General features: G+C 41.9%; 2 protein-coding genes across 5 annotated transcripts in view; one reads left to right on the forward strand and one right to left on the reverse strand.

Annotated features, from left to right (window-relative positions):
• Positions 1-17,605: 17,605 nt before the first annotated feature.
• Positions 17,606-58,457, forward strand: cd99l2 (CD99 molecule-like 2). The gene is made up of 11 exons (XM_060935931.1): positions 17,606-17,798; positions 33,144-33,206; positions 38,021-38,059; positions 38,259-38,363; positions 40,252-40,302; positions 43,503-43,541; positions 45,239-45,310; positions 47,965-48,018; positions 48,181-48,300; positions 48,391-48,456; positions 55,691-58,457. Exons 1-11 carry the CDS (start codon positions 17,741-17,743, stop codon positions 55,750-55,752), a joined length of 729 nt encoding a protein of 242 aa, XP_060791914.1. The 5' UTR covers positions 17,606-17,740; the 3' UTR covers positions 55,753-58,457.
• A 6,558-nt stretch (positions 58,458-65,015) lies between these two features.
• Positions 65,016-72,089, reverse strand: part of mtmr1a (myotubularin related protein 1a) — a 50,150-nt gene continuing 43,076 nt past the window's right edge. For all 4 annotated transcript variants that reach the window (XM_060935969.1, XM_060935961.1, XM_060935952.1 and 1 more), the window contains 3 exons: positions 69,852-69,965; positions 68,331-68,507; positions 65,016-65,722 (listed from right to left, as the gene is read on the reverse strand). In XM_060935969.1, the coding sequence (XP_060791952.1) occupies positions 65,555-65,722; positions 68,331-68,507; positions 69,852-69,965 (459 nt within the window). In that variant the 3' untranslated portion in view covers positions 65,016-65,554. The remainder of the gene's footprint in view (positions 65,723-68,330; positions 68,508-69,851; positions 69,966-72,089) is intronic.

A 72,089-nucleotide genomic window follows, 5' to 3' on the forward strand; every position in this document is an offset into this window, starting at 1 on the left:
GATGGCAGCTGGGGGGCGTTCCCCGGAATGCCGTGACATCAGTGAAAACTATCTATGGAGCACTTGCATGTGACGTCACAGCCGATCCAGATTGTGACAGACGCCATCTTGTCGGTCAAACGCCATATTTCCGCCTTCTACTTTTACTTCTGCTTCTACTTCTACCTTTTCTTTTGGAAAACCCTACTATATACAATTCTACTACAACGGCTGCAGCTACAAGCTCTCCCTACCTGTGCACGGTTTTTATGTTTTTTGTGTGTATTTTTTGCGTGTTGTTCATCTGTACCGGACTTCAATATCCACTACAACCGTATGGACTTACTGGACATTGGTTTCCAGCAGAAAATGACGGTTTGTAGCGATTTCCATCGCATGCACAACATTCCGGACGAGAAAAAAAAAATTCCGGACGAGATAGCGAGACCAGCGGGGTCTCCGTGGATTGTTATCGGAAGCAAAGCGAAGGAGGCGGCGCCGGGAGCGGAAGCAAAAGCGAGGCTGCAGAGCCGGCCTGTTGACTAAGCTCAGAAAACAGCTACTCAAACCTCCACTGCTAAGCCTCTACCTCTCCAACGCCAGATCCATGGTAAACAAAGCGGACGATTTGGAATTACAGCTGGAATTACCTTATTCTATTCTATAATCGGCTGGTCAGTGCAGTACTAGTAATACTTAAGTGACTTACCCATCCAATGAGGATTATTTTCTTCTTTACAAGATGCCACATCTTAGGGGGGCTCACAAATCCTGAATTTCTGTAAAGATAACTGTCCAGAGATTTATAAGCACGCAGTGCTTCACCACTGAACAGCGAGGGAAAGTTAATGAGGTAATTATACACGTCTGGGTATTCCACCTCTGGCAGTTCCATATCCACTGACACGGTCGTGAAAACTCCGTCCGGTAAGCCATAAGGGTCACTAATCTGTAGGTCGTTTATTTTAGACATGTATCTAGTTATCTGTTCATTAGAAAAATGAGCCGTGTAGTCCGTCGGTTGAAATTGATCCATTCTGTACACGAGTGCAGCAGTATTCAGCTGTGTTTTTTACCGACAAGATGGTGTCTGTGTACTTTCTGGTCATGTGACTGCAAGATCTCTATAGCTGTTCTTGTTCTCCAGATGGCCCAGGCTAACGTGAAGTGCAGTCGCTATGGCATCATCAGTGGAGCAATTGGGGCGGTATGCAAACTGGAGTGGATCAAGTGCAGCAGGGGGTCTAGATGTTATGTGTTCTTTAACTAGCCTTTCAAAGCACTTCATCATGATGGGGGTGAGTGCTATAGGTCTGTAGTCACTGAGTCAATAATAATAATAATAATAATAATAATAATATTATTATTATTATTATTATTATTATTATTATTATTATTATATTGCCCGATACTTTGGTGGATTATTCAGATAAACATGCATGTTTGCATCAGGTAGTTTTACATTTACTCAGGTCGTCAATTTGGTAACCCACTTATTGTCTAGACTTTCACACAATACTTCCAATGAAACAAGAAAAAGCCATAAAAAGTTAGTATTACTAGATTCATTACTGACCAAAAGCTGCCAATTATTTGCCATAAGACATTCACACACTTTATTCTTGTTCTGCAATAATGATATCCCTTGTTACTGTGGATAATCAGCTGTGTGCTGATGGTGGTTTCATACAGTGGGCTCTTGGGGATCCTACTTCTTGTCTCTTTAATCTGGAATGTAATGTATCATCCAGGGATGGAAAACCTACTGAGAAATTATACTTAGGTGAAAGTATAGATAATTTCTCAAAATCTGACTCAATTAAAAGTGGAAGTATCCAGCCAAAAATGTGCTCAAGTGAAAGTTAAAAAAGTTGCTGCTTTTCCTCAAGTATTAAAAAGTAAAAATATTTTCAACTGATTAAAATAAGTGATGTCATGAAAACAAATTTTTATTACTCATCTAAAGTGTGATAAGTAACACCACTGTTCTGCCTGAAAAAAAATCTCTGCAAGTTTGCTGGTCATATGGATGTGTCACAAACACGTGTGTTCGCGCTTGGCACGCTTCAAATTGATATTCATGTGCACACTGCTCTCAAACTCACAAGGACTAATTAACATACACCTATTCATGATCAAAGTGCAATCATGGCACATGCATATAAGGACTAGACAACACACAGAACTTTGTGACGTATAATGCATAGTACATTGTGTCTCACATTACTGAGCTGTTGATATTTGTATTGCTCCCTGATTTTGATTCACGTTTGTATTTTTGGACTTTGTTTTTCTTCTGACATCCTGTTCATGCCTTGCCTGACTTATTGTGTCTCTACTCTGATTTTGCATGATGATTTGGATCTGTTTGCCTGCATATTTATCAATAAACACTCTTCCCCGCAGTTACAGCCATACATCTGCCTCCATCTCTACATGACAGAATATTTTGCCTATACTATGGATGTAAAGGAAGAGAGCAGGCACGCTGCACAACGTCACACCAGGGTTTCCGGTCCGCACCCTTGATTGATATGTTTTCTGCAGTAGCAAGGATCGGACATACCAGCACCCTAGAATGGAGTGGATTACTCGCCAGACGGAATTTTGCTCCAGTGCAGGCTATTCTATGAGGACCTGGTGGAGCTCAAGCCTGCTGAGAACTTATGGTAGGGTGCATGGTACACTGGTTCACTGGGTGAACTCGCCATTGGATGAACTCATAGTTGAACATCTATGCCTCAGAAACTCCGTCATTTGGCTCTCTGCTAAAATTCTTGTTCCAGGCTCTTAGGAAGGAGGATCCCCTAGAAATTTTCTTTTATTTTTTTGGGGGGGGGCTGATAACCCAGAGGCCGACACAGTGGAAGAGGGGGAAGCCTATGCTCCAGCGCTCCCTGCAGAGGCCAATGCAGTGGCAGACGGGATGGCATCCGCTCCAGAGGCTGACACAGGAGCAGATGTGGAGGCCTCTGCTCCAGAGCTTCCTCCAGAGGGCAATGCAGGGGCAGATGGGGAAGCCTCCACTCCAGAGGCCGATGCAGGGACAGACTTGGAGGCCTCTGCTCCAGAACTCCCTCCAGAGGCCGATGCAGGGGTAGATGGGGAGGCCTCCACTCCAAAGCACCCTCCAGAGGCCGACACAGGGGAAGACAGGGAGGCCTCCACTCCAGAGCACCCTCCAGAGGCTGACGCATGGGAAGATGGGGAGGCCTCTGCTCCAGAGCGCCCTCCAGAGGCCGACGCATGGGAAGACGGGGAGGCATCCACTCCAGAGCTCCCTCCAGAGGCCGATGCAGGGGCAGATGGGGAGGCTCCACTCCAGAACTCCCTCCAGAGTCTGATACACAGGAAGGCAGGGAGGCCTCCGCTCCAGAGCGCCCTCCAGAGGCCGATGCAGGGGCAGATGTGGAGGCCTCTGCTCCAGAGCTTCCTCCAGAGGCCGAAACAGGGGCAGACGGGGAAGCATCCACTCCAGAGGCCGATACAGGGACAGATTTGGAGGCCTCCACTCCAAAGCGCCCTCCAGAGGCCGACACAGGGGCAGACGGGGAGGCCTCTGCTCCAGACTGCCCTCCAGAGGTTGACATAGGGGCAGATGGGGAAACCTCCACTCCAGAGCGCCCTCCAGAGGCCAATGCAGAGGCAGACGGGGAGGCCTCTGCTCCAGAGCTCCCTCCAGAGGCTAACGCAAAGGCAGACAGGGAGGTCTCCACTCCAGAACTCCTGCCAGAGGCCGATGTAGGGGCAGATGGGGAGGCCTCTGCTCCAAAGCACCCTCCAGAGGCCGATGCATGGGAAGACGGGGAGGCCTCCACTCCAGAGGTCCTCCAGAGGTCGACATGGGGCAGATGAGGAAGGCTCCGCTCCAGAGCGCCTTCCAGAGGCTGACGCAGGGGCAGACAGGGAGGCCTCTGCTCCAGATCTCCCTCCAGAGGCAGACGCAGGGGCAGATGGGGAGGCCTCTGCTCCAGAGCACCCTCCAGAGGCTAATGCATGGGCAGACAGGGAGGCCTCCGCTCCAGAGCTCCCTCCAGAGGCTGATGCAGGGGCAGATGGGGAGGCCTCTGCTCCAGAGCACCCTCCAGAGGCTGATGCATGGGAAGACGGGTAGGCCTCTGCTGCAGAGCTCCCTCCAGAGGCTGATGCAGGGGCAGATGGGGAGGCCTCTGCTCCAGAGCACCCTCCAGAGACTGACGCAGGGGTAGATGGGGAGGCCTCCACTCCAGAGCACCCTCCAGAGGCTGATGCATGGGAAGATGGGGAGGCCTCCACTCCAGAGCTCCCTCCAGAGGCCAACGCATGATAAGACGGGGAGGCCTCTGCTCAAGAGCTCCCTCCAGAGGCAGACACAGGGGCAGATGGAGAGGCCTCTGCTCCAGAGCTCCCTTCAGAGGCCAACGTAGAGGAAGATGGGGAGGCCTCTGCTCCAGAGCTCGCACCAGAGGCCAAGCAGTGGCAGAAGGGGAGGTCTCCACTCCAGAGCTCATGTTAGAGGCCGACGCAGTGGCAGAAGGGGAGGCCTCCACTCCACAGCTCATGCCAGAAGTCAATGCAATGACAGAGGGGGAGGCCTCCACTCAAAAGCTTGTGCCACGCCTCTGCTCCAAAGGCTGACAGAGCGGCTTCTGCTCCATAGCTCACTTCAGAGGCTTATCGGGTGGTCTTCATTCCAGAGCTTCCTCCAGAGGCCTATGCAGTCATAGAGGGAGAGGTCTCTATGCCAGAAGTCCCTCCAGAGGCCGGAAGGGCGGTCCCTGCTCCAGAGCCCGCACCAGAGGCCAACAGGGCAGCCCCCACTCCAGAGCCAGTGCCAGAGGCTGACAGGGACTGTCTCATCACATGGGCTTAACTTCACCATCCACAGGCTACTTGGGCATTAAAGGCACATACCAGCTTCTCAGGGCCAAATACCACATGCTCACTGACATGCACAACTATGTCTCATCCTGTGCCCGTCTCTGAGCCCATGTCTAAGCACCAAGTCCCAACTATGCTGATACCAGTACCCATGCACATGCCAAAGGCCTATGCCTGTCTGAGCCCATGCCTGAGCCCAAACCCATGCTAATGACCGAGCCTATGCCAAGGTCAGAGACTAAGCCTGAGTCAATGCCTGTGCCAACACCTGAGTCCATACCTATGCTCAAGTCCAGGCCCATGCCTGAGTCCATGCCCATGTCCAAGTCCATGCCCATGCTGATGCCAGGCAGCACGTTCATGCTCGAGCCCATGTCTAAGCCTGAACTCATGTCTGAGTCTATGCATGAGCCCCTGACCATGCTCACATCCATGTCCAAGTGCAAGCCAGAGTCTAAATCCTTTTCCAAGTCCATGCCAGAGTCCACATTCTTGACTAAACCCATGCCCTGGCAGGAATCCATGCCTCCACCTACAGTCATGGCCCAGTGCCAAGCCAAGCCTGAACCCAAATCTCCACCTGCATCCACACTCCCTTACCAAGCCCAACCAAAACCCAAACCTCTAGCTAAGCCCATGTTCTGGTGCTACGTCCTACTCGAGCCAGAGCAAAGCTCCGAGGGGACTTTGACCAGCATCAGGTCCTCATCCCAGGGCCAGCCAAAGAGGTTTTCATCTTTTTCAGAAGGAGCTCTTGGGGGGGGGGTTCCTGTCACATCTGCAAGTTTGCTGGTCATATGGATGTGTCACGTATACACACATTCATGATTGGCACACTTCAAACTGTTATTCACAATGCAAAGAACTTTGTGATGTACACGCATAGTGCATTGTGTCTCATGTTACCAAGCCTTTGATATTTGTATTGCTTTCCTGGCTTTGATTTACATTTGTATTTTTGGACATTGCCTTTGCTTTCCCTCTGACATCCTGTTCATGCCTCACTGGACTTCTGCTTATTTCTCTGCTCCGAGTTTGCATGTCAGTTTGGATCTGTTTGCCTGCATGTTTATCAATAAACACTCTTCCTGCATTTACAGCCATTCATCTGCCTCCATCTCTACATGACAGGATGACTAACACTACATAATGTTATAATGAATTAATCAGAAGTAAAACATCTAACTAACTGAATAATATTCAGCATTAGCTCGAATTTAACTTGCTGCTTAGCACATCAGTGTGAGTGTAACCTAACATTACAAAGAAAGCAGGCTAACGTACTGTAGGCTAAATATAGCCAATTAATGTTAACAAATTTGCAAAACCTACTTCAATATGCTTTTTCAAAGAGTTTATGCCTTCCAGGGAAGCAAAGGAGACACTTCATTTTATGAGTCAAGGCTTACTCCAGCATTTTACTGAGGTTGGTATGATGATCCTTTTCTGAAATGCTGTGTTACTTTTACGCCAGATGTAATGGGACATACACCTTCCAAAAAGTTAAACTTTTGTCTCGTCAGTCCACAGAGTATTTTCCCAAAAGTCTTGGGGATCATCAAGATGTTTTCTGGCAAAACTGAGACGAGCCTTTATCTTCTTTTTGCTCAGCCGTGGTTTTCGTCTTGGAACTCTGCCATGCAGGCCATTTTTGCCCAGTCTCTTTCTTATGGTGGAGTCATGAACACTGACCTTAACTGAGGCAAGTGAGGCCTGCAGTTCTTTGGATGTTGTTGTGGGGTCTTTTTTGACCTCTTGGATGAGTCGTCGCTGCGCTCTTGGGGTAATTTTGGTCGGCCGGCCACTCCTGAGAAGGTTCACCACTGTTCCATGCTGTCGCCATTTGTGGATAATGGCTCTTACTGTGGTTTGCTGGAGTCCCAAAGTTTTAGAAATGGCTTTATAACCTTTTCCAGACTGCTAGATCTCAATTACTTTGTTTCTCACTTGTTCCTGAAGTTCTTTGGATCGCAGCATGATGTCTAGCTTTTGAGGATCTTTTGGTCTACTTCACTTTGTCAGGCAGGTCCTATTTAAGTGATTTCTTGATTGAGAATAGGTTTGGCAGTAATCAGGCCTGGGTATGGCTAGAGAAATTGAACTCAGCTTTCCAAAGATGTGATAAACCACAGTTAATTTATGTTTTGGGGGGGCAATCACTTTTTCACACAGGGTCATGTAGGTTTGGATTTTTTTTCCCTTAATAATGAAAACCTTCATTTAATAACTGCATTTTGTGTTTACTTGTGTTATCTTTGTCTAATATTTAAATTTGTTTGATGATCTGAAACATTTAAGTGTGACAAACATGCAAAAAAAAAAAGAAATCAGGAAGGGGGCAAACACTTTTTCACACCACTGTATGTGAGATTTCAGTGTCTGATTAATGTTTTTTTTCTTAGAAAAGGAAAAAATAGTTCACTTTGAGAAATTGGTTCTTTGTATGGTTAACGGTTGTACTTGGAGGTTTGTACTTGAACCCTCTTAATAAAACCCTTCTGTTGCATGGATTAAACTGAAAAGAGGGCCTGAAAAACAAACTGAAAGGTCAAGGTACATGATGTGACCTTTTTTCAACCTTGCTGACCCTGCTTATTCTGACCAGCTACTGGCTGCCAAAATGCAGGATGAGCTGGTTAAACTGGTAGATAGAAAGTTTCTGAATTACTACCACTAGTGCAACATCATATCTTTTTTTTTTAAAGGAACACAGCAATAAATCTGGGTAGCATGATAGTAAAGCGGGTAGTGTTCTATCCTCAAAGCTCCAGGATCTACAGTTCAATCCTGGGCTCAGGTTACTGTCTGTGTGGAGTACTGCATGCTCGTCCTATGTTCATGTGGGTTTCCTTTGGTTTCCTCCCACTGTTCAAAAACATACCAGTATTTGAACTGGCTTCACTTAATCCCATCCAGGGTATATTCCTACATCACGCCCAGTATTACCAGCTTTGAATCCTCCACAACCCTGATAAAGCCATGACTGAAGATGAATGAATGAACAGTAAAGGCAATGAGGATATCTCAAAAACATTCATTGTTCAGTTTAGTTAAAGCATATACTGTATGCAGAGCCATGGCCTCGCTTTCGTTTATAAATGCCTTGAGACCTCAAGAATGGCACAGGAATAGTTTTAAGCGTTAACAATAAATCTAATATAGTAATTTTTACGATTATAGTGATTCATATAGGTAGTGGTCTGAGTGAATGACCTTGACGTCCGTAACGTCACAGCAGGAAGTCTATCGGTCTCATCGCCATTTCCGCTATACTAAAACACAGAGCTGACTGCAACTCAGATCCTCCATTTTGAGCTAATTTATCGCCATGCCATGTAGATGTGTTTTTGGCCGGTGCGGCAACACGACAGAAGGTGGATTTACTTTGCATTCATGGTCCAAGAATGTTCAAACTGCAAAGATTTGGACACCTTTTACGAGAAGTTCACGGGCACATTGGGAGCCTATGAAGTGGTCTCTCCTCTGCTCTGCACATTTTACTGAAGACTCGTACCAGACCTCTGATCTGTTGAGGAGTGTTGGCTATAAGCCCGTATTGAAAGAGAGTGCAGTACCGACAATTAAAGAAAAATAAAACAAGAAAAGGAAAGTATTTATTTTATTTTTTAAAAGTGAGTTCAGTTGCACCAGTCCTCCTGGAGAGTGAGCCGAGGGTTGTTAGTAAAACCCGGGACGGGACATATCGCTCGGGCAGTGACCTCCCCGCGGTTGTTGCTAAAACCGGTGACGTCCTGTTCCATCCTGGGTTTTAGTAATTGCCTGAGCCAAGCAGTAATGGCGGAATACACAGTATGGAGAGAATGAGTGGAGCAGCCATCTTGTTTCTAACCTGGATATTGCTGCCATCTCGCCCTTACGTGGAAGAAGTGAATGAACGGAGAACTGAACGAACAACTGAAAGTCAGATTGTTTCAAAAACAATTGGCCACAAGATCGGCCTTCAAGAAGCAAGAACACAGATGGGTAAGCTCCGACTCTCATTTCGATACAAAATAATAAAAACAACACGTTGTTTACCTGCATTTAAATTAATACATGTAACTTGTATTGTGTTTAAGTTACCGGTATAAGATTATTTAATTTGCTTCAGAATGTGATTGTCTCAGTTCATCTGATTATTTAATTAGCCTTTTACGTTTTATCAGTGAAAATGCATGCATGTACATGTATGTTGCATAAGTTATAACACCTATCCTGTTTTAATGAGAGTCAACCCACAATCAATGAAGTCAAATCAGTCTTAGTTGAGCAAGTCAGTAACGGTATTTCTTACTTTCACCATACATTTTTATTTATATGACTTTGGTCTATAGCTGTCAAAGGCCTCGGCCTTAAAACCGGTTCCCGCTGTGACGTCACGCACTCAGGGCTGGCTGGCTCAGCGGGGCAGTTTGAATGCCAACTTTGCAGTCGATTTTAACTCTCAAAAATATATATTTTTTATTCCCATTTATGCAGCATACAAGAGTCAAGGATGGAGACACTATCCACTCAGAAATTTATTTAAAAATAAAGGCTCTGTGTATCTCCTTTAAGTAATAAGGAAGCTGGCAAATAACTTGCCAATTGGCAAAGATGATCTAAGGATTGAACTGAACAGCTCAGCCTGTGTTTTGGCAGCTGGTGGCTCATCAGACCAGGCTGGATTTTTCAACAGGGAAAGTGTCATATACTCAGGGTTCCTCAATCGGCCTTTTAAGTTTAAAGGTACTGATTGTAAAGTCACCTGAATTTTTTTTATTTTTATTTTTTGTTTATTGTGCATGGCATTTTCCTATGTCTAGCAAGAACAATATCATGCGGATGAGATGTGATCATTTTGATGTGCTGAGGGTCCCTTTTCTCCATTTTGAGACCGTTTTCTCTTGAGGTAAACTGTATGGCCCCACGGAAACAGCTAAACATGAGCTTTTACTAATTAGCATAACTATGGAACTGCGTCACACCAAGATGGCGATACACAGAAAACATTGTGGCAATTACAAATTTACATTATACCAGCAGATCGTGTTACATCCAAAAGCTGAAACATGCAGGCATCACAGATCCATATAATTTACCCATAAATGTTTTTTACACTCACTAGGAAGGTTTTCCTTTTCTTTTCTGCTGGCTTTTAGCTGGCAGAAGAACGGAGTCCACCATGTTTGCCCATGCCAACTTGTTTTGGCTAAAAGTAGGTCAAACATGCCCCATGGTGGTCACATGATATTGTTGCTCACTTGCTTCGGCAATTTTCAGAATTGGAAAATGTGGGACATATTTTATCTCGGACATTTACACATATGGTACGCGCTGTGTGCAGCATCGTAACATCTCAAAACTCCAACAGCTATATAACCATAGAACATCTCATCTCATTATCTCTAGCCGCTTTATCCTGTTCTACAGGGTCACAGGCAAGCTGGAGCCTATCCCAGCTGACTACGGGCGAAAGGCGGGGTACACCCTGGACAAGTTGCCAGGTCATCACAGGGCTGACACATAGACACAGACAACCATTCACACTCACATTCACACCTACGCTCAATTTAGAGCCACCAGTTAACCTAACCTGCATGTCTTTGGACTGTGGAGGAAACCGGAGCACCCGGAGGAAACCCACGCGGACACGGGGAGAACATGCAAACTCCACACAGAAAGGCCCTCACCGGCCACGGGGCTCGAACCTGGACCTTCTTGCTGTGGGGCGACAGCGCGAACCACTACACCACCGTGCCACCCACCATAGAACATTTTGCCCAGAATTCAACTTTGCAGTCAGAACCTTTAAGTTTTATCTGTTACCATGTTAGGACAAAACAAAATCTAATTTATATGCAATACTGGTGTCTAATACTGGTATGAAGGCCGTAATATGTATATAGAGCCAAAAGTTATAGATGAGGATGGGGTCCCTTCTGAGTCTGGTTCCTCTTAAGGTTCTTTGTCTCAATAAATTTTGCTTTGCCATGGTTTGTTCATTAGGGGAAAAAAATTGATAACTTTTTTAAAATTATACCAACACAAAGGCTGTACAATATAAAACAAAACAAAAGACAATAGAAAAAGACAATAGTGCACAGGGGAAGCCATGGCCTAATGGTTAGAGAAGCAGCTTTGGGACCAAAAGGTTGCCCGTTTGATTCCCTGGACAAGCAGGAATGGCTGAAGTGCCCTTGAGCAAGGCACCTAACCCCTAACTGCTCCCCAGGCTGCTGGGTATGTTGTATGTCACTCTGGATAGGAGCATCTGCTAAATGCCTGTAATGTAATGTAATCATTCACTGTCTATGCATTACATTGTAATGCATAGACAGTGAATACAAGACGTGTAATGAACCAAGGGTGTCATGGTGGTGTATTGATTAGCACTGTCACCTCAAAGCAAGAAGGTTCTGGATTTGAACCCAGGGGCTGATGGGGACCTTTCTGTGCGGAGTTTGCATGTTCTCCCTGTGCCCATGTGGGTTTCCTCCGGGTGCTCCGGTTTCCCCCACAGTCCAAAGACATGCAGATTAGGTTAACTGGTGACTCTAAATTGACCGTAGGTGTGAATGTGAGTGTGAATGGTTGTCTGTGTCTATGTTTCAGCCCTGTGATGACCTGGCGATTTGTCCAGGGTGTACCCCGCCTTTCGCCCGTAGTCAGCTGGGATAGGCTCCAGCTTGCCTGCGACCTTGCACAGGATGGTGATGGATGGATGGATGGATGGATGGATGGATGGAAATGAACTAAGTGAAGAGGTAGATTTTTGAAGTGCAAATTAAATCCTTAAGTGATTTATACGGTATCAGTATTTTTTTGTACATACACTGTATCAATGAAAAGTTTGTACGTCCCTACTCATTCATAGGTTTTTCTGTATTTTGACCATTTTCTACACTGCAGAATAATACTGAAGACATTGAAACTCTGAAATGACATGGAACACATGAAATTATGTGATATATAAAAAGTGATTTTGTGGTGATTTTTTTTTATTGATAACATTTTAATGTTAATCTTATGTCCATATTACTGTAAAGCTGCTTTGTGACAATGTCCATCGTTAAAAGCGCTATATAAATAATGAAACTTGAACGGAATTGAATATAAGCTTGTTAAAGAACAGAGGTGGACAAAGTACCCAACTTCATTACTTAAGTCAAAGTACAGATTCCACTGGTCAAATGTTACTCCGATACAAGTGAAAGTTGTCCAGTCAAATTTTTACTTAAGTTAAAGTACTGAAGTACTTCCTTTTAAAAATACTTAAGTATTAAAAGTACATTTTCTGTCAACACACTGTTGTATTATTGACACAACGCTTACAAAACCTAATGCCTCTGAAGCAACCGACTGGAGTTTCTGACTAGTTTGTAGAACCTGTAGAGCTGAAGCTCCACCTGACATGCTAGCAAACTCTTTTCAAACTCGAAATCATATTGGGTAGCTAATGTTACTAGAAAATAAAGACTTCTACATTTTGTTTATTTGGCAAAATTATTCTAAAGTTAACATTATTCATGTTAGCATAACTCTGTTTTTACATGCTAACTAACATTGTCCAAGTCAACTAGCTATGTGTAAACGTTAGCCGTGGACAAGGCAATGGCAACTTAGCGAGCAAATCCATAGAAAGTCATTTGACTAACCAGACTGCATAGCTATTGCAACGTTATCACTAGCTCTAAAAGCACAGACAACTTCATTGCAAGCTTTCTCTTGGAATAAAACATTTATATACCTCAATATGCTTCCGCAGGTTGGACGGCAAGTTTTTAAATGCTGTGATGTGGTTCATTTTAGGCAAACAAAACAAACATTTAAAACGAAATGAATCTTTAATCCTTCCTGAAAACTGAAACATGGGTTCTACTGTAGGTATGGCCGTGGGTGTGTTCGTATTCCCCAGAAGAACCGCCTCCTTCCATTCTGCCATCAACTGATCGTGTTCAAATAACGCTGCTGAGAAATTTAACTTGATTTTATACAGTCTATGGACATGACGTGACCCTAGTGATTACTGATAGTCTGTCTCAGTGTCACCTGTGAAAAAATCAATCATATTTTATAAAAGAAAACAAAAACATTCACTTTCAAAGCTGCTTCACGAGTAACGAGGCCCTTGAGAGAAATGTAGTGGAGTGAAAAGTACGATATTTGTCTTTCAAATGTAGTGAAGTTAAAGTCATAAGTTTCCAAAAAAAACAATACTCAAGTAAAGTACAGATACAAAAAAAGTGTACTTAAAGCAGATACGCAGAACCTTTATTTGTAAATACATTTCTGAGTGGATAGTATCTCCATCCTTGACTCTTGTATGCTGCATAAATGGGAATAAAAAAGATATTTTTGAGAGTTAAAATCGACTGCAAACTTGGCATTCGAGCTGCCCCGCTGAGCCAGCCAGCCGAGTGCGTGACATCACAGCGGTAACCGGTTTTAAGGCCGAGGCCTTTGACAGCTATAGACCAGTCATATAAATAAAAATGTATGGTGAAAGTAAGAAACACTGTTACCAACTTGCTCAACTAAGACTGATTTGACTTCATTGATTGTGGGTTGACTCTCATTAAAACAGGATAGGTGTTATAACTTATGCAACATACATGTACATGCATGCATTTTCACTGATAAAACGTAAAAGGCTAATTAAATAATCAGATGAACTGAGACAATCACATTCTGAAGCAAATTAAATAATCTTATACCAGTAACTTAAACACAATACAAGTTACATGTATTAATCTAAATGCAGGTAAACAAGATGTTGTTTTTGTTGTTTTGTATCGAAATGAGAGTCGGAGCTTACCCGTCTGTGTTCTCGCTTCTTGAAGGCTAATCTTGTGGCCGATTGTTTTGAAACAATCTGACTTTCAGTTGTTCATTTAGTTCTCCGTTCATTCACTTCTTCCACGTAAGGGCGAGATGGCAGCAATATCCAGGTTAGAAACAAGATGGCTGCTCCACTCATTCACTGTTTTCTTCATAATGTGTATTCCACCATTACTGCTTGGCTCAGGCAATTACTAAAACCCGGGATGGAACAGGACGTCACCGATTTTAGCAACAACCGCGGGGAGCTCACTGCCCGAGCGATATGTTCCGTCCCGGGTTTTACTAACAACCCTCGGCTCATGCTCCAGGAGGACTGGTGCAACTGAACTCACTTTTAAAAAATAAAATAAATACTTTCCTTTTCTTGTTTTATTTTTCTTTAATTGTTGATACTGCCCCCTCTTGGTCATTGACTTTGGGAGGTCCAGACCAAGGTCATGACCAGTTCTGATCGAGGGAGTCGAGGTGGAGGCTGTGGATTCCTGCAAGTACCTCGGGCTGTGGCTGGACAGCAAGCTGGACTGGACTTGCAACACCAATCACTTATACAGGAAGGGACAGAGCAGGCTGTACTTCCTGAGGAGGCTGCGGTCCTTTAACATCTGCAGGAAACTCCTGTGGATGTTCTATCAGTCTGTGGTCGCCAGTGTCCTGTTTTACACCTTGGTGTGCTGGGGGGGCAGCACATCCAAGAAAGACACATCCAGGCTGGACAAACTGATCAGGTGGGCCGGCTCTGTGGTCAGCATGAAGCTGGACTCTCTGTTGACGGTGGCAGAGAAGAGGTTTATGGACAAACTATTGAACATCATGGACGATGCCAGTCACCCTCTGCACACCGTCATCAGCAACCAGAGGAGCCTGTTCAGTGACAGAATGCTCCTTCCCAAGTGCAGGACGAACAGACTCAAACTCCTTTGTCCCTCACGCCATCAGACTGTACAACTCCTCTCTGGGGGGGAGGATGGGTAACAGGAGGACAGAGGATGGGAAGGAGCAGTAGCCTAGCCTTACAATAAGCAATACCGGACAATGTTCAGTCTCATCTCATCTCATTATCTCTAGCCGCAATATCTCTCCTGCTGCCCCCCTTTTCCCCCCTCCTTTCTCTCCTCCCCCTTCCTCTCTTCCCCATATCTTCTCATCCCATTCTCATTATCTCTAGCCGCTTTATCCTGTTCTACAGGGTCGCAGGCAAGCTGGAGCCTATCCCAGCTGACTACGGGCGAAAGGCGGGGTACACCCTGGACAAGTCGCCAGGTCATCACAGGGCTGACACATAGACACAGACAACCATTCACACTCACATTCACACCTACGGTCAATTTAGAGTCACCAGTTAACCTAACCTGCATGTCTTTGGACTGTGGGGGAAACCGGAGCACCCGGAGGAAACCCACGCGGACACGGGGAGAACATGCAAACTCCACACAGAAAGGCCCTCGCCGGCCATGGGGCTCGAACCCGGACCTTCTTGCTGTGAGGCGACAGCGCTAACCACTACACCACCGCCCCCCATATCTTATTCTTTTTATATTTGTGTATGTAAATACTTAATTTATTTTATCTAGAAGTTTTCTCTATTTCTTTTTTCTGTTTATCTGTAATGTTGCTGCTGGAATCTTAATTTCCCTGAGGGAACCCTCCCAAGGGGATCAATAAAGTTTTATCTATCTATCTATCTATCTATCTATCTATCTATCTATCTATCTATCTATCTATCTATCTATCTATCTATCTATACGGGCTTATAGCAGGGGCGTCACTAGACCCAAGACCATACTGGGGCACAAAAGGGGCACAGGAAATGTATGCGAGCGTGCGAAGCGCGCGAGCTAAAAATTTTGCACTATATTTATATTTATATTTATATTTTTTATATAATATATATTACATTTTATGTAATATATATTATATTTTATGTAATATATATTTATATATTGATATTTATATTTAGAAACGGCCTGCTTAAAACTAGTCACTAGAGCTGTAAAACTCAAAATGATTACGAGGACACTGAATCCAGGTCAATCATTTAATAATAACAGTATGAATATTTGCAACATTTGTGATAATAGCAATGTAATACTTATACTGTTGGTAATATTGTAAAAGAACATATTAACATACAATACAACACCGCCGAGTTTTTAAACTCAACCAAGAGTACTTAATGGCCAACAGTATTCACACTTGATACCTTTTATGAATGCAAATGAATGCAAACTTTTCAATATCCCTTCGTTTCAAACAAAAAATCAAGACAACACGAAAACAATGTCCCAACACATATTAATTCTACAGCGTTACAAAAATGACAGTGGAATTACTGTCTACTAACCTGTAAACAGTTGAAAAACACGGAGAGATGGTTTCCCCTGCTCTGAATTTCATTGCATCTGAGGGCTGCTGGAGTCTGCGGTCCCCATAGCAACCAAGATGTTACTCATGTCACGCGCACACTTTTTTCACATTGCTTAGTGTGCGCGAGGCCAGCCAAAACTACCAATGTAAAAGCATTGTAGATGGTCTTCTTCGCGCATCGGTTAGCCTACCCCACGTTATGAATTAATTAAATTGCAGCTATTCCCAAGTTTAAAATTCAGAGCGTTTCGTCACTGGATTTTTTTTACTGGGGCACTACAGATCTATACTGGGGCACGTGCCCCAGTAAAATACCCCTGGCGACGCCGATGGCTTATAGCCAACGCTCCTCAACAGATCAGAGGTCTCGTACGAGTCTTCAGTAAAATGTGCAGAGCAGAGGAGAGACCACTTCATAGGCGCCCAATGTGCCCGTGAACTTCTCGCAAAACGCATCCAAATCTTTGCAGTTTGAACATTCTTGGGCCATGAATGCAGCATAAATCCACCTTCTGTCGTGTTGCTGCACTGACCAACAACACATCTACATGGCATGGCGATAAATTAGCTCAAAACAGAGGATCGGAGTTGCAGTCAGCTCTGTGTTTTAGTATAGAGGAAATGGCGATGAGACCAATAGACTTCCTGCTGTGACGTTACGGACGTCAAGGTCATTCACTCAGACCGCTATCTATATGGATCATTATAATCGTAAAAATGACTATCTTAGATTTATTGTTAATGCTTAAAACTATTCCTGGCGGCACGGTGGTGTAGTGGTTAGCGCTGTCGCCTCACAGCAAGAAGGTCCGGGTTCGAGCCCCGTGGCCGGCGAGGGCCTTTCTGTGTGGAGTTTGCATGTTCTCCCCGTGTCCACGTGGGTTTCCTCCGGGTGCTCCGGTTTCCCCCACAGTCCAAAGACATGCAGGTTAGGTTAACTGGTGACTCTAAATTGACCGTAGGTGTGAATGTGAGTGTGAATGGTTGTCTGTGTCTATGTGTCAGCCCTGTGATGACCTGGCGACTTGTCCAGGGTGTACCCCGCCTTTCACCCGTAGTCAGCTGGGATAGGCTCCAGCTTGCCTGCGACCCTGTAGAACAGGATAAAATGGCTAGAGATAATGAGATGAGATGAGACTATTCCTGCGCCATTCTTGAGGTCTCAAGGCATTTATAAACGAAAGTGAGGCCATGGTTCTGCGTATACGCTTTAAGTAAGTGTACAGTACTCAAGTAAGTGTACTGTACGTCGTTCCTGTCCACCTCTGTTAAAGAATCATTATAGTGGTTGTTGATGGTGCCATTATGGTTTTAAAAAGCGCACCATTGTGCCCCAACCGCAACATCCGCTGTCTGGGTTGCGTGTTAGATTAAGAAGTCGGATAAAGACGCACTTAATGGTGCTCTTTATGTATCCCAACTAGACCCACGTGTCCCGTTCCGTTATGTGGTATAAATAATGGATGTAGGAGGTGATGGAAATGCTGTCGGAGTGGATGAAGGAGAGGATCCGCCCTGTGAGCGGCAGTAAAGTGAATCTCACCCCCTCCAGCGCTCTCTCTCTCGCTCTCTCTCTCTCTCTCTCTGCAGCGGTTTGGCGCAGCAGCGGTTTTGACTCTCGGCTGTCGCTCAGTCTTCTGTCTCTAACTCGGGTCTGAAAAAGGAAACCTTCCCGACGCAGACACTGAGAGAAAACACTGCCGGGCTCTGAACCATGCGGAGGTTTTCGGTGTGGCCTCTTTTGGCCCTTTTTTCCCTGTTAGCGCTGGGAGGTGAGTGAAGCCCGTCGGCCCTCTTTTGTTGAAACCGCCGGCGTTTCAACATGCCGACTTCATCTCTCTCTCTCTCTCTCTCTCTCTCTCTCTCTCTCTCTCTCCTAGTTTACATTTTCTAACGGTTTTGGAGCACAATACCCAAGCTTGGCTTTTGCGCACTGTTTGGTTTGCATTGTGTAGACTAGACTGTCTGACTGTCTGCCTTCATGGTCTGGGTATTACGAGCCAAAGCTGTCGGCTAGTCCACAGATTTTCCTCATGCAATGACAAATTTGACTCTCTTATAGGTAAAATATTTCATTTACCGAATGATATGTAACGCTGCATAGCCTATTAATCAACCCAGTGCGACAGTCAGGAGGATATTTGTGCCACATTGCATTAAGTCGCATATATATATATATATATATATATATATATATATATATATATATATATATATATATATAAAATTAGTGTGTATGTTTTTAAAGAGTCACTGTATCAAATTTGAAGAAGAAAACATCTGTATAGGTTCATACAGAAAACACGCCCATATTAACAATAGCGCTCGCGCCGGTCTCGTGCCTGTCAGTCGCGTGCAGGTGGCGCTGAGTGCGCATGCGCATACTAGGCCACTGCGAGCCCAGGTGCAGCTACAGCATGGGTTTTGGGGACTGCGGAATACAGGGCGATACCATCGCGTTTTGACAAGGGGGGGGGGGGGGGGGGGGTAATTCTACATGAGCGTGTTTTTGGAAGGGCAAAAACTTTTTTCCAAGGTTATCTTCTACCACTAAGACTGTGGTGTACAGGTCATTTTCGTGTTAGAGTAGGCAACTGGTATTTATCTTGTTAGTAGGGAGCGCATTACGACATTATACAGCTTTAATACCCCCCTCATACTTTGCAGGAGTCTGCTCAGCCAAAAAGCCTGAGTGAGGAGGTGCAGGCAGTGTAAAGGCTCATGTCTCGGCTCCTCTGCGACACCAGCCACACCCTCTGCTCTGCTCTGCTTGTAATCAGATCCATGCTTGATCCATGTGCTTAACAACATCTCATCGAATTCATTATTTATGCAAGGATATGTGTATGGATGTGTGTCCAGGGTTTATGCACTTTGCAGGCATTATTACCTGACTCCATTACTGCTCTGTTACAATCAAATGAATTAAAAAAAAGAAAAGAAAAAAAGGAAAAGGTCTGACATCAGTCCGTCATTAACAGTTAAAAGAAGGGATTAATGCAATTATAATAATATATGTTTGGAAAAACCGCGTGGGTTTCCTCCGGGTGCTCCGGTTTCCCCCACAGTCCAAAGACATGCAGGTTAGGTTAACTGGTGACTCTAAATTGACCGTAGGTGTGAATGTGAGTGTGAATGGTTGTCTGTGTCTAAGCCCATGTTTACATTAGACCGTATCAGCGGATCATCAGATTAACGTTTTAAAAACGATTAGTGTGCACACAGCAACACCAATACACGATTTGCGTGCACACAGCAACACCAATACACGGATACGCTCGGCTCCGTACGCATCCTGCGCTCCAAATCACTCCGCCCTGAACAGCGAGTGCCCTCTGGAGGGTGCGCACTCCAGCCCTGCGCAGCTCACAGAGCACGCGAGTGAAGTGCACAAGCTGTGATTCGGGACTGAGCCGCTGTGTGTGTGATCCCAGCGCATATCACTTACCACTTGCAAGTGGAAGGATGGCAAGCCTAAAGACAATCATAACTACACAATGGGCAGTATTTGCATCAGTATTTGCATCAGTATTTTCATACTTTTATACTCTTTAATGAAAGGTGATACAAGGCGGAAATCCGCGCCGTTTTTCAGCAGTCGCGTCACATGACCAACGCCAGCGAATCAGGAAGGTGGATGTCACAGTGACGTTGTCCAATGACGATGCCAGTTAGAGCTCAGCACAGCGTATCCGCGTATCTCAATGTTTACACAGCATCGGAGCTGACACGATCTGGATTGTATACGTGGACCCTGGCGGATTCCAGTTTCCCGGCGTTTCCAGGCGGTTTAATGTAAACGGACAGTGCATCCGCGAAGAAAACGAGACAGATATGGTCTAATGTAAACTTGGCCTATGTGTCAGCCCTGTGATGACCTGGCGACTTGTCCAGGGTGTACCCCGCCTTTTGCCCGTAGTCAGCTGGGATAGGCTCCAGCTCACTCTGCTCCTCCTACTCAAGCGAGTAGGACGCTTCTTTGCTTTGCTCCTGCTTTCTTGATCTTTATTTCTATACTTTACTTTCTCATTGAATTTCCACTATTTTTCATCTTTATTTTTCATCTTGATAAGCTTTTAATTTAATTTTAATTTAATTTCCCCTTTTTTCCCATCTTTATAAGATAAGTTAGTTTTTAATACAAAATGCCAGGGAGCAAAAAATCCTGCAGAAAATGCGTGGAACTAGAACAGAGGATTTCTATTCTGGAATCAAAGATTGATGCTCTGCCAAAGACGGATGAATTAAAAGTGATATCTCAGGAAAGGAGTACAGAAACAGTGGCTGAGAATGCAGAGATTGCACTCCAACAGACCGATGGCATTGCAGATCAAGTGGAAGAATTCATCAATCAAGCTGGGCAAAATGTGAGTACAGAAAACTGGCAAATGATGGGTGGTAAGCCCAAAAATAAAAACAGAAGAGTAATTACTTCAACACCAGCTCGTTCTACAAATTACAATAGGATCTACAATCCTATGGAAAATCCACAGCCCATAAGGCTTCAGAACAAATTTGAATGCCTCAGGGATGTGGAAGAGGATTTTTCAAGCGGACAAACACATAGTAAAAAGAGATCGCACCAAGATCGAAGAGCTGTGAGAAGAGGCAAAAAGCAGCTCGTAACACCACCTGATCCCACAACCCTTGTTCTTGGTGATTCCACTGTAAGACAATTAAAAGGTTATGGGATGATTATTTGTTGTCTTCCAAATGCATCCATCTCTGACACCAAAGACAGCATTTTGAAACTCATGTCCGAGCATAAAACTATTAAATGTATTGTTGTGCATGTGGGAGCAAATGATGTTTTCAGAGAACAGCTGTTTGTCCAAGATGATTTCAGAAAACTTTTTTCTGAGCTCTATAAGACTGGAATTCAATCTTTTATCAGTGGCCCACTCCCAGCGAGAGGAAGTTTTTGCTTTTTCTCGACTCTTCAGTCTTAACACCTGGCTTGGAAAAACTTGTTTTTCATTTGGTATGAACTTCATAGACAATTTTAACCTTTTCTGGAATCGCAGAGAATTTTACAAGCCAAATAGCACTGAACTCAGCTGGATTGGAGCCAAAGTCTTAGTAGACCATTACAGACTTGCAATCTTTTCTCAGCCAGCATTGAGGAAAACAGTTGATAAGATGTCGCAGACTGACATAGTTACAAAGCCTAAACAATCATCTTTGCAAGTCGTCATCAAGGACACACAGACATCTGACCTGCAAGACTCCCAACATTCAAAGACAGATGACTCCACTTCCCCTCGGATGGATTTCCCAAATAGCATGAAAAAATTGCTCCCAATGGCTACACTCTCTTTTTCCAGCCCAAATCTGTTGCGACAAGCAGTGTACCCAGTTCATCAAAATTGTGTTCGTCCAGGACTTTCAGCTGGCTACAAATCTTTTTCACCATCCAAAAGATACATGTCTCCAATCCTTTCACCCTCAAACCAAATGGAACATTTAGAAAGTCTTGTTTGATGTACTCTGGGTCGCTGCAAATGGGTGTAGTGTTGAAAACCAGCTGGGACCCAATGTGCCTATGCCACTCTCTATTCCTGTGTTGATAAGAAACAGAAAACATAGAGCACATTTAACCCTGGGGGTGAACCAATCTAATCTCCTTCCTGTTTTAAAACAGCATCAGAGTGCACAAGCAGATATTACTTCTAGACTTTCTGTAAAGCTAGCTCTTCTGAACATTAGATCACTTTTAAACAAGTCATTTTTAATTAATGATCTTATTTGCAAACACAATCTTGATTTTTTGCTTCTAACTGAAACCTGGCTGGATCAAGCAAATAGTGCTACCACCCTTATTGAAGCAGCTCCCCCAAATTTTAATTTTTTGAATGTTACCTGACAAGGGAAAGGTGGAGGGATCGCAAATATATTCAAAGTCTCTTTTCAATGTAAACAATCCTCACTTGGTGATTTTATGTCCTTTGAACACTTATATGCACTTGTTACATGCTCTCCTAACATATTATTATTATTATTATTATTATTATTATTATTATTATTATTATTATTATTAACTATTTATAGGCCTCCGAGACATTCAGCCAAAGTCTTTCTTGAAGAGTTTGGTGAACTGTTATCAGTCATTTGCTTAGAGTTTGATTGTCTTATTATATCTGGGGATTTTAACTTGCATGTAGATAATACTGATAACATTTATGCCAAAGAACTACTTGCAATTATTGACAACTTCAACCTAGTACAACATGTACAGGGGCCGACCCACTCTCGTGGTCATACTCTTGACCTCGTCATCACAAAGGGTCTTACTGTTTCTAATACTGTTGTTGACCTGGCCTTATCTGATCATTTTTGTGTTTTCTCTGATGTTTCTATGTCTCCTCACATTCAGAACAGCTCAACGACTATAGGTAGGAGAGTCATAAAAGACAACACGTGCTCTCTTTGAGCAAGCTCTCTCTCAGAACTCAACCAAAATGTCAGACTCTGTAGATGATTTACTGGAATTTTTTAATTTAAATATGACCCAAATTATGGATGATATTGCTCCATTCAAAATCAAAAGAGTCAATGATAAGCAGAAAGCACCATGGAAGCAGTACCCGGCTGTTAAACTGCTAAAGAGAGAATGTAGAAAGACTGAAAGAAAATGGCGCAAATCTAAACTTCACATCCATTATCAAATCCATAAAGAGATGCTTTGTAATTATAATGATGAAATTCGTAAAGCAAGACAGTCTTTCTTCTCCAACATCATCAGCAGGAATATGAACAATGCCCGTGTGCTATTTTCAACAGTAGAGAAGCTAACTAATCCCCCACCACAATTAGCACCTGAACTTCTCTCAGTTAATAAATGCAATGAGTTTGTATCCTTCTTCAAAGGTAAAATTGATAAAATACGGCAGAATATTCCTCATAATATTCCTCAGTTCATAATAATAATCCTCAGTTGCAAAAAATTGAAAAATTGCAATCACCAATGACACAGATAGATAACTTCAACACAATGTCAGAATTTTGTTTAATTGATTATGAGACTCTTGAAAAAAACTGTACAAAATCTCAGTTCCTCAACATCTGAACTGGACATTCTGCCCACCAACTTTTTTAAGTCTGTTCTTCATCTTATAATTACAGATGTGCTTCAAATTATAAATACATCCCTGGAGACTGGCATTGTTCCTGTGTCCCTAAAAAAAGCCGTTGTAAAGCCCCTTCTTAAAAAAAATAATCTGGATCCTTCAGTATTAAATAACTACAGGCCAATATCAAATTTACCATTCATCGGGAAAATCCTGGAAAAAATTGTCTTCAATCAATTAACTGCCTTCTTGATATAAAACAGCCGTTTTGATAATTTTCAGTCAGGATTTCGTGCCAATCATAGCACTGAAACAGCACTGATTAAAGTTATAAATGACAAAAGTTTTAATACTGATGCAGGCAAAACATCGGTCCTGGTATTACTGGACCTCAGTGCAGCTTTTGATACTGTTGATCACAACATACTGCTATATCGACTTGAACACTGGGTTGGATTGACTGGTAAAGTTATCAATTGGTTAAATTCATACTTAAAAGATAGAAGCTTCTTTGTTACCCTGGGAAATTGTTCCTCAACGTCAATGTCCTTGACCTGTGGTGTCCCCCAGGGGTCGATTCTTGGACCATTACTTTTCAACCTTTATATGCTCCCACTTGGGCAAATTATCAATAAAAATTCAATTTTGTATCACTGCTATGCAGATGACACCCAAATTTATTTTGCTCCATCACCTAATGATTATGCCCCCCTTGAATGTCTCTACCAGTGTATCGATCAAATCAATAGCTGGATGTCACAAAATTTTCTTCAGCTGAACACAGATAAAACAGAAGTAATTCTATTTGGAAAAAAAGATGAAAGACTCAGGATTACCACTATTCTTGACACAAAAGGGATTAAAACTAAAGAAATGGTTAAAAATCTTGGTGTTTTCATTGACAGCGAGCTAAACTTTGACAGTCACATGAAAGCAATCACTAAAACGGCATTTTATCACCTAAAAAACATTTCCAAACTAAGAGGACTTATGTCAAAAAATGATCTGGAAAAACTAATACATGCCTTCATCTCTAGTAGGGTTGATTACTGCAATGGCCTTTTCACAGGCCTGCCAAAAAAGACCATCAAACGACTTCAGTTGGTTCAAAATGCAGCGGCTAGGGTTCTCACACGAACAAAAAGAACAGAGCACATTACTCCAATTCTAAGGTCCCTTCACTGGCTTCCAGTAAGCTACAGAATTGACTTTAAAGCATTGCTGCTGGTGTACAAATCTCTAAATGGTACAGGGCCCAATTACCTCTCTGATATGTTGCAGCGGCCTAACCCAATCAGATCTACCAGATCAAAACAGAAAAATTTACTATTAAAACCTGTTGTTAAAACAAAGTATGGTGAAGCAGCTTTTAGCTACTATGCAGTACAGCTATGGAACCAACTGCCAGAGGACATTAAAAATGCTCCTGCTGTTGGCAGCTTCAAATCTAGGTTAAAGACCAAGCTGTTTTCAGATGCTTTCTGTTAAATAATTAATATTGTCTTCTTTACATTTTTTATAATCTTTACTTTCTCTGCATGTTTTAAATTTACTTTAACTTTATTCTATTTTATTCTTTATTCTATTCTGCTGGTTTCTTTTTTTCTCCTCCTATTTGAACTACTACTTCATTTTATTATTTTATTTTTACTATTGTTTAATTCTCATTATTTTCTTTTAATTAATTGTTTTAGAATAAAAATAAGGGCGGCATGGTGGTGTAGTGGTTAGCGCTGTCGCCTCACAGCAAGAAGGTCCTGGGTTCGAGCCCCGGGGTCGGCGAGGGCCTTTCTGTGTGGAGTTTGCATGTTCTCCCCGTGTCCGCGTGGGTTTCCTCCGGGTGCTCCGGTTTCCCCCACAGTCCAAAGACATGCAGGTTAGGTTAACTGGTGACTCTAAATTGAGCGTAGGTGTGAATGTGAGTGTGAATGGTTGTCTGTGTCTATGTGTCAGCCCTGTGATGACCTGGCGACTTGTCCAGGGTGTACCCCGCCTTTCGCCCGTAGTCAGCTGGGATAGGCTCCAGCTTGCCTGCGACCCTGTAGAAGGATAAAGCGGCTAGAGATAATGAGATGAGATGAGAATAAAAATAAAATTATTTTATGTAATTTTATTTCTCTATTGTTTACTGTTTTTGTTTTTACTTCTGTAAAGCACATTGAACTGCCATTGTGTATGAAATGTGCTATATAAATAAACTTGCCTTGCCTTGCCTTGCCTTGCCTGTAGAACAGGATAAAGCGGCTACAGATAATGAGATGAGATGAGATGTTTGGAAACATGACAATATTAGATCAGCATATATATCATCTCATCTCATTATCTGTAGCCGCTTTATCCTGTTCTACAGGGTCGCAGGCAAGCTGGAGCCTATCCCAGCTGACTAAGGGCGAAAGGCGGGGTACACCCTGGACAAGTCGCCAGGTCATCACAGGGCTGACACATAGACACAGACAACCATTCACACCTACGGTCAATTTAGAGTCACCAGTTAACCTAACCTGCATGTCTTTGGACTGTGGGGGAAACCGGAGCACCCGGAGGAAACCCACGCGGACACGGGGAGAACATGCAAACTCCGCACAGAAAGGCACTCGCCGGCCACGGGGCTCGAACCCGGACCTTCTTGCTGTGCGACAATGCTAACCACTACACCACTGTGCCCCCCCCCCATATATATATATATATATATACTACTGCATCTCAGAAAATTAGAATATTGTGAAAAAGTTCAATATTTTCCATCAGTTATTTAAGAAAGTGAAAGTTATATATTTTAGACTCATTACACATAAACTAAAATGTTTCAAGCATTTTTCTGTTTTAATTTTAACCAGTCTTAATGGCATACAGTACAAAAACATAAACATAAAAAAACCCATCTCAAAATATTAGAATATTTCATTTCGAGTTTGCGTAAAACAGTATGAACACAGTGCATCTCTCGGTCTAGTTCAACAACCACAATCATGGGGAAGACTGCTGACTTGACTGTTGTCCAGAAGATGATCACTGATGCCCTCCACAAGGAGGGTAAGCCACAAAAGGTCATTGCTGAAAAGGGTGGCTGGAAAAGGTGCACAAGCAACAGGGATGGCCGCAGTCTTGAGAGGATTGTCAAGAAAAGTTGATTCAAGAACTTGGGAGACCTTCACAAGGAGTGGACTGAAGCTGGTGTCAGTGTATCAAGACCCATCACGAGCAGACATCTTCAAGAAAGGCGATACAACTTTCACATTCCTAATATCAAGCTACTCCTGAGTCAGAGACAATGTCAGAAGTGTCTTATCTGGGCTAAGGAGAGAAAGAAATGAACTGTTGCTAAGTGGTCCAAAGTCCTCTTTTCAGATGAAAGTACATTTTGCATTTAATTTGGAAATCACAGTTCTAGAGTCAGGAGGAAGAGTGGAGAGGCACAGAATCCAAGGTGTTTGAAGCCCAGTGTGAAGTTTCCACAGTCTGTGATGATTTGGGGTGCCATGTCATCTGCTGGTGTTGGTCCACTGTATTTTATCAAGTCCAAAGTCAACACAGCTATCTACCAGAAGATTTTAGAGCACTTCATGCTTCCATCTGCTGACGAGCTTTTTGGAGATGCTGATTTCCTTTTCCAGCAGGACTTAGCACCTACCCACAGTGCCAAAACTACTACCAAATGGTTTGCTGACCATGATATTACTGTGTTTGATTGGCCAGCCAACTTGCCTGACCTGAACCCCATTGAGAATCTATGGGGTATTGTCAAGAGGAAGATGAGAAACACCTGACCCAAAAATACAGATACGCTGAAGGCCACTATCAAAGCAACCTGGGCTTCAATAACACCTCAGCAGTGCCACAGACTGATCACCTCCATGCCACACTGCATTGATACAGTAATTCATGGTAAAGGAGCCCCAACCATGTATTGAGTGTATAAATCAATATACTTTTCAGAAGTTGGACATTTCTGTATTGTAAATCCTTTTTTGATTGATCTTAGGGAATATTCTAATAATTTGAGATACTGGATTTCTGATTTTCATGAGCTATAAGCCATAATCATCAAAATTAAAACAAAAAAGGCTTTAAATATTTCACTTTACATGTAATGAATATAGAATATATGAAAGTTTACCTTTTTGAATTAAATTATAAAAAAAGGAACTTTTTCATGGTATTCTAATTTTTTGAGATGCACTAGTATATCATTATCTCTAGCCGCTTTATCCTGTCCTACAGGGTCGCAGGCAAGCTGGAGCCTATCCCAGCTGACTACGGGCAAAAGGCGGGGTACACCCTGGACAAGTCGCCAGGTCATCACAGGACTGACACATAGACACAGACAACCATTCACACTCACATTCACACCTACGGTCAATTTAGAGTCACCAGTTAACCTAACCTGCATGTCTTTGGACTGTGGGGGAAACCGGAGCACCCGGAGGAAACCCACGCGGACACGGGGAGAACATGCAAACTCCACACAGAAAGGCCCTCGCCGGCCACGGGGCTCAAACCCAGACCTTCTTGCTGTGAGGCGACAGCGCTAACTACTACACCACCGTGCCGCCATATATAAAATTTTATTAGTGGATATAAAGTGTACATATCCCTTAAAACGATAGGTTTTGCTGATGTAAAAAAAAAAAAATGAGACCACGATAAATAATTTCAAAACTTTCCCCACCTTTAATGTGACCTATAACCTGTACAATTCAATTGAAAAACAAACAAATCTATTTGAGGGGAAAAACATAAAGTACAATACGCTGGTTGCATAAGTGTGTACACCCTTAAACTAATACTTTGTCGAAGAACCTTTTGATTTAATTACAGCATTCAGTCTTTTTGGGTTGGAGTCTATCAGCTTGCCACATCTAGACTTGGCAATATTTGCCCACTCTTCCTTGTAAAAGCGCTCGGAATCTGTCAGATTGCGAGGGCATCTCTTGTGCACAGCCCTCTTCAGGTCACCCCACAGATTTTCAATTGGATTTCGGTCTGGGCTCTGGCTGGGCCATTCTAAAACCTTTTTTGGGGTCATTGTCATGCTGAAAGATGCAATTCCTCTTCATTTTCAGCTTTCTAGCAGACACCTGAAGGTTTTGGGCCAAAATTGACTGATATTTAGAACTGTTCATAATTCCCTCCACCTTGACTAAAGCCCCTGTTCCAGCTGAAGAAAAACAACCCCAAAACATGATGCTGCCACCACCATGCTTCACCGTGGGTATGGTGTTCTTTTGGTGATGCACAGTGTTGTTTCTGCGCCAAACATACCTTTTGGAATTGTGGCCAAAAAGTTCAACCTTGGTTTCATCAGACCAAAACACATTTTCCCACATGCTTTTGGGAGAGTTGATGTGTTTTATTTAAAAAATTTTTTTTTAATTTTAAATTTTTTAAATTTTAAATTTTTTTCAAAATTTAGCCGGGCCTGGATGTTTTTCTTTGACCCTACCTCATAGTCCAGAAATATGGAGAATACGGGAGATTGTAGTCACATGTAGTACACAACCAGTACTTGCCAGAAATTCCTGCAGCTCCTTCAGTGTTGCTGTAGGCCTCTCGGCAGCCTCCCTGACCAGTTTTCATCTCGTCTTTTCATCAATTTTGGAGGGACGTCCAGTTCTCGGTAATGTCACTGCCGTCCCATATTTTCTCCACTTCTTGATGACTGTCTTCACTGTGCTCCATGGTATATCTAATGCTGCGGAAATGTTTTTGTACCCTTCTCCTGACTGATCCCTTTCAACAGTGAGATCCCTCTGACGCTTTGTAAGCTCTCTGTGAACCCTGGCTTTTGCTGGAGGATGGAACGGAGTAAATGGCTGAACTTTATTTGGGGTTAATCAGAGTCCTTTTAATTGATGGCAGGTGTGAACCCAAAAAGACTGAATGCTGTAATTAAATCAAAAGGTGCTTCAACAAAGTATTAGTTTAAGGGTGTGCACACTTATGCAACCAATGTATTGTACGTTTTTTATTTATTTTTTATGTTTTTCCCCCGAACAGATTTGTTTGTTTTTCAATTGAATTGTACAGGTTATAGGTCACATTTAAGGTAGGAAAAGTTTTGAAATTATTTATTGTGGTTTCATTTTTTTTACATCAGAAAAAAATAGCATTTTTAATGGGGTGTGTACACTTTTTATATCCTGTGTGTGTATCAGGGTTCTCCACTTTTCAAAAATAAAAGGTGGTGGCAGGGGTTTGGGGGCTGCCTAGGCCCCCAACCGGGTCCAGGGGTGGAAACCGCAGTGGAGGGCCAGGGGGACAAAAGTCCCCCTGAAGCTGATGGACTTTGGGCTTTTTTGACAGTGAAACTGGCCAATAAATGGATAGGAAATGCTAAATCATTGTTAAAATCATTTTACAAAAAATTAACACATTCTTACTGTACATAGCATCTTTACTGTCAATGTGAGACTCATTTGACATTTCAGTTGAGACTGACACGCCTGTTGTGCATCCCTGAATTAATTATATTTTTTTCTGTGTGAAAAATAAATGAACTTCCATGCATAAACAAAATACCCAATTACAATAAGTGCATACATTTTTTTTTTTTTACAATACACATAGTTAATGTTAATTGGGTGAAACCACTCCAATCCATGCACGAGCTGGTGCGCGTGCCCGAGACTGGCACTATAAAGCCACTCCGGCCTCTGTAGTTCGGGTCCTTCAACCCAGGAACCCGGACGTCCTGCAATAAACAACCGCAGTGAAGCAATGGGAAAAGGCAGCTCTCGCCTACACGATCACAGATACGTAAAATTAAAGACCTGAACTTAACTGTGTGCTGTTATATTTATTGTTTATTATTATTGTTTGTTTATTTGCACATAAAAGAAACAAGTCATTTTGTTAAAACAGAGAAAAAAGAACATGCAGGGGAAGACCAGAAACCTCCAGGGTTTTTCGAGGGTTTTCCCCTATACTATGATTAATTACTGTATAGTCATAACAATTACTGTTGATTATAACATACATAAATAAGATCAAACAAAAGAAAAAAGCAAATCATTATCGAAATACAAGAAAATAAGGAAAAACTAATGAACTAACTTACGAGATAATACAATCAAATAACATATCAAATTAAACAGAAGTTAAAGAAAACCAAATACACAATTTAAACTAATAAATAATAAATCATAAGTACATAATAGAAATAATAAATACTAAATCTTTACGTATATAAGTAAACATAAAAAACAAGAAAAACAAACAAATCAGGAGGTGGTAGTTGGCTTGTCTATGAAGTCATTTTTTATATATTTTTTGAAAGTGGGCAGGGACAAACTATTTCTTAGGGATTGACTTAAACTGTTCCATATGGAGGGGCCTCTAAACATTATTGTGAATTGCTTTAGATTAGATTTTGTCATTATTGGCCTTAAATTGTTTTGCTGTCTGGTACTATGACTATGGATATCTAAATTGAATTTGAATAAATCCTTGTAATGCTTTGGTAAATAAGAACTTTTATGAATTACTTTATAAACGAAAATGGCTGTTTGAAGTTTGTTTATGTCATATACTGTCAAGACTTTCAGATCGTAAAATAGTCGTGGAGTTTGCTAAGAAAGAGGCATTTGATGCAATTCTCACAAAGCGCTTTTGTAACTGGTACAGTAGTTTGATGGAAGTAGTATAAGTATTTGCCCAGATAATATTGCAATACGTTAAATAGGGATATATCAAGCTGTAATCAAGTCAAGTCAAAGAGTCCCATATACGTTTTCGTACGTATGTCGGCGAGTGCCTGTTAGAGAGCACACTTGTCCTGGGCCGTCGGCATGGTGAGGTAGGGTGGCCAGTTCCTTTCCTCGCCGCCTTAACTTCCCCAGTGTTTCCACCAGGTCCCCATTCACTGCTGGGTGGACAGGAGGCGAGCCCCAGATCACCATCCGAGACGAGGCTCGAACTGGGGACCGTTCGCTTAGCGGCCAAGCGCTCTAACCACTTGGCCACCTCGCCTCCAAGCTGTAATACAAAGTCATAAATATTTTACGTGAAAGGCAACTTGCAAGTTTTCTTATGATTCCAATATTCTTGTAAATCTGTTTGCAAATATGATCAATATGAAACTTCCATGTGAGTTTTTCATCTATTATGACTCCAAGAAAACATGTATTACTTGCCTGTTTAATGGGTTTGTCATCTATGAATATCTTAGCCGTTTCTATACTGTATTTCTTATTTCTTCCTGTAAAGATTATGAAATTTGTTTTGTCTATATTGATGGACAACTTATTTGCCTTGAACCAGTGATTTTAGCTTGCCTAGTTCATCATTTATCGTTATTATAAGTGTATCAAAATTTTTATGGGACATGAATAGATTAGTATCGTCTGCAAATAGTAATGTAAAGAGTTTGTCTGATACCAAGGCGAGGTCATTCACATAAATCAAGAACAAAAGAGGACCAAGTATGGATCCTTGAGGAACTCCACATGTTACAGTTTTATAGGATGAGACAAAACTATTACTAAAAACATATTGCTTTCTATCTGACAGATAATCTTTTAACCATTGGAAGGCAAAACCTTTAAAACCATAGCAATTTAGTTTATCGAGTATATGATTACTGAAACAGTGTATGGTCAAAAAAGACGATAGATAAGCGTAACCATTGCACAATAACGCTACAAGCACGTGCACCCGAAAAGTTATTTAGCTGCTGGCTAGCTGCAGCTTGTAGCTTCCAGCGTTATTATGTGTCAGTATAGTGTACTGTGGTGCGGTGTAGTGTAACGCAGGGATAGACCTCAATCTGCAGAGCTCTGTGTCAAAATCTGTATGCAGCCGGCCGGATGTTTTTCTTTTGCAATCGTGTGGCCACTTCAGGTAGCCCCGTATGCATTCGTTTAATGGTCTTCTGTGTGTTAAATAGTTGCAAAATTATAATAAAGCAAATACTGTATACTGATGAAGTTACTTTTTTTTTTTTTTTTGGCCAAGGGAAGGGTGGCGGGCCAGAATTATAACGTGGTGGTGCGCCACTTTAAAAGTGCCCATGGAGAACACTGTGCGTGTGTGTGTGTGTATATATATATATATATATATATATATATATATAAAATGAACTCAATTGCATATAACCAGATGTGCTGATTCATGTATTGAGAATCCACATTCATATACAATACAGTCATGACTCAAGTCATAAAAGTAGGCAGGCAAATTCTACTCTGCTGCTTTTGATACTTCCAACACAGATCATTTGCTCTTCAAAATCCATTTCGCTTCTCTGCTGTCGGAGGAAAATCTAGAGTAAGCGATAGGCACATGGGTTCGGTCACACGTGACAGCTGACATGCTGAGCTGGCCTGGCAGCAGTGTACACACAGTGCACGGTGTTTTTAGTGCTGTTACTAATCCTGGAATGGAGTGCAAAGGCCTCTGTCCAGAAAAAAAGTAGCTGCAGAGAGAGAGTGACAGGGATAAGACTTACGGATAGGTTAGAAGGCTATAGAAGGCTTCTTAAAGGTAGTGTAGGACATCACAAAAGTGAAATAAAATGAACATCAGTGAGGTGAAATATAAACAGGAGGCACCTAGTTAAGGATAAATACCTTCGACTTAAAATGAACTCCATTTGTCATTCGGACTTTCTCTCAGACACTTATCCAGATGTCCCAATCTTAAATTATAACCTCTTTAAACAAAATGACACACAAGGAAAAAATCCTCTTTGAAATATCATCTTTGTGAATTATGTGAATACAAAAGGGCTTTTGTGTATGATGAATATTGCCCTTGTGCACATACCAGCTGTCATTTTCTTGCCTTTTTTTTATCTAAAGAGGCTGGAATATTTGTCATGCTGTGAGATGTCCGTTTAAAGTCCTTGAAAGATATCATGATATGATTCCATAAATTAATACGTGTTTAGTTTTGTTTTGGGAGATTAAATATAGCTAGTTTTTTGTGCTGTGGCTATTTAAAGGTCAGTGTTGACAGTGAATGTTATCAGAATGTCTGTCTTCTGTTTAGATTTTATAAAAAATAAATGAGTAAATTAAAAAAAAAAAAACTGTACCATGATTTGTGTTCCAGGTCTGGCACAGGAGTTAAGTCTATTGGATGCTTTAGGTGGTGATGACAAAGTGACACCGTCTCGTAAGTGAATGTTTGTTTTTTGTTTGAAATGTTTCTTTGCCTTCATAAAGCCACAGAAACCTTCTCTAATGTTTGGCTGAAAGCAAGAAATTGTACGTTTTTGTTGGCACAACACTGAAAATGAGTTTTTCAACATGAAACTTTATGTTCTAGGTTTAATTTCTAGAGAATTAACAGGATTTTTAAAAATGATATTTTATTACAAAAGTTATGCTGACTTAAGAGTAACATACAACCCCGATTCCAAAAAAGTTGGGACAAAGTACAAATTGTAAATAAAAACGGAATGCAATAATTTACAAATCTCAAAAACTGATATTGTATTCACAATAGAACATAGACAACATATCAAATGTCGAAAGTGAGACATTTTGAAATTTCATGCCAAATATTGGCTCATTTGAAATTTCATGACAGCAACACATCTCAAAAAAGTTGGGACAGGGGCAATAAGAGGCTGGAAAAGTTAAAGGTACAAAAAAGGAACAGCTGGAGGACCAAATTGCAACTCATTAGGTCAATTGGCAATAGGTCATTAACATGACTGGGTATAAAAAGAGCATCTTGGAGTGGCAGCGGCTCTCAGAAGTAAAGATGGGAAGAGGATCACCAATCCCCCTAATTCTGCGCTGACAAATAGTGGAGCAATATCAGAAAGGAGTTCGACAGTGTAAAATTTTAAAGGGTTTGAACATATCATCATCTACAGTGCATAATATCATCAAAAGATTCAGAGAATCTGGAAGAATCTCTGTGCGTAAGGGTCAAGGCCGGAAAACCATACTGGGTGCCCGTGATCTTCGGGCCCTTAGACGGCACTGCATCACATACAGGCATGCTTCTGTATTGGAAATCACAAAATGGGCTCAGGAATATTTCCAGAGAACATTATCTGTGAACACAATTCACCGTGCCATCCGCCGTTGCCAGCTAAAACTCTGTAGTTCAAAGAAGAAGCCGTATCTAAACGTGATCCAGAAGCGCAGACGTCTTCTCTGGGCCAAGGCTCATTTAAAATGGACTGTGGCAAAGTGGAAAACTGTTCTGTGGTCAGACGAATCAAAATTTGAAGGTCCTTATGGAAATCAGGGACGCCGTGTCATTTGGACTAAAGAGGAGAAGGACGACCCAAGTTGTTATCAGCGCTCAGTTCAGAAGCCTGCATCTCTGATGGTATGGGGTTGCATTAGTGCGTGTGGCATGGGCAGCTTACACATCTGGAAAGACACCATCAATGCTGAAAGGTATATCCAGGTTCTAGAGCAACATATGCTCCCATCCAGACGACGTCTCTTTCAGGGAAGACCTTGCATTTTCCAACATGACAATGCCAAACCACATACTGCATCAATTACAGCATCATGGCTGCGTAGAAGAAGGGTCCGGGTACTGAACTGGCCAGCCTGCAGTCCAGATCTTTCACCCATAGAAAACATTTGGCGCATCATAAAACGGAAGATACGACAAAGAAGACCTAAGACAGTTGAGCAACTAGAATCCTACATTAGACAAGAATGGGTTAACATTCCTATCCCTAAACTTGAGCAACTTGTCTCCTCAGTCCCCAGACGTTTACAGACTGTTGTAAAGAGAAAAGGGGATGTCTCACAGTGGTAAACATGGCCTTGTCCCAACTTTTTTGAGATGTGTTGTTGTCATGAAATTTAAAATCACCTAATTTTTCTCTTTAAATGATACATTTTCTCAGTTTAAACATTTGATATGTCATCTATGTTCTATTCTGAATAAAATATGGAATTTTGAAACTTCCACATCATTGCATTCCGTTTTTATTTACAATTTGTACTTTGTCCCAACTTTTTTGGAATCAGGGTTGTAATAATAATAATAATAAATTAAATTTCGATAATGCCTTTTACAATCCCAAGGTCACTTTACAGGAGGGAGGGGGAAAAAGACTAAGCAGTCAGTAAGAGATGAAGAGAAATGTTCATGGAAGAAATTTGATAGTCAAGAAAGAAAGTCACGGAGAGTTTGAACAAGAAAATTCCAGAGTTTGGGGGCAATGGCACTGAAGGACCTGCCCCTGTGGTGGAAAGTCTGGTGCATGGGACAGTAAGTAAATTGTTGCGAGAAGACCTTAGTGAGCTAGAGGGGGTGTAGGGGGTCAGTAGTTCCCTAAGGTTGATCGAGCAAGATTATGCAGAGATTTCAAAGTGACGAGCAAGATTTTAAATTTAACCCTGGACAGAACCAGTAACCAGTGTAGTGGAGAGAGGCTGGGGGTAATGTGATGTGAGCAGAGCGTTTAGTAGGAGTCAGAACTCTAGTTGCAGAGTTCTGAATATATTGTAGCTTTTGTAAACACTTTGCAGGAAGGCCTATGAAGAGTGAATTACAATAATCTAAACCTGACATAATGAAATCATAAACCAGAGTTTGTGCATCATTACTAGTCAGAAGCGGACAACGACTAGCAACGTTACAGAGATGAAAGAAAGCAAGTTTGGTGGGTGACTTTGTATGAAAATCAAAATTAATTGATGGCTCAAATAGTACTCCAAGCTTTCTGACAACAGGAGCGGGTTTAGCAAGCACACCATCAATACTAATAGAGAAGCTGGATGATTCAGATAGTAGGGATTTGGGACCAACCAGTAGGACTTTAGTTTTATCAGTGTTTAACTTGAGAAAGTTTTCCTGCACCCAAAGCCAGGCCTCAACGTTAACTTTTGACACATTTTGCCCTGCAGGGCAAATCCTCCCTCCTAAGCCCGTAGACCCCTCGTGGGGTATAGGCCATCAATAACGTCTGAACGCCACAAAGCCCTGTCCTTCGCCTTGTCCTCGAGCTGTTTCCAGGCGGTATGCCCCAGCCTCTCTAGGTCTTTCTGTAGATCTCTTCGCCAGGTGTTTTTTGGTCGTCCTCTTTTTCTTTTCCCTTGTGGGTTCCATAGCAGGGCTTGTCTGGTGGTATTTGATGCTGGTTTGCGCAGTGTATGTCCAAGCCATCGCCATCTTCTCCCGATTTCATATTCCACTGGTACTTGCTTTGTTCTTAACCAAAGTTCGTTGTTACTTATCTTTTTTGGCCAGTGTATCTTTAGGATCTTTCATAGGCAGCTGTTGATGAATGTCTGTACTTTACTAATTGTGTTCTTTGTCGTTCTCAAAGTCTCCGAACCATAAAGCAGTACTGATTTTACATTGGAGTTAAATATCCTTATTTTTGTATGTTGCTGTATTATACTTGAGCTCCAGATGTTTTTTTAGCTGTAGAAATGATGTTCTTGCTTTTCCTATTCCTGCAGGGCAAATGGCCTCAATTTTTTTGCCCCCCACACTTGAATTTCCTTTTGCCCTAAAATTTGGCGGTATTTTGGCAAGTTTTCAAGTACACCGTTCAAGGCAACACTGATATGTTTTCTAGGGGTATAATTGAGTTATTTAGACAAAAGTACGTTTTTTAAAAAAGTATTTATTTTTAAAAACATTTATTTCTGCTTCAGAAGGACAAGACAAGCCCTGAAAACATGAAACAAATCAATATCATGCATGTAAGACTTACGTACGGTACTAGTACATAATACGTCTTTTATATAGGGTTTAGGACACAAAATACACTTTGTTTTGCCTAGAACAGTAACTAGCAATATTGCAAAGATGAATTATAAAACTAAACACATTATAAAACAGGAGTCCATATTGCAGTACTGTCTTATCATTCAGTTTGCCGTTGCCTTTAGGAGGAAATTAAACAACCTGTCCTCCTTATCTACATCAGCTTCCTGTGCAGCTTCCACAAATTGTGGGCGCCATCCCTCCCTCCCTCCCTCCCTCCCTCCCTCCATCAACTCCCCCCAAAAAATAAAAAAATGTTCACTTCATATGCATGATGGGCCAATGCCAAATGGGGTAAGATATATATTTTATCTATGGGATAATTCGCTATGTAAATTATATATAGTTACTCTCGAGGGTGTGGTTTACTGTTTGAGACACAAAAGCATGTCTTTCCATTCATTGAATGTACTTATCACTAGCTTTGATTTTTTTTTTTTACATATATATGTGGACATCCTGAAGTCAACCCGGGAAAACGTAGAGGGCACCAACGACCACTCGTAGTGATGAAAAGCACAAATGTACGCGCACACACGCTTGAAACGAGCCAATCAGAATCGGCATTACAAATCGAGAAGAAAAAAACAAAATGGCGATCACAGGGGAGGCAAGGATGCTGGTTAATACGTCTTGTTTTTTGTAATGTACTCGCTCGAAAATCATTTTTGTGCTTAAAGAAGCCGACCATAGGTGTGCCCGAACGGGCCTAACTCGCTAAAATATTTCTGCCCGAGCGTCTTGGTTGGGCAAATCGGGCATTCGGGCAATGTCTGGCGTTGAGGCTTGAAAGCTTTAAATCTGAGATAGTCAGTTGGTGAACTGAGAGAAGAGTCTGTACTGATATAGAGCTGCATATCATCTGCATCGCAGTGAAATTTAAGGCCATGGCTGTGAATAATATGATCAAGGGGTAGGATGTAGATTAAAAAGAGAAGAGGCCCAAGAACTGATCACTGAGGGACCCCACACTTAACAGGAGAGGTGGCGGACTTGTGTGAACTGAGTCTTATAAACTGTTGTCTGTTTGTAAGATACAACCTGAATCACTGAAGGGCTATGTCAGCAATACCAATAGAGAAATTGACTCAAAACGATTATCCTACACACAAATAAATAAAGAACGTTATTGCTCCACTGTCGAAGAGAAGCATATTGCTAATTAGTAAACAGAAGAGGTTAAGTGTAGAATCTAATCAGGACTAACATCTGTGATGTTTTGCTTCCCACAGCTACTCCAGGTCCCAAGGCAAACGGAAAACCTGGTGGAGGTAACCACAGCCCCCCACTTTTAATAAATAAATAGCTTCAATTAGTATTTGAATTACTTCCTACACTGCAATACTGTAGTAAATCCCTCATGTCCGAAAGAACTGCCTGATAACTGATAATTGATTCTCCTGAGTTGTTATTCTAACACAGGCCTTTATATTGCTTGGTAGAAAATAAACTTAAATTTTTTTTTCCAAGATGTCCCTACCCAAAAGCCTCCTGTCAAGCCCAATGACCCTGTTAAACCCAAAGATCCTGTCAAGCCCAAAGACCCAGTTAAGCCTACTACCAAACCCAAGCAAGGTAAGGGCCATCATCAATACAAGCCAAATTTCTTTTTTGTCTCAAATGGACAAACAGAAGATGTTTTCTAACTGCCTATTTCCAGCTGCTTCTTTTCAAGCTTTGCCTATACTAATCCTTGTACTTTCTCTAAAAATCAGCATGGTGTGCTGCCATAGACACAGCTCTTAGTCCTCAGCATCACAACGCGCGCACTGTCTGCCAGCGTTGTTTGTTTATTTGTTTGTTTATTTATTTATTTTAGTGGTCCCATGTTGAGCAGGGCTCAAGCACTCATCCTGCACATAAACAACCCAGAGACCTTTAAGCACCTGATGGATACCAAAGGATATTAGGAAAAGTGGATTTATGGGTTAACGAACAGGCTGCGGCATTTCAAGTTAGTCTTAAGCTGAAACCAGTGAGCGCAAATCAATAGCCATGAATACAAAAGTTGTGTACTCTCCAAGACCCTATTGTGTAAACGTGGCGATAGTACTATTCTTATAGGAATGGTTAAAAAAACAAGTTAGTGCACAGTCTAGACAGTTTGCTGTTGTATCATAATAGACATGGACATTAATCATGACTGTTGTAAAGGGACTTGGTGTAAAACAGTGCATTATTTAATCACTCAATACTTCAATATACCTTTTCTGTTTAAGCATAGGGGGTCTCTTGCTAACGCTAATGCTGAGTCATTTTTTTAAATCCTCACTTCAGCTATAAAGCAACTCTTGTGTGTGTGCGTGTGTGTGTGTGTCTTTAACCTCACTAACCTGCTAGCCTTTACTGACAGAGGAGACTCTCGCTGATTTCTTTGGGCCAACCGTGCGGCCTGCTTTGTTGCCCCGCACAACCTCCAGACCCCTCCAAACCTCTGCCCCGCCTCACAAGGCCGGTGTGTATTATGTTGTCCGTGTTCCTCATTGGAGCCACTCATAATCCCTGAGTCTGTGTCCATTTGTACAGGCAGATTCCAAGCACATGAAGGAAAACGCTCATCAGTATAATTACTTGCATCATTAGCTTGTAATATACCTGCTACCATTTGAGTTTAAAGCTTTTCAGTGTGAATCAATATTTTGATTCAGAAAAGTGACAGAAAAACATTGTTTTAACGTTTGTGTCCGTTGACCTTTTTCCAGTGTTTCTTTCATACCCATAAATTCACTCCCTGTACAATCACCAGCGTGTTGCCTGCATGCACAGGCATCCATTGTCTCAAATATTGTGCCGTGTTTCATATCTTATATAACTTCTATGTTTATTTATTAAAGAATAAAACATGAAAGGGAGTGTGGTTCTAGGCAAATAATCGGTGCACCACACACCTCAAATTGTTTTATTCCTCTTATACCGCAGCAATTTGCCAATGTCATACTTTTGTGCTTTTATAGTTACGAATAATAAGTTAGTTTTTATCAGTTTCGTTATAACGGCTATCAAGTTATTCCCTTACCTGCCTTCCCTTTTTCTGTCTGTCTCTCTCTCTCAGCAAATAAGACAACAAATACAGCTTGTCAAATAACCGGGAATTTCTCTGTCCTGATGGCTTTCCTGTTAAAGAAACTTCTCCTTTCAGAAAGTTTCACCAGAGCAATGATTATACTCTTTAAAAAAAAAAAGTGTTTAAAAAAAAAATCTATACTTTGTTAGACTTAAATTATGTGAGCGTTGACTACAAAAGTCCCCATGAATGAGCTGTTACTATAGAAACAATAACATTGCTGTGGTATAATCATGCGTATTGGCATATTAACAGGTGTTAGTATCATTGTCATTGTTCAGGCTTAATTGATACTGTTAGAGAAATATATTGTGATACGACCTTGTTTTTGTACATTATTATATTAATATACTTACACAGATGTCCTAAAATGCGCACACAATAAAACTTATGTCTTAGGTCCACGTGGATTTGAACTGATTGATGCGGTCCCTGACCCTGAAAAAGGCGGTGAGTATTTATGTCTATAATTTTCACTATGTTAGATTCATCGTAAAGATGATCATTAATGCAGTGTGTATGGTGCAGGGCAAACTGCCAGTTAGGAAATTAATACTGCTATAAAATGTCTTTAATCCAACATTTGCTTAGTCCCAAGAACAACAGAAAATCCATTTTGTTTAAGATTTTTTATTTCACTGCTCTATAAAGCTAGAACTAGCTAGCCAGGCTTGTTCAAAATACAGATGAGTGACACATTCAAGGAAAAGAGTGTGGAACTAAAACAAATGCAGGAGCTTCTCCGCAAGTATACTGCACGATACAGTTCTACTGGAATCAGACAACACAAATTCAGCCCGATTTTGATAGGATTTTGTTGTGGTCGACAAGTTTTCAGCGTCAGGCCCGAATATGAATGTTAGAAATGACGAACGGGCCTTGTAGTGTGACATAATCAAAGAGCAGCATTATGGTATCTGGGAAGCCCCACAACACCCCAATGATAAGTCGAGCATGTCAGAATTTTTTTTATATTTTCTCACCTAGTTTGGTAGCGGCAGCACGGTGGTGTAGTGGTTAGCGCTGTTGCCTCACAGCAAGAAGGTCCGGGTTCGAGCCCCGTGGCCGGCGAGGGCCTTTCTGTGTGGAGTTTGCATGTTCTCCCCATGTCCACGTGGGTTTCCTCCGGGTGCTCCGGTTTCCCCCACAGTCCAAAGACATGCAGGTTAGGTTAACTGGTGACTCTAAATTGAGCGTAGGTGTGAATGTGAGTGTGAATGGTTGTCTATGTGTCAGCCCTGTGATGACCTGGCGACTTGTCCAGGGTGTACCCCGCCTTTCGCCCGTAGTCAGCTGGGATAGGCTCCAGCTTGCCTGCGACCCTGTAGAACAGGATAAAGCGGCTAGAAATAATGAGATGAGATGAGTTTGGTAGTGGCGGCACGGTGGTGTAGTGGTTAGCGCTGTCGCCTCACAGTAAGAAGGTCCTGGGTTCAAGCCCAGCAGCTGACGGGGGCCTTTCCGTGTAGAGTTTGCATGTTGTCTGCGTGTGTTTCCTCTGGGTGCTCCGGTTTCCCCCACAGTCCAAAGACATGCAGGTTAGGTTAACTGGTCTCTAAATTGAGCGTAGGTGTGAATGTGAATGGTTGTCTGTGTCTATGTGTCAGCCCTGTGATGACCTGGCGACTTGTCCAGGGTGTACCCTGCCTCTCGCCCATAGTCAGCTGGGATAGGCTCCAGCTTGCCTACAGCCCTGTACAGGATAAGCGGTTGGGGATAATGGATAGTTTGGCAGCTCCTAGAACGTGTTCTTTGATGTTCCTTCTGTAGCCATGATTGCCAATTTCTTGACCCTCCTCCCCGACAGTATGCAAGGGCATGATTGGTTGAGATGTGTGTAGTGTTGTCAGTCTTCCAACCAAGACACTGTCAAAATTTTGGTACTCGGATTGCCCAATCTGACATCGTGTAGTCTGATCCCAGCATTAAGCAGTTAATATTTTACCATGCTCTGTTGCATGTATAAACTGCTGAGTAGGCACAGATCTGTTCAACTGGCTGTGTTTCAGTAGAAACAATGAATAAATCAACATGTGCGTTTAGATCTATGGAAAGACATCAGTGTGTAGTGTTGGAATCTGGTCAGAGTACACATTCAGTGACTGCGATGCTCGTGGGTGGATGAGTGGCATTAATGGTGATCAGACTGCCAGCAAGAACAATCTGCCCACAACCACATGTTGGTTTTTCCTTCAGTTTGTCACCAGGATATTTGTAAAACCACCGCTTTAGGTCTTTTTTTTTTTCCTAGTTTACTGAAAGCACATTTTCAGTTCTTCAAAAAGAGGTGGCACAGCAGAATAAATACAGTACCAGTCAAAAGTTTGGACACCCCTACTCATTCACAGGTTCTTCTGTATTTTGACTATTTTCTACATTGTAGAAGAAATACTGAAGACATCAAAACTATGAAATAACATACGCAGAATTATGTGGTAAACAAGAAAGTGTTAAAAAAAAACCCCCAAAATGTTTCCTATTTTAGATTCTTCAAAGTAGCCACTATTTGAAACCATCAAACAGTAAATAATGACAACTTTGTACACTATTGGCCTTATCTTAACCAGCCTCATGAGGTAGTCACCTGGAATGCTTTTCAGTTAACCTCGTCAAAAGTTAATTTGTGCAATTTCTTGCCTTCTTCATTTGTTTGAGATCAAACAGGAAATGGTAAATAAAAAACGCAGGTAATAGCCCTATTCCACAACTGTAGTAATCCATATGGCGTCAAGAACCGCTCAACTAAGTAAAGAGAAACAACATCCATTATTACTTTTAGTCATGAAGTGTCCTTTAATTAATAAAAATAAAGAAAATCCATTTGAATTAGATGTGTCCAAACTTTTGACTGGTACTGTAGGTCAGCAGGGCTTTATTTTGTGCCCTTATTCTACTACACTACCTGTTATCATTTATCAAACTTCAGCCAAACAGTGGGCTGGTTTTCAGACAGAGAATTCCCTCTGAATATGTAATGGGTTCAGTGGTGCATGGAAGTTTGGATCTCTAAAGTGTGCCTGGTGGAAAAAAAAACCTTCAGCCAGCTAAAGCAAATATTAAGTGGTATATAAGGCTCTAAAATGGTGCCGCATTTGCACTCACACTGGTGATCTCTGGGCGATGCCACAGCCATCCATCACTGGGAGTTAAGAGAGCAAAATTGGCCATTCTGTCTGGCTGGGAGGGATGGCATGCTCTCTCTCCCTTGTCAATCACGGTGACACTAGGCAACTGGGGTGTCTGAGCTAATGTATGTAGAACAGGGCAGACAGAGCTTTCCTCAAAGTGTTACACTGCCTTGTGTGTGATGCAGCAATTCAAAAAGATGCATTGGTTGGCTTCACACGTCTCAGAGGGCACACAATAGCCCTTGCCCTCCTCGAGTGGGAAAACTGGCTGGTGGGTAGGAATTGGCAGATGATCAAATTGGGGGAAATGCAAAAAAAAAAGTGGGACATAAAAGGAAAGCTTGCTCATTTTTTGGTTGCCAGCATTTGTTCTGTAGTCATTTAGCACTTGTGACATGTGTAGAAAATAATTGTTTTGGGTAATACGCTAATGCTAGTGAAGCGACTTGTGTGAGAAAGAAGTATGAAAGTGAAATTAGTGGGGACTCTATGACATGTCGTGTTTCTGTTCCTGTTTTGGAGGAGGTGACAACGGGCCCGGTACTGGAGGTGGAAAAGGTGGTAAGGAACACACTGCTTATGGGTGAAGCTTTCTATCATGGGAACAAAGTCTGTATCTCGCTTCCCTTCTGTCCTCTATCTGCCGTGATGCTGAAAAGATTTTCTCTTGCATCAGATTTGAAATCCACCTTTTTGATGAGATTTAATCAGCAGTCTGGCTCTTCTTATGGCCTTGTGCAATGGAGTAGGCACGTCCTACTAATAAACCACCCACCATGATTCTGTCCTGCTGCTGTATAAAACCTATCGCACACCTGCATGGCTCTTGCTTATGGTTATAGCTGCTAAGTTTGCAGCTGTCCTGCTGTGTCGGCTGCTGGATCTTATGTGCTCTGTAGTACACGCGAACAGAAAGAACAGCACATTACTCCAATTCTAAGGTCCCTTCACTGGCTTCCAGTAAGCTACAGAATTGACTTTAAAGCATTGCTGCTGGTGTACAAATCTCTAAATGGTACAGGGCCCAATTACCTCTCTGATATGTTGCAGCGGCCTAACCCAATCAGATCTACCAGATCGCAGCAGCAAAATTTACTGGTAAAACCTGTTGTTAAAACAAAGTGTGGTGAAGCAGCTTTTAGCTACTATGCAGTACAGCTATGGAACCAACTGCCAGAGGACATTAAAAATGCTCCTGCTGTTGGCAGCTTCAAATCTAGACTAAAGACCAAGCTGTTCTCAGATGCTTTCTGCTAACTGATAAATACCATCATCTTTACATGTTTTAAACTTTACTTAACTTTTACAGTCTCTGCATGTTTTAAACTTTACTTAACTTTTATTCTATTTTATTCTGCTGTTTTTTTTTACTGAACTTTTACTTCATTTTATTATTTTATTTCTACTATTGTTTAATTCTTCTTATTTTTTTCTCTCTTCTTCCCCCTTTATTTTATGTAATTTTATTTTCTATTGTTTACTGTTTTGCTTTTACCTCTGTAAAGCACATTGAACTGCCACTGTGTATGAAATGCGCTATATAAACAAACTTGCCTTGCCTTATGCTCCGCTTTCCTTTCCTTTGACTGTCAGGCCATTATTTCCTGCTTTCCAGGGATAACCTCTCTCTAATTCCTGTTGAGGATTTTCTGTAGTGTTGGGGCTTTCTGGATGTGAAAGACTTTTACACTACCGTTCAAAAGTTTGGGGTCACCCAGACAATTTTGTGTTTTCCATGAAAAGTCACACTTTTATTTCCCACCATAAGTTGTAAAATGAATAGAAAATATAGCCAAGACATTTTTCTGGCCATTTTGAGCATTTAATCGACCCCACAAATGTGATGCTCCAGAAACTCAATCTGCTCAAAGGAAGGTCAGTTTTATAGCTTCTCTAAAGAGCTCAACTGTTTTCAGCTGTGCTAACATGATTGTACAAGGGTTTTCTAATCATCCATTAGCCTTCTGAGGCAATGAGCAAACACATTGTACCATTAGAACACTGGAGTGAGAGTTGCTGGAAATGGGCCTCTATACACCTATGGAGATATTGCACCAAAAACCACACATTTGCAGCTAGAATAGTCATTTAGCACATTAGCAATGTATAGAGTGCATTTCTGATTAGTTTAAAGTGATCTTCATTGAAAAGAGCAGTGCTTTTCTTTCAAAAATAAGGACATTTCAAAGTGACCTCAAACTTTTGAATGGTAGTGTACATGGTGCTCACAGACTAACTGTCTTTTTCCAACTTCACAGGAGGCCAGTTTACAAATGATGACCTAATGAATGAGATTAAAGATGGTGGCTACCAGCCGGACAAAGGGACAGGTAGTATATTAAACCAATTTCTTTTGCCGCACCTTTCATTCTTGAGGAAAAACAAAAACAGATTAGAGATTTACTGTATCTGCATTGCCTTTATCACACTAATAATAAATTACATGGTACTAGGGATGAGTCAATATTTACAAATGTTCAAAAAAGAAACAGTTGGGAGCCTTTTACAGTAAGGTTCCCTTATGTAACATTATTTACTGCATTGAATAAAAAGGACTAATAATCCATATAAATTAGCAAAACTTAAATTACAGTATGTTCCCGAATGCTGATAAATGACTGAACTTTGGGTGTAAATATTAAAACTTGGTATTAAGTCTCGGCTCTAAATACCAAATATGAATTAGCAAACATGGTAATTAAGGTGTTGGTTCATATTTAGCATTAAGGGCTTCATTTTGCTCATTTTTATTTTAGTAATGGGGTGTACATTGGGTTATTTGGTTTATTATTTTAAAAAAAATCAATTGTAAGTAAATGCCCAAGTGTATAAATGTTATATACTTGGTTAATATTGTGTGTGTGTGTGTGTGTGTGTGTGTGTGTGTGTGTGTGTGTGGTGTATTAATGCAACGTATTTAACGTAAAGTGTTGCTAAAAATGTTATCGTGAATTACAACCCTGATTCCAAAAAAGTTGGGACAAAGTACAAACTGTAAATAAAAACGGAATGCAATAATTTACAAATCTCAAAAACTGATATTGTATTCACAATAGAACATAAACATCATATCAAATGTAGAAAGTGAGACATTTTGAAATTTCATGCCAAATATTGGCTCATTTGAAATTTCATGACAGCAACACATCTCAAAAAAGTTGGGACAGGGGCAATAAGAGGCTGGAAAAGTTAAAGGTACAAAAAAGGAACAGCTGGAGGACCAAATTGCAACTCATTAGGTCAACTGGCAATAGGTCATTAACATGACTGGGTATAAAAAGAGCATCTTGGAGTGGCAGCGGCTCTCAGAAGTAAAGATGGGAAGAGGATCACCAATCCCCCTAATTCTGCGCCGACAAATAGTGGAGCAATATCAGAAAGGAGTTCGACAGTGTAAAATTGCAGAGTTTGAACATATCATCATCTACAGTGCATAATATCATCAAAAGATTCAGAGAATCTGGAAGAATCTCTGTGCGTAAGGGTCAAGGCCAGAAAACCATACTGGGTGCCCGTGATCTTCGGGCCCTTAGACGGCACTGCATCACATACAGGCATGCTTCTGTATTGGAAATCACAAAATGGGCTCAGGAATATTTCCAGAGAACATTATCTGTGAACACGATTCACCGTGCCATCCGCCGTTGCCAGCTAAAACTCTATAGTTCAAAGAAGAAGCCGTATCTAAACATGTCCAGAAGCGCAGACGTCTTCTCTGGGCCAAGGCTCATTTAAAATGGACTGTGGCAAAGTGGAAAACTGTTCTGTGGTCAGACGAATCAAAATTTGAAGTTCTTTATGGAAATCAGGGACGCCGTGTCATTCGGACTAAAGAGGAGAAGGACGACCCGAGTTGTTATCAGCGCTCAGTTCAGAAGCCTGCATCTCTGATGATATGGGGTTACATTAGTGCGTGTGGCATGGGCAGCTTACACATCTGGAAAGACACCATCAATGCTGAAAGGTATATCCAGGTTCTAGAGCAACATATGCTCCCATCCAGATGACGTCTCTTTCAGGGAAGACCTTGCATTTTCCAACATGACAATGCCAAACCACATACTGCATCAATTACAGCATCATGGCTGCGTAGAAGAAGGGTCCGGGTACTGAACTGGCCAGCCTGCAGTCCAGATCTTTCACCCATAGAAAACATTTGGCGCATCACAAAATGGAAGATACGACAAAAAAGACCTAAGACAGTTGAGCAACTAGAATCCTACATTAGACAAGAATGGGTTAACATTCCTATCCCTAAACTTGAGCAACTTGTCTCCTCAGTCCCCAGACGTTTACAGACTGTTGTAAAGAGAAAAGGGGATGCCTCACAGTGGTAAACATGGCCTTGTCCCAACTTTGAGATGTGTTGTTGTCATGAAATTTAAAATCACCTAATTTTTCTCTTTAAATGATACATTTTCTCAGTTTAAACATTTGATATGTCATCTATGTTCTATTCTGAATAAAATATGGAATTCTGAAACTTCCACATCATCGCATTCCGTTTTTATTTACAATTTGTACTTTGTCCCAACTTTTTTGGAATCGGGGTTGTAGTTGTTTGGAGTATTATTTCAGTATTAGTTCAAAGCCATGCAGATTAGGTAAAGCACCCAGCCACTGGGGTTGCACAAGCCAGTGCAGACTTGGTGCCAGTCCCAAGTCCGGATAGATTGGGGAGGGCTGCATCAGGAAGGGCACCCGCTGTAAAATCTATGCCAAATCAAATATGTGAATCATGATGATCTGCTGTGGTGACCCCTAACGGGAGCAGCTGAAAAAGGAAGAGTTGTTTGGAGTATTATTAATTGGTAATCAAATTAATTGTTGATCATTCTCCATTTTAAAAACCAAGTGTCTGAGTAATGCTGTTACTTAAAGGCTATAAAGGAGGAACGTTTCCTTTACTACGTGGGGAAAAATGTCTTTTTTTATAATGATCACAATCTACATGATTCTTGATAAAGGAAATGTGCGTTTCTAGGAGGACCAGGAGGTTCAGGTGGTGTTGTGGACCCTGCTGATGACGGTGATTATGGTAAGAATTATATCCTTATTTCAGTGCAGTGTTGGTTAAAAATCGCTAAAACATCGAACATACGTTTTTCAAAATAAAACATGTCTTCTAACAAGCCAGATCAGTTCCCAAGGATCCCAGAAATTTGAGTATTTTCCTCCAAAAATTCTTCACCTTTTTTAGACAGCATGGCAGAGACTGGAACCATTGCTGGTATTGTAAGTGCTGTTGCCATGGCGCTGGTTGGTGCAGTCAGCAGTTATATCTCTTACCAGAAGAAGAAGCTATGCTTCAGCATACAGCGTAAGAACTAACAGCTAGCATTTTATTGCCACATGGACCATTTGCCCTGGCACTTCCAGTGTACCTCACTGTCACTGTCACCCTTTACAGAGAGTCTGAATGCAGATATGGTGAAAGCAGAGAATCCAGAAGCCGTCGTGGCTCAGGAGCCTCAAGGTAGAGCTGGAGTTTTTCTCTTTTTTTTTCCCCCTGTTAGAAAGATGGTTTAAACTGCTATACAAAAGAGGGACAGACCTGCTAAGAGTTCATTACAGATACATGGTGGACGTCAACTGACCAGAGATGTCAGTCTGACACAGTGGCGGCTGGTAGTCTTTCAAACAGGGGAGGCTGGTCGGTTACGATATTTCCAGATTTTAAAAGAAAAAAGAAAAAACATTAATTTTGCCCATACTCTTGCCTCTGATCTGGCTGATTGTTGGCAGCGTCACAAACTGTGAAATAACAGGTTCTTTTGGCCCATTAGCCTACTGTCCAATATACATGATGGTGGTGTTGGGGGGGTATATTTTAACATTTTATATTTTAAAATTGTGGCATGTTGTTTAAAAATTGATCATTATTGAAAGCAGCTCTTTGTCAGGAACCTCAGCAGTAACAGCAGAGTGTTCTGGAATAGGCACAAGCACTGACCTTGGGGAGCCAAACACAGAGCTGGGTGCCACACATTTCATTCAACGACACTTTCCCTATATTTTACTTATTTTGACTGAGAAATGTTTCATTGACAATTTTGATAACCCTTCACTTTTAATCCAGGTCTGTAGTGTGAAATGTTCTCGGCTGTGTTTTTGTTTAAAAATGTTTTCCAAATTGTAGCGGTGTTTAATTCATATCCAGAAAAATATATATTCCAATATAATATCTCATCTCATCTCATTATCTCTAGCCGCTTTATCCTTCTACAGGGTCGCAGGCAAGCTGGAGCCTATCCCAGCTGACTACGGGCGAAAGGCGGGGTACACCCTGGACAAGTCGCCAGGTCATCACAGGGCTGACACATAGACACAGACAACCATTCACACTCACATTCACACCTACGGTCAATTTAGAGTCACCAGTTAACCTAACCTGCATGTCTTTGGACTGTGGGGGAAACCGGAGCACCCGGAGGAAACCCACGCGGACACGGGGAGAACATGCAAACTCCACACAGAAAGGCCCTCGCCAGCCCCGGGGCTCGAACCCAGGACCTTCTTGCTGTGAGGCGACAGCGCTAACCACTACACCACCGTGCCGCCCCCCAATATAATATACTCAGCATAAACATTTTAAATAGATTCTATATTTTTGGTCCATCCATGACATATTACTAAAGTAGCCTATTTACTGTTGTTGATGTGGGTCACTTGCTGTTAGCCAATTCACTTTCTCGTACCAGGAGAGCTGAAAGGAACGAGTATTATTCCCTACCTTTTTCACCAAGTCAGTTTGAGGCGTTGGTCTACCCTGCTCTTTAATTTTAATTTTTTCCTCGAAAGGAAGACTGGCAAATGGCTTCGCCAAAATTAAATCAGCAATGCTTGGCATCCGTGCGCAGCTTTCTTGCTAGCTGACTAGCCCCCTCAAGTTCAAGTTCAGTCACTCAAATAAACGAAATTTCTGGAACTAAGATAGCAAACTTGACAACACTATATTTACACTTTATTTACAATGAAAATATATACAAACTAGAAAAGCTGGTAGAAACCGTATGTAATGAATGAAATCGAAATGTAAGCTGATCTCTTACAATACACCACAGCACTTGCGAATCCGCATGGGACTGAACTGAAAGTCACCGCTGCCTGTCTATAGTTGAAACGAGCTGTCAATCAAAGAAAATATCCGGCCGCTTTCACCAATCACCAGTCTCCTCGCGGAAAGCTTTGCCATGTCCCTCCCACTGTGAGGCTGGGAGTCCGTGGGCGGGCGTTTTCGCAGTATTTGTCCAATAACCATCTTGCATTTTGAGATTGAAAGCGCAGAGCTCCCAAATGCCATTGAAGTCCACTGAGGCTGGGCTGCATCGCGCTGTCACGAGGGGGAAAAACTCACGCACACATTAGGCGAACTGGGGAAAGTTATAAGGGAATGATTTCGCACTGTAGTTGGGTTGAGCACATATATTTCTATGATTCTGGATCTGAAATAGCAATGTTATAAGGTCGGCTATAACATAAGCCTAGCACAATTCATCCTACACGATGTTCGTCATTTTTAGAGGAGGCTGAGCCTCCCTCGTTGTCCTAGAGCAATCGCCCGTGGTCTGACGACATACTATTTAGCAGCGTAAAGACACATGAAAAGGGCCAAACTCTGGAGACAAACTACAGAAAATGGGAATTAGGAGTAAATTAAAAAAGTAGACTGCCTTTCAGATTTTTCAAGTGTAGGTCATAAAAAGAATTTTCCCTGACGCCCAATTATTTTTTCTTCAGTGATCAAAAGCCACTAGAATTCGAATCCCAGACTTGCAATTTTATTAGTTTTTAAATAGAACAATTAATGAATTCAGGGCCACGTGACCCCCAAATTCTCCTCTGCTATTTTGTCCTGCTTCACCATGACCCAAGATACTACGGTATGTCATGCATTACATGGTGGGCTTTCCCCGTTCGCGCAAAGCGTTGTGGGATACAAATTTGAAACAGGAGAAAACAAACAATGGAGGATGTGAGTGCACGAATGAAACGTGAAAGACCGACTACAGTAACGGACAGCGAGAAGAAAAGACGTTATGTTGCGAAGGAAAGGAAACGCAGGACCAAACTAATAAATATCAGCGGTTAGTGAGCACCTCGGTGTGATCAGCTGTTCGTTTATGCCCAGGTCAGACGGCAGAAAGACGCATGCTGCGATCAGTCGGGTGGTGACTGATCACAGGTAGACGCAGGCATTTTGTGTCAAATCCTTCGTTGTGGTCAGACGTATTGCAAGACGCAGAGTTTTAAGCTGTTACGACAGGACACAACCAGTCAGAAGTAGACGCAGCGCACAGAAAACCTTTAAAACATGCAAGGCCATAAGACTGCTCGCAGATTGTTGTAAACTATTTGCAGGTGCAGTCTGCGTGTCTACCTGCGACGCATCGCAGCCATCTTTAAAGACTTGTCTTCCCCTGCATCAGCCTGCATCTAGCTGCCACTACCTGCGATTTGGTCGCTCAAGCATTGCACAACCGCCTGCGTCTACATGTGTCAACTTGCTATTTGCACCGATTGGAAGTGAATCGCAGCTGAAATGCAAACAGATCGTGATCCACTTGCGTCAACCTGCCTCTACTAAAGACCCTCTTCAACACTGCCGTTATCTGCGTCGTCGTGCGTCAACGCAAGACCAGTGCTGCATCTACCTGCCATTTTGTTATCGCAGGTAGACGCAAGTAGTCGAAAACTAGTTTTAGGCTGCCGTCTGACCTGGGCATTAGCAATAGAATGATGTAAATGTCGGTGCACAGTCAAGGTAAACCTGCGCATTTGCACACGGACTTCCTCTGTCTGCTTGACTGCGCGAAGTGGGCGATTTCACATTATTGGCTAGAGAACCCCCTCAAATTAAATAACTTCCCAGCCACAGAATGGCCTGATATTTTGAGAGATATTACAGAAATAAACATACATCACAACGCCCAAATTTCAGAGGGAACTAAATTTCACCGATTTTATGGAATCGAAAGTCCGTCTAGCTTTAAAAGGATAGTTTGGGATTTTTGACATGAATCTGCATGGCATCCCCATCAATAGTGTCGTGCAAACACACTGACTTACCCCTGACAGCATCCTGTGAGTCCAGTTCTTGTCCAGTTTTGGTCCAGACGAAAGTAGTCCGGCAAGTTTGTTGGGGTCACGAAAGTAAAACGTTTTTCGTCTCAAAACAGTATGTGTTCAAAAGAGTGATATATTTGCATCACAAAACCGTTGCCAAATAAAAAGTCAGACCTCGAAATCACTTGGCACTATTTTCTCTCCCTCGGTATCACTGCGCGCTGCCGCCAGGTGACAGCCACGGCTGTTTCATTCATTGTTTACTAGTGATGGGAATTTCGGCTCTTTTGGCTCTTCTTACTATAAGGAGCCGGCTCTTTCGGAAGATTTTTTATAATTATTTCTCATGACTTGTACATTCACATCGAGTACACATATCAATGCAAATTAACACGAAGGGATTTACTAGACCAATTTATATCTGGAACTATTTTCAGCCACAGCACAGGCAAAGCACCGCTGCAGGCGCAAAGACACCACGCAGCGCCTGAAAACCCGTTTTCAGGCGCTGCGCACCCGTTTTCAGGCGCTGCGTGGTGTCTTTGCGCCTGCAGCGGTGCTTTGCCTGTGCTGTGGCTGAAAATAGTTCCAGATACAGGGAGTGCAGAATTATTAGGCAAATGAGTATGTTTACCACATTACCCTCTCTATGCATGTTGGCCTACTCCAAGCTGCATAGGCTTGAAAGCCTCCTACCAATTAAGCATACCAGGTGATGTGCATCTCTGTAATGAAAATGGGTGTGGTCTAATGACAACACCCTATATCAGGTGTGCAAAATTATTAGGCAACTTCCTTTCCTTTGGCAAAATGGGTCAGAAGAGGGATTTGACGGACTCAGAAAAGTCAAAAATAGTGACATATATTGCAAAGGGATGGAGCACTCTTAAAATTGCCCAGCTTTTGAAGCGTGACCATCGAACAATCAAGCGCTTCATTCAAAATAGTCAACAGGGTCGCAAGAAGCGCGTTGAAAAAAAAAGGCACAAACTAACTGCCTGTGAACTGAGGAAAGTCAAGCGTGAAGCTGCCAAGATGCCACTTGCCACCAGTTTTGCCATATTTCAGAGCTGCAACATCACTGGAGTGTCAAAAAGCACAAGGTGTGCAATACTCAGGGACACGGCCAAGGTAACAAAGGCTGAAAAACGACCACCACTGAACAAGACACACAAGATGAAACGTCAAGACTGGGCCAAGAAGTATCACAAGACTGATTTTTCTAAGGTCTTATGGACAGATGAAATGAGAGTGAGTCTTGATGGGCCAGATGGATGGGCTCGTGGCTGGATCAGCAAAGGGCAGAGAGCTCCAGTCCGACTCAGACGCCAGCAAGGTGGAGGTGGGGTACTGGTATGGGCTGGTATCATCAAAGATGAGCTTGTGGGACCTTTTCGGGTTGAGGATGGCGTCAAGCTCAACTCCCAGTCCTATTGTCAGTTTTTGGAAGACACCTTCTTCAAGCAGTGGTACAGGAAGAAGTCAGCATCCTTCAAGAAAAACATGATTTTCATGCAGGACAATGCTCCATCACACGCATCCAAGTACTCCACAGCATGGCTGGCCAGAAAGGGTCTAAAGGAAGAAAGATTAATGACGTGGCCTCCTTGTTCACCTGATCTGAACCCCATAGAAAACCTGTGGTCCCTCATCAAATGTGAGATCTACAAGGAGGGGAAACAGTACACATCTCTGAACAGTGTCTGGGAGGCTGTGGTTGCTGCTGCACGCAATGTTGATCGCAAACAGATCAAAACACTGACCGAATCCATGGATGGCAGGCTTTTGAGTGTCCTTGTAAAGAAAGGCGGCTATATTAGTCACTGATTTGTTTTTTGTTTTTGAATGCCAGCAATGTATATTAGTGAATGTTGAGTTGTTATATTGGTTTCCCTGGTGAAAATAAATGAGTGAAATGGGTACATGTTTGGTTTTTGTTAAGTTGCCTAATAATTATGCACAGTTATAGTCACCTGCACACACAGATATCCTCCTAAGATAGCTAAAACTAAGAAAGCCCTACTCCAACTTCCAAAAATACTCAGCTTTGATATTTATGAGTCTTTTGGGTTCATCAAGAACATTAGTTGTTTTTCAATAATGAAACTAATCCTCAAAAATACAACTTGCCTAATAATTCTGCACTCCCTGTATAAATTGGTCTAGTAAATCCCTTCGTGTTAATTTGCATTGATATGTGTACTCGATGTGAATGTACAAGTCATGAGAAATAATTATAAAAAATCTTCCGAAAGAGCCGGCTCCTTATAGTAAGAAGAGCCAAAAGAGCCGAAATTCCCATCACTAGTAAACAATGAATGAAACAGCCGTGGCTGTCACCTGGCGGCAGCGCGCAGTGATACCGAGGGAGAGAAAATAGTGCCAAGTGATTTCGAGGTCTGACTTTTTATTTGGCAACGGTTTTGTGATGCAAATATATCACTCTTTTGAACACATACTGTTTTGAGACGAAAAACGTTTTACTTTCGTGACCCCAACAAACTTGCCGGACTACTTTCGTCTGGACCAAAACTGGACAAGAACTGGACTCACAGGATGCTGTCAGGGGTAAGTCAGTGTGTTTGCACGACACTATTGATGGGGATGCCAAACAGATTCATGTCAAAAATCCCGAACTATCCCTTTAAGCGAGGTGAAAATGGAAAAAGAAAATGTTTTTTTTTTTACATGACATGAAAATGGACAGAGAGATCTACACTAAGTCAGAGTAGTCGGATATGATGTGCTACGCTCCTCCCTTCAACGCTCGGTCTCGTGGACTCGTCCTCCAGCAGTGATCAGGCAATGCAGGCGCGTTCATGTGTTTTGGAGGGAGGACTAAAGGGATTTTTTTTTTTGGTTGGATACTTTCAAAATCTAGCTTACTCTTGCTGGTTTTTACAAAGTGATCCACCCTAGCTTTAAGTTTAAAGGGTTGTACTTCACCACAATAAATCTTTTCTTCAGAAACCTCTATTAAATCATATTACCTGTCATATGTCCAAGTCAGGGTGGCACGGTGGTGTAGTGGTTAGCGCTGTCGCCTCACAGCCAGAAGGTCTGGGTTCGAGCCCCGTGGCCGCCGAGGGCCTTTCTGTGTGGAGTTTGCATGTTCTCCCCGTGTCCGCGTGGGTTTCTTCCGGGTGCTCCGGTTTCCCCCACAGTCCAAAGACATGCAGGTTAGGTTAACTGGTGACTCTAAATTGACCGTAGGTGTGAATGTGAGTGTGAATGGTTGTCTGTGTCTATGTGTCAGCCCTGTGATGACCTGGCGACTTGTCCAGGGTGTACCCCGCCTTTCGCCCGTAGTCAGCTGGGATAGGCTCCAGCTTGCCTGCGACCCTGTAGAACAGGATAAAGCGGCTACAGATAATGAGATGAGATGAGATGTCCAAGTCAAGTATTCTTTCCATATAGAAGTGTCACGGGAAAAAAAAAACAATATACAGGACTAAATAATGTACTAATGGTTTGTTATAATGCAGGACAATAAATTAAATACACAGGAAATGATGAGTAGTCACAAAGTATACATACAGGATACGTGCATGGATCCGGATTTGTCTTCTACAAATAATTTTGTTGAAACTGTTGTTGATGCGATAAACCAAGTGAAGTGGAATAAAACTATTTTCATTTTACAGTTCAACAAACTCTCCTGCAGCCCCCCAACGCTGAGCCGCCCACAGAAGACAATGCGGTGTAACCTGTGATGCATCTCCCAGCCTGAAGAGGGAGCAGTACTCAACGCACACTCTCCGTGGGGAAAAACATCTCCTGTCACAAAGTCAGACTTTCTGTGAATATTTAACTGTTTGCCTTCATCGTCACTAATACGACTGTTTACAATATTGTTCCTCTGAAGTTGGAAATTTGTGCAGAAGTTTAACGTGTTGCTAATTGAAAGTACAAACTCTGAGACAAGCTATTAGTGCTGCTCCAGCTTTTTGTTTCCATCACACGTTTGTGTGAAAGCATCACTGTGTAACTCGTGCATCGTTTAATTCACGTTTTGTGATCGGATTCTCCATATAAATGTTAAAACAAGTACTTCTATAGAAATCGCTTTCGAGCAGGGGAGCCTGACTGCGGTCCTGTATGATTACAGTCCAGAAGCGTTTGTAAATTTTCCTGAATCGCACCTGATTTAACCCCTCGCGTCATTAGGCAGGAGTGTTAGAAGAGAGAAATAATCCCATTGTGCATGACTGACTCCAGGAATTCAGGCCCACAGCCAGGCTCCCCGGATTTATAAATCATTGATGACGGTGACCGTAAAGTAATTCCCAGTTGCGAAAGATTTATCTTTTACCAGCACCCTTCTTATTTAAAAAAATAATAATAATGATTTGTGCCCTGGCTCCCCCCCTCCCCAAGAGCCATGTGAATCAATTGTGTGTGTGTGTGTGTGTGTGTGTATATAGGCAGCTTTTTTGTGCACTGGAATTGAACAGGACTTTTGAGAAGCTTAGAGAAAACTGAAGGTAGCTGCTCACAGTTTAATTTGCTTTTAAAAAGTGACTGGCAATTGGAAGTGAGCTTACATGTATCAAAAGGTGATTGTGTTGAAGAAACCTTGATCAATCTTTGCTAACTTGCTCCGTTTTGTGAGAGAGAGAGAGAGAGAGAGAGAGAGAGAGAGAGAGAGAGAGCACGTGTTTACTGGTATAACAGTGGTAGCATTTTCAGAGGCGAGCTTACTGTAATAAAGACGCCCAAGTATACTTGTTTGGAGTATGTAGAAACTAAAGTCTTACATGTTAGCACAAACATGTTATGTTTTTTTTTCCTTATTAGGGAATTTGCCGTGTTGGAAATTTTTTAAAAGATATTGTGCTTGTAAAATGTGCTTTGCGTGTTATTCATGTTTGTACTCGAATGGTTGTATCCGTGTATCTTTATATTACACTTGTAGCAGTGTAGCTACAGTACAATAGATTTTGTTAGCCGTTACATTTATAGTCATTAAGTGTTTGGGCTTAGATTTTTGTCTTTTGATCCCTTTTTACAGTTTTGCTGTGTCGGCTGTGTTCCAGTCGTTCTCCGTTTAGTAACTTTCCTCCCTTCATTCAGACATTGCGTTTTGAAAAGGTCTTATTAGCCGTGCTGTGTGAACAATTACTTTCCTCAGCTTTGGAGTTCGCTGTAGGGCCTGGAGGCTTTTGGAGATTGAAGAGGAGGAAATAAGTTTCGGAACACAGCCCTGCTTTCCTTTCCGAGGTTCCCCAGCGGTTTCCTTCACCTGTCACCTCCTTGCCGAGCTCAATCCTGCTGCACCTTCTCTATCGTTTAAACCACAAGCTGCTGGTGCTTCATTTCTTAGGCCTTATATCCTGTTAAGTGGCCATACTATCGCAAAGGAGAGTTCAGTATGCTGACTGTTCTGAGCAGTTCAGTTCAGCTGAACGTGTATGTGGTTAAACTCTTGGTAGGACAGTCCAGTCCGTTACAGAAGAACACAAACCGAACATCCACAACGCTTCTACGAAATAACGGCTGAATGTCCGCTTGTACACAACACTTCAACAACGTCACGTCCTATCGAGAGCGCCAGTCGATGTTTATAATCTAACCGAATGTAATGTTTTTTACTCTGCTGCAATTTTCGTGACCACTTTAACATGGCACCTCTGCTGTTACTTTTGGCAAAAATGTAAAACACCAAAGACAAGGCAACGATGACAGGATCTTGTTTTTTGTGTTTTTGCCTCAGATTCTGGCGACTGTTCAGACTTGGTTTGTAGCGAAACTTCAAATTCACAAATGCCTTGGAAAAATGTACATTTTCAACAGTGTGTTCTTGGTAACTGATTTAAATTTCCCCTGCATAGTGGATTTTAAGGATTCACTGTGATCAGTGTGGCTATGTCTGTGAATCAGGTTACTGAAAAGGCCATGAGTTGGTGGTTGCATTTGGTTTCTAAGGAATTCTGGGCTCTCGGTGTCTTTTTGGATAGGAACCGCAAAACTTTCTATAAGGGTGAAAACAGATGCATGCTTAGATTCTTTAGCTGTAGACAGTTTTCTTGCGTACTGCATTGACGTATGAAGTTTGGACGGGTTCTGTAGGAAGAGAATTTTCTGAAGTGTTTTGGATTTGCACTGCCAGTGAAGTGACGTTTACCACCAACACCACAGATCAAACTGAAAGGTTCTACAGTAGGACTTTGCTTCGTCTCACCACGTGCCTGTACCCTTCAGTCCAAACTCATTGCTGAGACGCAGACTCCATCATGTGAAGGCAAGAGGTTATTTAAGAGCTACTAGGGTTAAGATCTTCACTGCTTCATCGGTTTTCTACTTGTATTTGGCACTAAAGATCTGTTTTAAGTCTCAACTTTCACTGGCAATAACTGATAGAAAGATGATCATGAAGAACAAAAAAAAATAAATAAAAAGACTGAAAATTAACTTGACTTGGATTGTTTTTATTTTTCCACTGGAATGTCAGAAGCTTATTCAACTTGGTCACAAATCTGACAAAGTCAGGTACATTGTCAAGTATTGTCCCAAAATGATCAATCAAACACGAACACTTGTACAACTGTTCATTCATGCAGTTATCCAAATCAGCCAATCCTGTGGCAGCAGCGCAAAGTCTGACATGAAGCAGGACCAGATCAAGAGCTTCAGATGTCACTGTGGCATGGTTGTTGGTGCCAGACGGGCTGATTTGAATGAATATCCCCTTCATATCAAGTAGGGCTGATTGGTGTCTAAAAGAGTTAACCCTCGTTGTCCAACTTGGCTTTGTGACCAACCTCTGTAGGTTGGTCGGACAAAGGTCAAATTCAATGTGAATTGCACCACCTGGCTCACTAACAGCCAGGACGGGATGGGTCTAATTAATCGCATGCAAATGGTGGCGTACAGTGCTTGGTCCTGCACGCGTGCGCACACACCCTTTCCAAACATTTGTTTATTTTCGAGTGTGTGAAACAAGGCCAGCTGCATGTAGCTTTTTCTCTACTAAAAGTTCCTCAGCATGGGTGAAAATGAAAACACTGCAGCTGAAATAAAGCACACGCCTGTTCTTGCATTATTAGTAATTACTAATCTCCATGCACCAAGCCGCTGTACACTGTTTCTCTGCACGCTTGCCATCTCATCTCATCATCTGTAGCCGCTTTATCCTGTTCTACAGGGTCGCAGGCAAGCTGGAGCCTATCCCAGCTGACTACGGGCGAAAGGCGGGGTACACCCTGGACAAGTCGCCAGGTCATCACAGGGCTGACACATAGACACAGACAACCATTCACACTCACATTCACACCTACGGTCAATTTAGAGTCACCAGTTAACCTAACCTGCATGTCTTTGGACTGTGGAGGAAACCGGAGCACCCGGAGGAAACCCACGCGGACACGGAGAGAACATGCAAACTCCGCACAGAAAGGCCCTCGCCGGCCATGGGGCTCGAACCCAGGACCTTCTTGCTGTGAGGCCACAGCGCTAACCACTACACCACTGTGCCGCCCCCATGCTTACCACGTTTATGAAATTAAAACATGCATGAGCACCAGCTCACACCATTTCATATACACACACACGTGTGATGAACTAAACCTCTGAAGTTGGCATCCCAGATGATAACGTGAATAAAAGTAGTTTGACACTGTGTGTGTATATGTGTGTGAGATATCCGCCCATTTCCAGTCTGCAAGTTAACTGTTCTGCATCTCTCGCAGGTTGTGACCTAGGGCTTACACTACTGTTCAAAAGTTTGGGGTCACCCAGACAATTTTGTGTTTTCCATGAAAAGTCACACTTTTATTTACCACCATAAGTTGTAAAATGAATAGAAAATACAGTCAAGACATTTTTCTGGCCATTTTGAGCATTTAATCGACCCCACAAATGTGATGCTCCAGAAACTCAATCTGCTCAAAGGAAGGTCAGTTTTATAGCTTCTCTAAAGAGCTCAACTGTTTTCAGCTGTGCTAACATGATTGTACAAGGGTTTTCTAATCATCCATTAGCCTTCTGAGGCAATGAGCAAACACATTGTACCATTAGAACACTGGAGTGAGAGTTGCTGGAAATGGGCCTCTATACACCTATGGAGATATTGCACCAAAAACCACACATTTGCAGCTAGAATAGTCATTTAGCACATTAGCAATGTATAGAGTGCATTTCTGATTAGTTTAAAGTGATCTTCATTGAAAAGAACAGAAAAGAGCTTTTCTTTCAAAAATAAGGACATTTCAAAGTGACCCCAAACTTTTGAACGGTAGTGTATCTGAAGTGTCACGATTAGGGATTAAACAGTTGACTCGCTCGGTTTGAATTGACAAAAGTAGGGTTGAATATTGGTCAAATAATCCTGTTCTGACCCTGATACACGGTATGAAAGTAGAAACTGCTGATCTCCTGGGATTTTCACACACGATACTCTCTGGACTTTACACAGAAAGGTGTGAAAACACAGTAAACAGCAGTTCTGGAGGTGGAAACGAACGCCTTGTAGATAAAAGATTAGAAGAGAATAGCCAGACTGGGTCAAGTGAACAGGAAGGCAACGGTAACCTTAAATGAACTCTCTTTACAAACACAGTGAGCCGAAAAGTATCTCAGAATGCGCAGCATACCAAACCGTGAGAACAGAGAACCTCGATTGGATTCCACTCTGGTCACCCAGGAAACAGGAGTATGAGGCGTCACAGACTGACTGAAACTGGACAGTTGAAGACTGGAGAAAAAGGAGCAGATCCCGGTCTAGTTTTGTTGAACCTTACTGCATTGTGCTGCTGATCGGAGAACTGCATGAATAAACAGGTATACATGTATTCCTCATAAAATAACTGGTGAGTGTACGGAAGAAGCATAAAAACACAGATACAAAATGCAAAAGTTGTGAAGGGAGAGATGTGTAGTCTGGAAGACTCATCAGGATTAGTCACCATTTATATGCATATCTGATTTTTTTTATCTCGTCTTTGTCCCTCTAAAGCAACTAGAGTTCTATCGTGATCCTTTCCTAAAGTCACTGAAGACATTTCATTGGCACCCTTTTCCCCATTTTGCACAGAAAAAAAAAAAAAAGTTGCACTGAGGCATCTTGTAAGTAAGCATACATGTCAACCTATACGGAATGTCCGTATTTTATACGGATTTGATTCAATAAACGTAGTATACGGGCATATAAATAAAGTTATACGGATTCTTTAAAAAAACTTCAATATTTATTTAGAGCTATAATCAATTCCCACGATGATAAAAGAGCGCATAACATTTACAAACGTACTGTACACCACAGACAGCCAGTAAAGAGTCTTATGAAATCGCGCGTTATCTTGTGGTAGCGAGACTTCGTTCCACTTTTGATCATGCGCACACCGCATTGCGAGAATCCCGCCAACCGGGAAGTCATAGACATATAAACATAGACGCCACCTTCTGTGTAGAATCATACGTCATCCTCGCCGCCATATTGGATGTGGCAAAGTGGAGATTCTTCAACCGTCTCTGGTATAGCGTCTAGACAGTAGCCGAGAATAAAGATGCCTCATTCATGTGCTGCGTTTAACTGTACCAACAGGTTTACCGTCCAAACGAGATCACATGGGATTACCTTTCACAGGTGAGACTGGAAAAATACTTTTCATTGTATTTGGTCATTATAACGTAATTTTACGAACAGATTTTCCTGACTTTGTGGCTAATATGAAGTCTCGCGCATAATAGCCGCTCGGTGAAACCTGTCTCCAAACAACGAAGTATTTCCTTCGTAACTACGCTGATAACACTTTGTGTTTTTGTCAAACATTGGAGCTTTGTATTCATTCTGAAGGTTTATTGTTATTAATATTGAATAAAAAGTAACTGGGATATATATCATTGTTAATTATCATTCAAATTTTAGGTAAATTATTTTAATTTGCATCTTATACGGATTTTATAAGGGAAATACGGATTTTGGAGGTTGGTTATACAGGTTTGATTGACCGAAGGTTGACATGTATGAGTAAGGGACGTTAACTAAATCTGATAGCTATTCTGAAAAAGTGTAACATGCCTCCAGTTCTATCACTGCACTGATGAGTCACAGGTCACCCTTCATTACATCAAACGTGTCATGTATGAAACACCAGCGGACCTTCACAACCCTTTACAGAGCAGTAGGAACGGAAACAAAACGGACAACAACTCCATTCAGAAAAATCAACAAAATTTAAACACCAATGGATTCACAGCACTGAAAAATAAACAGGAGAGCAGAGAGACTTGGGACGAGTTTTCAGCTTTTGTAGATCGTGTGAAATTCCTTGCAGGTAGCATCACATTGCATTAGAGAGGATTTACTGTACCCTCTTACCACAACATTAGTTTCTCAGCTTGGCACATATATACTGACCTTCAGACTTCACTTTTTTTGTCATTATTTTTTGCAGGAAGGCATGAGACATTATATTGAGATACTTGGGACATAAAGTACCTTGGCCTACATCAAAACTTGTAACATATGAACTGTATGAACACACAGTGCATGTTAGGGTGCATCAGTTGCCCTCACTTTCATAAAATCTGATGCATTTTTGTTCGGGTGTTCCTTTTCACCAATAAAGACATCCTGTAAAATTTTTTGACCATATTCAAAAGTCTAATGGTGGCACCATGAGGTTCATTTTTTTGCCCAAAACCGCTTATTTTATGTTTTCGCGTAAGGTTTGAATCACAATGTTGGACTCCATTTATTGATTTCTTGTGAGCCAGAGATCATGTTAAGAACCTTTGCAAGGGATTGAGAAGCATTAATGTGATTCATAATACATTTGTGTTGTTTAAAAGTAGTCGAACAATGATTCAATGAACAGCTAAAACTCAAACTGTGCTTGATAATATATTTAGAATATGTACTAAAAATGTGTATCTAAGATATTTGGTATACTCTATAAGGTGCCATAATGTTTGATGAAAAGTGATTGAAATTTTGTCATAAAAGTCATAAAATAGCAGCTTTTTCCATAACTTTGAGCTCCTGGTGCCGCCATTAAACTTTTGAATTTTGTCAAAATATTTCACCCAGTGTGTTTTCTTACCAAAAGGAACATAAAAACAAAAATGCATCATGATCGGAGGAACTTTTCATTTTTAGGGGGCAGCTGATGCACCCTAGTGCTGGTACAGCGATAGAAGAACATCAGTTATTGAGACAGAACAGTTCCATGAAATGAGTTTAATCCTCATGCAGGGACACGCCCACATTTTTAACAAAACATTTATATATGTAAACCACAAGAAAAAACCTGTAACATGATGAACTCTCCCCACCTGGGCATTTAGAAAAAAAAATCCTTAAAATGTTTTTCGCCCAGAATTTAAGTTTAATAAATAATACTATATATGGTAACTCTAGGATACAGACTAATTCCTAACAAATCCCGAATTCACCAGCGTACATTACACCATTGAATGGACGTGAAGGCAAAATAGAAAATACAAGTTTTGGTTGACAAAAATGTCAAACTGCACAAACCTTACTGCAGTGTCCAGCTTCATGGCTCCAAAGGCAGTTGGTTACTCTAAGGGGCAACATCTAACTTCTGATGTCATCTAAAACCTGATTGGTTGAAATTAATTAATGGGAATGCAAACTGTCCCAAGTCTACCCTAAATTGAAACCAACATAACTGTAGTTTTACTTTTTTTTTTTTTTAAATTAACCTCCTTGAAATTCAAAGGAGTTTATTTCAACATTCAAATGTACAAATTCATGCTTTTAAAAAAAACCCAGGCACCTATATTCAAAACGTTTTTTTCAGTGTTCACAAATTCATATATTCCAAATAACTGTTTCGGTTTCTCGTGGCAAAGCTCAAGCCTGGAGCACAATGAACCGATCTGGAGCAGATGAGAGCACAGACTCGGATTCCAGGCTCGACTCCCTCCCTGGGTAGCCCCGATACTCAATTTGTATTATTATTTTTTTTTAAATAGTGAATTTTGCTGGTTGAATCTGAGCACCAGAACGAGTAACCTGAAAATGTGAACTATGAAACAGACTTCTTTGAATTTCATGGAATTCCAAACAAATACATACAGATGTGCAAATCCTCCTCCCAAAAAACAAACAAACAAAAAAAACCCCACACACACTATGCTATGATGCTATGAATTCATTGATGTGGCTTACACCGAATGGTTTTTAACATCTTTAGGTCTCTGCTTTGCTTCCCTACCAGTGCCCAAACTTTTCATTACCAGTAAAAAGTCCACGAGGCAGGAATGGCCCTGCACTGAGCCGTACAACTCAACATTTTAACACCTTCGTACTAAAACATGACACATTTACTATGCATTCAGTGCTTCCCTGTATCAGCAAGGTGAAAAACCGATGTATGAGGACAATATTACTGAAATAACCGTTAAAGTGCCATTCCACCATTGGATGTATTCTTTGGCATAAAATACAATATATTTTATGACAACATGACTAGACAGAGAAATCTTTTAGCTTCAAAATGATATATCAAACATAATTTTTTGACAACGACAAGTATATTAATTTTGCGACCGAAGTCACCTACCCTTTTAATTTCCGCGCGTGATGTCATCGGCAGGTTCCCCTTCTTGTGTACCACGTGACGTGTGACGTGGCACATATTATCAGCAATGGCGGATAGAACGTGATAAAAATAATACCAATAAATCTAGCTAATACCAATAAATCTAGCTAACTGAAAGATTAACTCAAAATTTTTCGCAATTTTTTTGGCCCCCATATACGAGGAGAAATGACTCTCTCACTTTGGGGGTTTCCTGGTTTAAAAATAGACCGACACGTGGTACACAAGAAGGGGAACCTGCCGATGACATCACGCGCGGAAATTAAAAGGGTAGGTGACTTTGGTCGCAAAATTAATATACTTGTCGTTGTCAAAAAATTGTTTGATATATCATTTTGAAGCTAAAAGATTTCTCTGTCTAGTCATGTTGTCATAAAATATATTGTATTTTATGCCAAAGAATACATCCAATGATGGAATGGCACTTTAAGGTTCAGTGTGATGACAAAACGTCATGATGTAAAATGGAACGTCACGAATAAAATATAAAAATAGAAGAATGATTCACTTTGGAGAAAAGAACTGAGTGCAGTTTTTAGCAACTTAAATGTTAAAACATGAAAAGGAGGAGTTGCTACAGAGGAACAAATGAGACCACAGGGAAAGATGAACATGCAAGTACAAATATATTAATACATTTTTTTCTCCTCATATTTACAGCTCAAATACTAGATACTGAATACTATGAATTCATGCTGACGACATGCTGACTCATTACAAGATACAGGTTCACAGTTTATATAAAAAAAGATTTATAAAATGTGAAACTAGGTTACTTCTCTACAGTAAAAAAAAAAAATGCAAACAAACATGAATGACTGTGTGTGTGTGTGCGCGCGCCCACTTCCTTCTCATCCACTCCCTATTTGTGCCTGAGAGTGTATTCACTGAATAAAAGCAGTATGTGCTCTTCAACATGTATTGTGCAAGTGTGTGTGTTTAGACGGCAGTGTGAAGTGGTGTACCGCCGTGCGAAGAAGAAGAAGCATGTTCCGAAGATGAGGAGATGGAGTTTGATAACGTTGCCTCTCTCTGGAGCTCCTCCACTTTCTTCTGCAGCTCAGCACGCAAAAATAATAACTCCTTCAAATTCTGATGGACCGGCATCTACAGAACACAACAAAGCACACAAACATCAATTTATTGGGACGCTGATGTTCAAAACGAGTGCACTTGCTTTATATCCTGTTTTAAAAGTAGACGGCCTTTCGATTTCATAAAATCGGTGAAATTTAGTTCCCTCTCAAATTTGGTCATTGTGATATACGTTTATTTCTGTAATATCTTTAAAATAAATAAATAAATAAAAACCCAGGCCATTCTGTGGCTGGGAAGTTATTTAATTTGAGGGGACTCCTGAGCAAATAACGTGCACGAAATCGCTCGCTTTGCGCAGTCAAGCAGACAGAGGAAGTCCGTGTGCGCATGCGCAGGTTTACCAGACCGTGCACTGACAGTTCCATCATTCTGTCGCTAAACAAACAGCTGATCACACCGAGGTGCTCGCTGACCGCCGATATTTATTAGTTTGGTCCTGCGTTTCCTTTCCTTCGCAACATCTCGTCTCATCATCTGTAGCCGCTTTATCCTGTTCTACAGGGTCGCAGGCAAGCTGGAGCCTATCCCAGCTGACTATGGGCGAAAGGCGGGGTACACCCTGGACAAGTCGCCAGGTCATCACAGGGCTGACACATAGACACAGACAACCATTCACACTCACATTCACACCTACGCTCAATTTAGAGCCACCAGTTAACCTAACCTGCATGTCTTTGGACTGTGGGGGAAACCGGAGCACCCGGAGGAAACCCACGCGGACACGGGGAGAACATGCAAACTCCACACAGAAAGGCCCTCGCCGGCCACGGGGCTCGAACCCGGACCTTCTTGCTGTGAAGCGACAGCGCTAACCACTACACCACCGTGCAGCCCTCCCTTTGCAACATTTGCATATTTTTTTTCGCGGTCCGGTTTCCATCAAATCTTGCGCTCCGATTGGCTGGTGGGCGGCCCAGTTACAGACCTCTGGCGACTCGCTCGTTCACAACAAACATCGTAGCAAATTTTGTCAACATTTATTTTTGCATTTCTCAGGAGAATAGCATTAATTTTACAGCATGGAGAGCGATAACGACAGTGTTCACAGCGAAAGCAAGTTTTACTACCCTGAGGAAGAAGAAATAAAAGAAAACATTTCAGGAGAAAGCTAAAAACCTCTAACTGTTGCTAACACCGAGCAAAAACATGGCTGAATCCTGAATGACTCAGTTTTGTATAAATAGGGGACGACATAGGCAGCAAAATGTAGTTTTTTTCCTGCCATGGAAGTGCACTTGTATACCGAGGAGGAAGCCATTTGCATTACAGCCGTGAATGAGGATTCAAATGGCGGCTCGGCTCGGTTTTCCCTTTCGGGCGCTCTTGATTTCTGTTAGAATTTGGTAAAGGAAAAAATAAATATGTTATTTACCAGCTTAAGGTCAGTCCGTATGGTGAAATACCGTGACCTCGGCCTTGAATACTGACCTCGGCCCGACTTTCAAGACCTCAGTCACGGTATTTCACGATACGGACCGACCTTAAGCTGGTAAATAACATATTTCTTCTCGCTTTCCGTTACTGTAGTCGGTCTTTCACGTTTCATTCACACACTCACATCCTCTATTTTTCTCTCCTGTTTCAAATTTGTATCCCACAATGCCTTGCACGAACAGGGAAAGCCCACCACATCATGCATGACATAGTACCTTGAATTGGTCATGGTGAAGCAGGAAAAAATAGTGCAGAATTTAAGGCCATGTGGCCTTAAATTCATTAATTGCTCTGTTTAAAAAAAAAACCTAATAAAATCAGAAGTCTGTGATTTGAATTCAGTCGCTTTCGGTCCACGAAACAAAAATAACTGGGTGGAGGGGAAAATTCTTTTTATGACCTAAAGGTGAAAAATCTGAAAGGCAGTATAGTTTTAATCATTATTGTGAGCTCTTCCTGAAATGTTTTGGAAATATTTCTCACCAGATCATATACTGTATACATAAAACATGGCGTCAGTCTATCACTAGTTCTGCATGACAGCACATGGAACCGCTTCATTGCTTTCACTTTATGGAGATGACAAATCAGGAGGAAAGTAGCAGAGGACAGAAACGTACAAACAAGAAAACTGAATTTCAATCAATCAATTAATTATTAAAAAACCCTCACTGTTGAGTTTTGGTTCATCATGCAGCAAGACAATAAAGCACAACCCGAGGAGTGTACTTTCAAAAGAAAAAAGTGCAGTGTTGTGGTGGACCAAGACAATGTACTGATTTACATTTAGCTGGTTGAAGACAGAAATTTATCAGTACAAACTAGAACTTAAAACCCAACAGCTGAAAACTGAGTGTCAGAGGTGTTTGTGTGTCGAGTTCCTGATTAGACACCGACCCTTTATTCCAGCTTTTTTCTTCACTTTGTGCTAATACAAATGGTTATTCATATAAAAAAATTAAACTCTGTGGAAACAGGAAATTAAAAAATAAATAAAATAATAATTCACATTCTTTCTCTTTCAGATCCCTGAAGTATCAATAAAGTTTTCATTTCGCTCTCCTAATATTTGTTTGAGGTGATGCACATGACGTAACTGGGTATTTTGATGTGTATATATAAGAACTGCTTTTTTATGTATTTCGTCATCGTTTCAGAGAGTGCATTTTGCAGTATAAGTCACCTGTGGTCTCATGCGCGGGTTCCATCGTACATAGTAACCCACCCAGAGATCCAGATGTCTGAGGTTGGCCAGTGGATACAGGACCTGGTTTTTATAGTCCACGTAGAACGGGTTAGTAAAGTCCTCCGGCTGACTGTTAATGTAGGACCACAGCGATATCGTTTTACTCTGGACTTCCTAAAAATGAGAAGGGGGGGAAACAACACACTTTATCATTGTCAGTCAGTGCATTTACATGCACATAGAGAGAATCGAATTTCTGCCGTTGCTCGACTGAAATCGAAGTTCAAAATGCCATGTATACACCTTAATTCGGCTGAAATTGAACCGAACTTGATTTCTCGGAATCGAGCTACACGACCTAGATTATGCGATTTCTGCCGAGCTACTTAGTGCATGTAAACCCTATCGAGCTACGTATTCGAGCTACTTACTTCAGCACTGCCCCTTCCGGGAGTGACGAGTGACGAGACCACAAGGGAAACACAACAGCCTCGGTCGGCATGACAACAAATCATGACAACGGCATGAATCTTTTCTTTTTGTGGCATTGTTTGCACTGTTAAAATGTAGCTCACTTACTGTATCACCAAATACATCTGTACAGCTGTTGCATAGCTGTGAATTGTGTACATAAACAAGTCATTGTATTTGTGTGTGTGTATATACACACACAAATATATGTCCAACATCTGAAGAATGTCAATAAAAACAAAACAATTGAACTTTTTGTGTTTATTAAGACATAAGTTAAATTGTAAGCAAAAAAAAATTATTTTTTTGTAAGCAAAAAATGGACTTTAGAAAAATATTATTGTGCAAAATAAGTTGTCTTACAAAACAGTGGTCTGCGCCGGACAGTTTGTAGCCATACAGTCTGTTAGAGCAAGCCTAACAGCTTGAGCACGGAACTGCCAGTGTTGCCAGATTGGGGGGTTTTAAGTGCATTTTAGCGGATTTGAACATGTTTTGGGCTGGAATACGTCAGCAGTATCTGGCAACACTATAGCTCTTCTTCATGACGGCAACCGGAAGTTTACCAACACGATGGGGCGTGTAGCGGCACGTGTGGCTCGGGTGCACAATGCACCTTGCACAATAGCCCGATTTCACTTGTGCATGTAGGATTGGATTTCTCTGGCACCCCGCTGGGACCCTTTGCTCGATTACCGACAGTAGCTCGATTTGGACGTGCATGTAAACGTACTGACTGCCGAACCCGATCCGGGCTTGAGGCAAACCATGCTTGGTTGACTTGGCCAGGATTGCAGCAGTACACCTATGGACAATTTAGATTAGCCAGCTAACCTAACTGCATGTCTTTGGACCCGGAGGAAACCCATGCAGAGAACATGCAAACTCCACACAGGAAGGCCCTTGCTGGCCGCTGGCCTCGAACCCAGAACCTTCTTGCTGTGAGGTGACAGTGCTAACCACCGTGCCATAATACAATTACACAAATTAATTTGATCCTGAAAACAGGCTGGAAAGTTTCCGCCATCAGTGAAAAACCGAGTGTACCTTTTCCATTCTCTCCTGCTCACTGTTGTAGAGGAATGTACCAAACAGGCAGCTGTAGAGGTGATCCAGGATGGTAATGAGAAAAACTTCGTTGAACTCAAAGGCAGAAGGAAACTGGGAAAGAACACAGACACAAAGTGTAAAATGCTTGTAATGCGGGCCTGCACAAGAAGGCCTGAACTGATAATCAGTGTTTTGCTCAATGCTGAAATTGTTTATCACAATTTGTTATCTCATTTAGTATTACTAGTGGCACATTATTATAATTATCACTACTACTACTTACTAGTGGCACATTGTGCAAATGTAATATTTGTAATTAGAGTTAAATTGCATTTAGTTATATTTTCAAAAACTCACGACATTTTTATTTTTTAAATATGTCTTCTTGATATTTACCATTATAGTACTGTAGTTTAATGGGGGCGGCGCGGTGGTGTAGTGGTTAGCGCTGTCGCCTCACAGCAAGAAGGTCTGGGTTCGAGCCCCGTGGCCGGCGAGGGCCTTTCTGTGTGGAGTTTGCATGTTCTCCCCGTGTCCGCGTGGGTTTCCTCCGGGTGCTCCGGTTTCCCCCACAGTCCAAAGACATGCAGGTTAGGTTAACTGGTGACTCTAAATTGAGCGTAGGTGTGAATGTGAGTGTGAATGGTTGTCTGTGTCTATGTGTCAGCCCTGTGATGACCTGGCGACTTGTCTAGGGTGTACCCCGCCTTTCGCCCGTAGTCAGCTGGGATAGGCTCCAGCTCGCCTGCGACCCTGTAGAACAGGATAAAGCGGCTACAGATAATGAGATGAGATGAGTAGTTTAATGCTTTAAATATTTTTAATTTAGATCTTTTATTAGTTCAAACGTATTCGTTACGAGGCTTTGACTCATCTCTCATCTCATTATCTGTAGCTGCTTTATCCTGTTCTACAGGGTCGCAGGCGAGCTGGAGCCTATCCCAGCTGACTACGGGCGAAAGGCGGGGTACACCCTGGACAAGTCGCCAGGTCATCACAGGGCTGACACATAGACACAGACAACCATTCACACTCACATTCACACCTACGGTCAATTTAGTTAACCTAACCTAACCAGTTAACCTAACCTGCATGTCTTTGGACTGTGGGGGAAACCGGAGCACCCGGAGGAAACCCACGCGGACACGGGGAGAACATGCAAACTCTGCACAGAAAGGCCCTCGCCGGCCACGGGGCTCGAACCCGGACCTTCTTGCTGTGAGGCGACAGCGCTAACCATTACACCACCGTGCCGCCCAGGCTTTGACTCATTGTACGGATTGATGATAAATAAAGCCATGATTGATTGATTGTTATGCAACATCCAAAAGAAAAAAAAAAGTTAATTCTCGTCATCTCTTACACTACGTTCAGACTGCAACCTGAAACGACCCATATCCGATTTGTTGTGAAATCCGATTTTTTTGTTAGGCCGTTCACATTACCAATTATATGAGACTTGTATGCGATCTCCAATATGAACGGAAAACGACCCAAAAGTGTCCCGCATGCGCAAATTGACACGTAATAAGCACATCTACGTAATACGTAAACAAAAAAAAGCACACTCTTCAAGTTTAATGATTTCTTTTTTTGTTTGTTTGTTTAATTATCTGGTTAGTGTTAAAGTGTGAGGTCTCGTGTGTGTTTTTGTTTCTGAACTGAAATGAAACCGTGTAGCCTGGTAACGAGGGTTGACTCCTAAATGTCTCTCTAATTTCTATATAAGTGCACTACATGTTACTAGGAAGTAATGGATTTTTAAACTCTGTATAGTGCACTCGAGCTTCAGTAGGCAGTCGTTTGGGATACGGCCGCTGTATTACCAAACTCTTAATTCAGGCTTAATAATTTGCACATATTTATTTCGTCATATTAATAAACTTTTTCTACATTTTTATAAATATTTATTTAGATTGTTTATAGCCAGCTGAATTCTGCAACTTCTCTCAGCGCTGGCTCAAGGTGCAGAAACACCAGTGCAGTTTGCGATGGAGATGAGGCGAGACCTGGCGATGTGGTTTTTGTGGCGGCGGCGGAACTCACACAATAATCTGATTAATGTGGGCAGCAGACTAATGAGACCGAAGGTGTCAAATCACTGGAAATTTCCAGAACAATCTTATAATCTTGTAATACAGGATGGTTTAAGTTATAAATCAGTTATAGAAACTGTTTTATTTAATCAGGCTAACAGATAAACATCCAGGTCCCTACCAAATCCACCATTAGCTT

The sequence above is a fragment of the Neoarius graeffei genome, chromosome 1, assembly GCF_027579695.1.
Source record: "Neoarius graeffei isolate fNeoGra1 chromosome 1, fNeoGra1.pri, whole genome shotgun sequence".
NCBI classification, from domain to species: domain Eukaryota; kingdom Metazoa; phylum Chordata; class Actinopteri; order Siluriformes; family Ariidae; genus Neoarius; species Neoarius graeffei.

Bases quoted from the DNA above. Each gene is read 5' to 3' on its own strand.
- cd99l2 (XM_060935931.1), top strand. From the start codon at position 17,741: ATGCGGAGGTTTTCGGTGTGGCCTCTTTTGGCCCTTTTTTCCCTGTTA. The intron at 45,311-47,964 runs GTAGTATATTAA...GTGCGTTTCTAG, and splicing joins CCAGCCGGACAAAGGGACAG to GAGGACCAGGAGGTTCAGGT. The intron at 48,019-48,180 runs GTAAGAATTATA...CACCTTTTTTAG, and splicing joins TGCTGATGACGGTGATTATG to ACAGCATGGCAGAGACTGGA.